Source organism: Pinus tabuliformis, chromosome 9 (genome assembly GCF_031772625.1).
Source record: "Pinus tabuliformis cultivar Carrire ecotype Pingquan chromosome 9, CPIR1, whole genome shotgun sequence".
NCBI lineage: Eukaryota > Viridiplantae > Streptophyta > Pinopsida > Pinales > Pinaceae > Pinus > Pinus tabuliformis.
This window is the reverse complement of record NC_142307.1, coordinates 647,727,215-647,789,927: the sequence shown is the minus strand read 5'-3', so window position 1 is coordinate 647,789,927 and position 62,713 is coordinate 647,727,215. Positions and strand designations below refer to the sequence as shown.

At 36.7% G+C, this 62,713-nt stretch overlaps 7 long non-coding RNA genes across 10 annotated transcripts; all 7 read right to left on the bottom strand.

Annotated features, from left to right (window-relative positions):
* Nucleotides 1-2,796: 2,796 nt before the first annotated feature.
* LOC149150310 (uncharacterized) lies at nucleotides 2,797-25,665 on the bottom strand. 2 transcript variants are annotated; one of them, XR_016263126.1, is made up of 22 exons: nucleotides 25,548-25,665; nucleotides 25,312-25,411; nucleotides 25,097-25,153; nucleotides 24,837-24,911; nucleotides 22,508-22,585; nucleotides 22,343-22,417; nucleotides 22,027-22,098; nucleotides 21,195-21,724; nucleotides 20,601-20,670; nucleotides 20,434-20,510; nucleotides 14,277-14,592; nucleotides 14,043-14,141; nucleotides 13,828-13,903; nucleotides 5,332-5,375; nucleotides 5,193-5,239; nucleotides 4,763-4,993; nucleotides 4,417-4,627; nucleotides 4,218-4,325; nucleotides 3,771-3,915; nucleotides 3,482-3,686; nucleotides 3,198-3,341; nucleotides 2,797-3,042 (listed from the first exon to the last, which is right to left on the bottom strand). It is a non-coding gene; the product is annotated as an uncharacterized LOC149150310 (long non-coding RNA). The 2 variants fall into 2 exon arrangements; XR_016263127.1 differs by lacking the exons at nucleotides 20,434-20,510; nucleotides 20,601-20,670; nucleotides 21,195-21,724; ... (5 more) ...; nucleotides 25,312-25,411; nucleotides 25,548-25,665 and adding an exon at nucleotides 14,693-14,773 and having other exon boundaries at nucleotides 2,803-3,042.
* On the bottom strand, nucleotides 15,032-20,316 carry LOC149150311 (uncharacterized). Its single transcript, XR_016263017.1, has 11 exons — nucleotides 20,017-20,316; nucleotides 19,781-19,880; nucleotides 19,566-19,627; nucleotides 19,308-19,382; nucleotides 16,784-16,857; nucleotides 16,619-16,693; nucleotides 16,336-16,517; nucleotides 16,107-16,188; nucleotides 15,863-15,912; nucleotides 15,652-15,749; nucleotides 15,032-15,108 (listed from the first exon to the last, which is right to left on the bottom strand). It is a non-coding gene; the product is annotated as an uncharacterized LOC149150311 (long non-coding RNA).
* Nucleotides 25,666-27,610: 1,945 nt separating the features above from the next.
* On the bottom strand, nucleotides 27,611-30,678 carry LOC149150309 (uncharacterized). The gene is made up of 4 exons (XR_016262370.1): nucleotides 30,368-30,678; nucleotides 30,110-30,184; nucleotides 27,778-27,855; nucleotides 27,611-27,687 (listed from the first exon to the last, which is right to left on the bottom strand). It is a non-coding gene; the product is annotated as an uncharacterized LOC149150309 (long non-coding RNA).
* A 4,671-nt stretch (nucleotides 30,679-35,349) lies between these two features.
* On the bottom strand, nucleotides 35,350-36,153 carry LOC149150308 (uncharacterized). The gene is made up of 4 exons (XR_016263792.1): nucleotides 36,060-36,153; nucleotides 35,827-35,926; nucleotides 35,612-35,668; nucleotides 35,350-35,427 (listed from the first exon to the last, which is right to left on the bottom strand). It is a non-coding gene; the product is annotated as an uncharacterized LOC149150308 (long non-coding RNA).
* A 12,783-nt stretch (nucleotides 36,154-48,936) lies between these two features.
* LOC149150307 (uncharacterized) lies at nucleotides 48,937-51,252 on the bottom strand. The gene is made up of 9 exons (XR_016263483.1): nucleotides 51,184-51,252; nucleotides 50,965-51,043; nucleotides 50,721-50,770; nucleotides 50,551-50,611; nucleotides 49,962-50,034; nucleotides 49,795-49,871; nucleotides 49,388-49,694; nucleotides 49,152-49,251; nucleotides 48,937-48,993 (listed from the first exon to the last, which is right to left on the bottom strand). It is a non-coding gene; the product is annotated as an uncharacterized LOC149150307 (long non-coding RNA).
* A 74-nt stretch (nucleotides 51,253-51,326) lies between these two features.
* On the bottom strand, nucleotides 51,327-54,669 carry LOC149150306 (uncharacterized). Its single transcript, XR_016262191.1, has 5 exons — nucleotides 54,365-54,669; nucleotides 54,107-54,181; nucleotides 51,770-51,847; nucleotides 51,605-51,679; nucleotides 51,327-51,399 (listed from the first exon to the last, which is right to left on the bottom strand). It is a non-coding gene; the product is annotated as an uncharacterized LOC149150306 (long non-coding RNA).
* A 161-nt stretch (nucleotides 54,670-54,830) lies between these two features.
* On the bottom strand, nucleotides 54,831-60,047 carry LOC149150305 (uncharacterized). Of its 3 annotated transcripts, none has more exons than XR_016263078.1 (10): nucleotides 59,948-60,047; nucleotides 59,733-59,789; nucleotides 59,473-59,547; nucleotides 57,124-57,200; nucleotides 56,959-57,033; nucleotides 56,643-56,856; nucleotides 56,003-56,502; nucleotides 55,405-55,468; nucleotides 55,238-55,314; nucleotides 54,831-55,137 (listed from the first exon to the last, which is right to left on the bottom strand). It is a non-coding gene; the product is annotated as an uncharacterized LOC149150305 (long non-coding RNA). The 3 variants fall into 3 exon arrangements; XR_016263079.1 differs by having other exon boundaries at nucleotides 56,003-56,063; nucleotides 56,177-56,502; nucleotides 59,733-60,039; XR_016263077.1 differs by having other exon boundaries at nucleotides 59,733-60,039.
* Between the last annotated feature and the right edge of the window lie 2,666 nt (nucleotides 60,048-62,713).

The following is a 62,713-nucleotide window of genomic DNA, read 5'->3' as shown; positions in this document are numbered from 1 at the left end:
ATTCTAAATCAAATTTTAAATAGAGTTTTGTGAATTTGGTTTGTACAAAAGGACAATGTAGCTTTGTGAGTTTTGTGAATTTGGTTTGTACAAAAGGACAATGTAGCTTTGTGAATTTGGTTCAAATAGAGTTTTGTGAATTTGGTTTGTACAAAAGGACAATGTAGCTTTGTGAGTTTTGTGAATTTGGTTTGTACAAAAGGACAATGTAGCTTTGTGAATTTGGTTTGTACAAAAGGACAATGTAGCTTTTTAGAGTTTTGTGAATTTGGTTGGTACAAAAGGACAATGTAGCTTTGTGAATTTGGTTTAAGTTTTCTAAATTCAATGGGTTTGAATCACAGAAAACTATTCTAAATCAAATTTTCTATTTTCTAACTATTTATAAAATAGAGTTTTGTGAATTTGGTTTGTACAATGTAGCTTTGTGAATTTGGTTTGTACATAAGGACAATGTAGCTTTTTAGAGTTTTGAGTTTTGTGAATTTGGTTTGTACATAAGGACAATGTAGCTTTTTAGAGTTTTGTGAATTTGGTTTGTACAAAAGGACAATGTAGCTTTGTGAATTTGGTTTGTACATAAGGACAATGTAGCTTTTTGGTTGTTTGACAATATAGCTTTGTGAATTTGGTTTGTACATAAGGACAATATAGCTTTGTGAACAAGGACAATATAGCTTTGTGAACAAGGACAATATAGCGACTATAGCTTTGTGAATAAAGACAATATAGTTTTGTGAATTATATATAACAATATAGCATATATATTATTCCACATTGTTTCCAAATTGAGATTATTTCTGCCTCTAGCTTTGTGAATAAAGCTTTGTGAATTTGGTTTGTACATGAGGACAATATAGCTTTGTGAACAAGGACAATATAGCGACTATAGCTTTGTGAATAAGGACAATATAGTTTTGTGAATTACTTATAACAATATAGTATGTATATTATTTCACATTATTTCCAAATTGAGATTATTTCTGCCTCATTCACAGTCCAAGAAATCCAAGAAACAAAGTTGTGTACTATAAAAATTCTCCAAGAAATTTCTCATTCACACTCCAAGAAACAAGGCTGTGTGCTAAGCATAACAAGTGGAATAAAGCACACTCCAAGAAACAAAGTTGTGTGCTAAGCATAACAAGTGGAGAAAAAACTTGCATGTATATTATTTCACATTATTTCCAAATTGAGATTATTTCACATTATTTCCAAATTGAGATTATTTCTGCCTCATTCACACTCCAAGAAATCGGAGAAACAAAGTTGTGTGCTATAAAATTTCTCATTCACACTCCAAGAAACAAAGTTGTGTGCTAATAAGCATGGAGAAAAAACTTGCATGTATATTATTTCACATTATTTCCAAATTGTATTTCACATTATTTCCAAACTGAGATTATTTGCATGTATATTATTTCACATTATTTCCAAATTGTATTTCACATTATTTCCAAATTGAGATTATTTCTGCCTCATTCACAGTCCAAGAAATCCAAGAAACAAAGTTGCGTGCTATAAAAATTTCTCATTCACACTCCAAGAAACAAGGCTGTGTGCTAAGCATAACAAGTGGAATAACTCCAAGAAACAAGGCTGTGTGCTAAGCATAACAAGTGGAATAAAGCACACTCCAAGAAACAAAGTTGTGTGCTAAGCATAACAAGCGGAGAAGATGAAACAAGCACACTCCAAGAAACAAAGTTGTGTGCTAAGCATAACAAGCGGAGAAGATGAAACAATGAAACAGTTGTGTGCTAAGCATAACAAGTGGAGAAGATGAAACAATGGGTAGTAAATCAGGCACATTCTAACAATCACCCACCGTTTGCCAATTTACAACAAGCTATATGCTCTCCATGTTATCAAAGCAACTAGAATTCATGCATTCAGAGATAGTTACAAATTCATGCATTCAGAGATCAAAGCAACTAGAATTCATACATTCAGAGATAGTTACAGATCCATGCTCTCCATGTTATCAAAGCAACTAGAATTCATGCATTCAGAGATAGTTACAAATTCATGCATTCAGAGATCAAAGCAACTAGAATTCATACATTCAGAGATAGTTACAGATCCATGTATTCAGAGATCAAAACAACTAGAATTCATGCATTCAGAGATAGTTACAGATTTCATGTATTCATACATTCAGATAGTTACAGATTTCATGCATTCAGAAATCAAAACAACTAAAACAACTAGAATTACAGATTTCATCTATTCATGCATTCAGAGATAGTGACAGATTTCTGAAATTACAGATTTCATCTATTCATGCATTCAGAGATAGTGACAGATTTCTGAAATTACAGATTTCATCTATTCATGCATTCAGAGATAGTGACAGATTTCTGAAATTACAGATTTCATCTATTCATGCATTCAGAGATAGTGACAGATTTCTTCAGACATAGTTGAAAGCGCATAAGCATGATAGTTGAAAGCGCATAAGCATGCAAGTCTTGTAAGGCAGAAATAAAAAATATGAGTAGTATTCCATCAATTGCTTTCGGTAAATAAATATCTGTATCAATAGTTTTTTATTGCTAAGTTTTTTTTATTAGAAGTCCATAAAAGCAAAACACACAAAGGCTGCGGCAATGGAAAAATATGAGCAATGAAAGCGCATAAGCATGCAAGTCTTGTAAGGCAGAAATAAAAAATATGAGTAGTATTCCATCAATTGCTTTCGGTAAATAAATATCTGTATCAATAGTTTTTTATTGCTAAGTTTTTTTTATTAGAAGTCCATAAAAGCAAAACACACAAAGGCTGCGGCAATGGAAAAATATGAGCAATAAATATCTGTATTGTTTTTATGTTTTAAAAGTCCATAAAAACAAAACACAAAGGCTGCGGCAATGGAAAAATATGAGCAGTAGATATATGTATCGATGTTGAAGTTGAGATTAGAGAATAAACTCTTAATTAGCTTGCCATGAAACCAGTGATTTGGATAAATTGGGAGCCTTTGAATTCTTAGCCTATAATGAGGAACATTAGGCAAGAACCTTCTACAGTGATGATCCTGAACTGAACACCATTACCCACAATTACCCACATAATTTTGAAGACCAGAATAAACCCCTAATCAGATCAATGTAACAATAAATTATATATATATATATATATATATATAATGGGAATCATTAAAATGAAACTAGTCTTTAGGTAAAAGGCTCTGTTACCTTAAATGCCATCATAAGGAGACCTTGCCACCAGTTCACCAGAAGCAGATATACAAGCAGCGGCTTCTTCTAAATTTGTGTCAACAATGTCATTATTCATAACAATCCCACTAGCTGGCTGCCACATCTGTGGTGGAATCATTACTACATAAAAAACAACTGCAAATTATATATCCAAAAGTATAACAAACAAATAAATAAAACAAGCTAAAATAAAAAGGAAGCAAATAACAACTACTAAAGAACCCCAAATAACAACTACTAAAGAACCCCAAGAACCCCACCTTTCCAGGATTCGGTCACTCTGCGAGAGCATTGGATGGTAGTACTAAAACAGAAACACCGGAATTGGTGTATATCACTCTTACTACCTGCAAAATAGCCGCACCCCAAGAACCCCACCTTTCCAGGATTCGGTCACTCTGCGAGAGCATTGGATGGTAGTACTAAAACAGAAACACCGGAATTGGTGTATATCACTCTTACTACCTGCAAAATAGCCGCATCACTTGTTTGGATCGATCAATATCGACAGAATTTAGTGTTTTCTGTAATAGAAGGATGATTGCATACCTCACTCGCATGCAACCTGAGAGTACTACACTGACCCGAATCATTGATTCAGTCAATTTCCAGTTCTTGCTCGTTTGTTTGCTCGTTTGTAACCTCATCTAGAAGCCTTGGTTTAACTTTTGGGGTCAGACTGCTATCTATACTACTGTGCACACATGTTTCGAGTGTCAGATATTGTTTAAAAGGGGAAAAGAACAAAATCCTATGCTATATGTAAACTTGAAAGCAACAATATCTGGACTCTCGAGTGAAAGTTTAGAAAATGATAAGACAAACTAAATTGAATATCGCTGGACAAATATGCTAGATTCTAAAGAATTATACTTGAAAGCAACAATATCTGGACTTTGGAGTGACAATTTAGAAAATGATAAGACAAACTAAATTGAATATGGTTGGACAAATATGCTAGATTCTAAAGAAATCATTCTAGGGGAAAGCACTTACAAAATTGGTCATTGACACTGCAGGTGGAAGTCTCCCTGAACGTTCTATACCGTTGGGAAGGGAACCAGGAGCATTGACGGCGGGAGGCATGACATTCACAATTGAAGTCTGAATAGTAAAATGATTAGTTAGAATTTAAACTTTACTATTAATTAGTAGTGCATGCACGCAGTAAATGTGCATGGAAGAAGCAATTTACCTTTGTTGGCATTGTCACTGGTGCCACCCTCGTTCCCTCCAAGGATCACTCTCCAACATGCAAATTAAGCGAAATCCCTCTGCATTGGCTAAGATCTTTGTGCCATTGTCGTTTGTTGTGACTTACTGAAACCTGAAACGAAGGTGATTGGCTAAGATCTTTGTGCCACTGTCATTTGTTGTGACTTACTGAAACGAAGGTGAGGACTAGCCTGCAGCTTTTTGGAAATAATACAAAGATTAGATCAAGACAACTTAAAATAATGCGTTGAAACTTTTTTGGTCAAAACCATTATCTTTCAAACTATAAAAATAAACCATCCTCATCTTAAAAAATAACTTCTTACCAAACTACCCTCAACATCAATTGTTGCCAGGATATTGGTGTTATCCATGTCCCAGAACTTTATTTGAAATTCGTCACCAGCTGCCAAGAACCTATTCCTAGTTGTATCAAATTGCACAACACTTGAGGAACGCTTCCTAAAACCACAATATGTCTGCTTGATTGTTCCCTCACTTTCATTCCACTCAACCAGGTATGAATCACCATCTTTACATGCTCCACAAGAGAAGAGCTTAATAAAACACAAATGATTATAAACTTCAGAAAAGGCATAGTCTTGAAAGAGCAAACATAGAAAATTGGAGAAAGTAACATTCATGTGGAAAGGGCATAGTCTTAACAGAGCAAATATAGAAAATCGGAGAAAGTAACACTCAAATCCACATGAAGACACTTTACAAACTAAGTGTCATTCCAAGTTGACATTTTACCTTGTTCCATCAGCAGCACTATAAGTCATTGTAGTGCACCAGAGGCCCTGCAAGAAATATAGAAAATTGGAGAAAGTAACACTCAAATCCACATGAAGACACTTTACAAACTAAACATCATTCCAAGCTGACATTTTACCTTGTTCCATCTGCGCTATAAGTCATTGTAGTGCACCAGAGGCCCTGCAAGATCATACAACCAGGGTTTGATCTTTCCATCAATAGATGTAGAAAAAATACACTGCATGCATACTAACAAAGAACCAAATTCCGTCTATCTTTAGGCAATAAAGTATTTTTCACATGGCCAAAAATTAGTAGGAAGCCAAACATCAAACAAAAATAGAATATGCAAACCTGAAAACAACTGGAATTTAATATTAAACTTAATTGCTTTCTTAGGGCATCCGAGCACTCATAACAAGACACAAGAAATAAATTGACCTTGTTAATTTTCTTCGATCATATATTTCTTAGGGCATTTGAGCAGGTCGATTTTCTTCGATCATATATTTCTTAGGGCATCTGAGCACTCATAACAAGACAAGAAATAAATTGACCAGATCATGGCCACCTTGAAGGACGATGGCCTTCATCCAAGATGGTCGATTTTCTTCGATCATATATTTCTTAGGGCATCTGAGCACTCATAACAAGACAAGAAATAAATTGACCAGAACATGGACACCTTGAAGGACGATGGCCTTCATCCCAGATGTTTTCCATGTATCGCACTCAACGAAATATCTTCAAGCATCTTTAACCTTGATAAGGGGATGACCCTATATCAACATGTATTTGCTAATCTTACCATACCTCTTTTCTCTTTCCTTTTTATCTTGCTAGTCTATATTAGAAAATTTCCTCCTTTTTATCTTGCTAGTCTATATTAGAGAAAATTTCTTTTGATTTTACATGAATAAAGGGCTGCATCCCACCAACAATCTATTAAAATTGACAACTAGGGCCAAATTCCACTTTGGAATTCCACTTTGGATAACTCATTTGGAGATAATGATTCCAAATCTCCTTTGATTTTACATGAATAAAGTGCTGCGTCCCAGCAACAATCTATTAAAATTGACAACTAGGGCCAAATTCCACTTAAAGTGCTGCGTCCCACCAACAATCTATTAAAATTGACAACTAGGGCCAAATTCCACAACTAGGGCCAAATTCCACTTAAAGTGCTGCGTCCCACCAACAATCTATTAAAATTGACAACTAGGGCCAAATTCCACTTTGGATAGCTCATTTGGAAATAATGATTGCATTGAATTCCTCTTTTCAAGAGGACCAAAATCGACCTACCTTCAATGCTACATGATCAAACTTAATTGCTTTCTGCTTTCTTAGGCATTTGAGCACTCATAACAAGACACAAGAAATAAATTGACCAGTTGGCCTTCACCCAAGATGTTTTCCATGTATCACACTAAACGAAAGATAGATGATGGCCTTCATCCAAGATGTTTTCCATGTATCACACTCAACGAAATATCTACAAGCATATTTAACTTTGATAAGGGATGACTCTATATCAACTTGTATTTGCTAATCTTACTTTTAGCTCTTTTCTCTCTCCTTTTTATCTTGCTAGTTTATATTACAAATTTTCTTTTGATTTTACATTAATAAAGGGCCGCGTTCCACCAACAATCTGTTACCAACAATGTTACCAACAATCTGTTAAAACTGGCAACTAGGGCCAAATTCTACTTTGGACAACTCATTTGGAGATAATGATTGTATTGAATTCCTCTTTTTGAGAGGACCAAAATTGACCTAAAGATCATCAAATTTGGACAAGGGAAAATGTATTTTCAAATTGTAAGCCCACATGTGCATATTTGATCAGGTCGGCTATAAATACAAGTGACCTCAACCTCATTTGAACATTATGATGAGATATTCTTCTATTCTCTTTTTTGTTTTTGGCTCGCAAAGGTTTGAGGCAGATCCACAGAGGAATGGGTTTGCACAAAGGTGAAATTACAAGGTCCAAAGCTCGCATCATTGTTTTAGGGTTTTGGGCCTCAGTCGCAGGCATTCATAGAGAGATATCGGTTGCAGTCAATCGCTGGCCGATTCATCCTTGCGACTGAAGCATTTTAGTTGCTTGCACAACATGTCCTCCATGCGACCGAAAGTTAGTGTTTGGTTTTTCAGTTATCTGAAGTTTTCGCTCGTCGATTGCAGTGTTCGACAATTGATCGCAGACAATGACAATTCATTATAGGCTTCTGAATTAGGGTTTTGAGTATGAGCATGGTTGGGTTCATCTCATGGATATTGTTTAGTTGGATTTTGTTGGATAAGCTGAGGGTTTTGCACCCAAAGTTGTGGGTGTGAATCCATGAAGAGATTTGATGACTTGGCACTTGGACATGATAGAGCACCCTTAAAGGGGCAAGGGGTTGCTTCAAGCACACAAAGAGTCTTTGTCACTATGGAAAAATGAATGTTTATATGTTTTGAGTCGCTGAATTGTTTTAAAGATCAAGTCGGCCTTAGTTAAAGAGTCCCGTCTTGAAGGGATAAATGTCACCCTAAGAGAAAGATATAAATATGTGAGAGGATAGACCTCATTCCACACATCCAAGGAGCAACACATCAAAGAATATACCTCCGAAATCGCTGCAGATTAGGAGTTCAAGTGAAGTGGAGAAGGAGCAATTTGTGTCTTCTTGAGACTGTTTTGACGACGATATTGATAGGCAACAGGCCGAGGACTAAGAGGGTAATTTTAGGCAAATTTTGTGCACGTTTGAGGAGGTTTTTCTCTGTGTTTCATGCTGCAGGTTCTTTGGATTGATTACAGGTGAACGACACATCTTTTGGGGAGGGCAAAGAGACCTAGTAGGATGCCTAACCTAGGCCACAATGACAATAGGGGACAACGTAGTTAGAAGAGGCCTGAAGTGAGGGAAAACGCAAGTTTTGTATTGGAATTTAGGGCTGATGTTTGCCCTCACTAGAGCTCAGAAATTGCACTGAAGCCGAAATCAAGTGGAGAAGGAGGAGGTTGCAGGAAAAGGTATGCTTGCCCTTATGTTTTGATGTTTTTTAGTGGATGGTCGTCCTAGTTTGGACAAAGTTTGAGGGGCATCTAAAGGACTGTGTGGAGGGTAAAAGAAGGCGTCCTTGCAGCGCTAGATCAATTTGACAAGGAATTTGGCTGCTATAAGAAGGAAAAACTTTGAGAAGCCTAAGGGTTTGGTTCTCAGAGAAATAAGGGTAGCCAATTAGGCTTATGAATCATCCCTAAGTTAATCATCGGAGAAGGACTATAGACAATCATAGTGGGCAACCCTCCATGCCCTAAGATTGTCTACATTGGAGCAGCACAAGAAGACAATAGTGGAAGAAGTCCCAATGAGCTGAGGAGCAACAATGGGTAATCTCGGAGTTATTCACAAACAAATTTGTGAACAACTCACAAGAAGACCCTATGTGTTGATTCATTGATGGACTAATGATCCGCTAAAGGGCAATTGGTGGACGTGTTTAGAGACCTAAACGAGCGAGATTCATTGATAGAGGCAGATTGGTGTTGTAGTTTGGGAGCCAAAGGATTGACATATGTGTTTAGGACACATGGACTGAAAGGGTTGTGGAGCGCTAGATCATGTTGGAATTTCTAAGTCTAACTATTAGAAATTTTTCCTGTACTTTCTGATTTATTTCTTCCTACTTGTTTCATTAATTAACAAGTTATTTACCATGTAAATACTGAAAATAAATACAAGTACAATGTCAACACATACAAATCAACTAAAGGAAAAACAAGCACACAAGTGACACTGTAATTTTTGGACTAATGTCCCCGGAAAAACCTAATGTGGGAAAACCAGTGCAGCGATCTGAGGGTTTTATTATTACGCAGTTTCAAAATACAATCTGGGTGCCAGTCATGGCTCACCCAACAGAGAATTCCCTCGACAGTAGTACCTCTTAGTAAGAGACAGATATCAACTCTAATCCACTCCACGAAATCTCCCAGCGTCAGCCTCTCTGGCCCAGCGTTAGCCTCTCGGGCCCAGCGTTAGCCTCTCGGGGCTCTGCATCAGCCTTTGCGTCTCCCATGCTGGCCTCCTCAGGCTCTACGTAGCGCCTGGCTGCCTCTGCGTGGCCTTTGGCTACTTCTGCGTGGCCTCTAGATGGCTCTGCATCAACCCTCTCCCGGCTTCTGTGTGGCCTCTAGCTGGCTCTGCATCAACCCTCTCCTGGCTTCTTCGCTGATGCTCCCAGTACTATCTCCGCCTCTCTGCTACTGCATTCACTGCCCCTCAACTACAACTTTTTCGATTTCCTCGGCAAACCCTGCCCCAAAAAATCAAATTCTTGATGAACTCGGTGTGTCCTCCAACTGACCCTCAAGTCTCTTCTTATACTTTTCTCGTTGACAATTCAACGACTGAGATTAAGTCCCTAATCAACAACTAAGATTAGATCTGGCTTGATCCATGACTTTTGGACCATTCTAACTCAGTTTTATATTAATTCACATTAATATTTTGTTTTCCCTAAGTCTAAACTTAGGGACTCCATTAAAAATATTAATTATTTTAATATCTCCCAAATTGGTTAGATTCTACCAAAACCATTTTTGGGTCTTGGACTTAGGGATTCCACTAAAAATATTAATTATTTTGATATCTTCCAAATTGGTTAGATTCTGCCAAAACCATTTCTGGGTCTTGGAGATCTCATGTGCTTTACCCTCACCACCAATTTTCAAGGCTAGAGCACATCCGATGCTACGCCGAATCAACACTCCTTAGCGAGGATTGTGCTCTAGTAATACTCCTCACTGAGCATCACCCTGATCATCTGGCATCGGTCCCTCTGTTGATGCTAGCCCTGCTACCCAACATTCTCTGCAATGTTGCATCATGTACTACTACCCATGGCCCTGCCACTACCACTGCTACATTTGTACAGTAGCTCCCTCTGCATTCGTGCTGCTGCCCATGGCCCTGCTACTTCCGCTGTTGCATCTGCCCTTCAACCCCTCTCATCATGCTGCATCGTGCTGCCCATAACATTGCCACTGCTAACTGCTGCAGTGCAACTTAGTTACTAAGAAGTAAGTAATTGATCTCCCAACTTTGACATCTCCGTCAGGCCAGAAATACTCTGATGCTGAAGCTCCCTCTGTCACTGACGAGTTCTCCCTCTCTGACCTCTGCGCTACTGCAACAACTCTGTGCATCTCGCACTACTACCTCATGTTGTCTTGAGACACCTACACTGTAGTTCCCTCTGTTGCTCCATTTGCATCCGTCTCTACCGACATCTACCAGTCCTGCTACTCTTCGGGGCTCCTGTAGCAAGGTATGATCCAAGAGGTTGGGTACCTCAAGGATCTTGCCCCTCATTGCTTGTAGTCCATCTGACTATAGCTCAATGTCTCCCCACTTCCTTTCAAGTGGCGCATGAACACTCATGGCACAGTCATCATCTGTCTCCACTTCTTTCTCTGCCCTTGTTGGTGCAGCCTTGGTCTCAAAAGCCTCTCCCTTGCTCTTCTTCCTCGGACACTAGCTCGCATAGTGACCTAGTTCCCAACATTTCTTCCTGCCTTGGTTAGCGTTTTCATCTCTTCTTGACGAAGAGCCACCCACAGTTCCACCCAATCTGGAAAGGTCGACCTGCCAATATGCTCTCGACAAATACCTCCCAATCCTCTAAGACTACGTTCAATGAGGTCCTCACCATCATCTCCTCATTCGGCATGGCCCCTATGGAAGTCAGCTGATCTCGGATCTCCTTCAATTGACCGAGGAAGGTGTCTATCTATTCTCCTTTCTGCATCTAGTATGACTGCAACTGATTTTCTAGTAGCATCTTCCTCTGCACGGAAGTATGCTGATACAATTTTGTCAGGGCCTCCCACATCGCATTTGTTGTGTCCTTTTCGGCAATATGTGGTACTACATGGTCCTTGACCCCGTCAAGGATGATGCTCTTGGCCCTCGCCATTGCCTCCTCGTACTTTTCGTTCTTATCCGGGTCAACTGGGATCGCTATCGTGTTCAAGGCGAAGTGCTTGAGACAATTCCTGTCTAGAACGGACAAGATCCTGGCCTTCTAGACTACGAAGTTTGAGGCTCTGTCTAGTCTGTCTTGATCTCTTACCCCATTCACTGCCATTTCGCTGCTCCTCTTTCGACTCTTCCGAGTCTCTCTACTTCCCTCCTGGAAGTTCTCGGTGTGACTCCCTCTGAGCCTCGATTTCCCTCTTGGAAACCCCTCTGTCAATGTCGAGATGCCCATACTTCGATCATTAGTGCAGCTGCACCACTGATCTGGATTTCTTGGCTAGAAATCCTCGACAGCAACTCCCTCCTCCTTGGTCTTGCCCTGTTGGGTACTGTTCTGACCACATTACCCCACCAGCTTCATTCTGCAACTTACCCACATCGTCCTATGCCCCAGCAAACTGAAGGTTATAGCCTCTAGGCTCTGCGCAATCCTGACACCAACAAAATCTGCACACTGAAGGTTATAGCCTCTAGGCTCTGCGCAATCCTGACACCAACAAAATCTGCACTTCCTGGCCACGGGTGTCAATCCTTCCTCACTGAGAAAGATGATCGGGCACTACATAGGTTAGGTCTACTCCTTTCTGCCATTGCATTGATCCTTTTCTCGGCTCAAGCTGATGACACATGCACTATGTCACCCCTACCTTGCTGCTTTTCCGCTAGGAACAACTTCTGTCATTCGGAACAACTGTTTTTGTTGTTGTTGCTCTGCTCGGCTGATGCCCTCAGTTATCCTGTGATCTACAACCATGCTCCGATACGATGTTGGAATTTCTAAGTCTAACTGTTAGAAATCCTTCCACAACTTTCTGATTTATTTTTTCCTACTTGTTCCATTAATTAACAAGTTATTTACCATGTAAATACTGAAAATAAATACAAGTACAATCTCAACACATACAGATCATCAACTGAAGGAAAAACAAGCACACAAGTGACGCTATTATTTTTGGACTAATGTCTCCGGAAAAACCCAATGCGGGAAAACTGGTGCAACAATCTGAGGGTTTTATTATTAAGCAGTTTTAGAATAAAATCTGGGTGCCAGAGATGGCTCACCCAATAGAGAATGCCCTCGATAGTAGCACTTCTCAGTCGGAGACAGATATTAGCGCCAATTTTCCCCACGAAATCTCCCAGCATCAGCCTCTAGGGTCTGCGTTAGCCTCTCTGGCCTAGCGTCGGCCCCTGGAACCTCTACATCTCCCACAATAACCTTCCTCAAGATCTGCGCACCTCCTGGCTGCGTCTGCGTGGCCTCTGGCTACTTTTGTGTGGCCTCTAGCTGGCTCTACGTCAACCCTCTCCTGGCTTTTGCGTTGATGCTCTCTCAGCTTTGCACTGATCCTGTCGGTACTATCTCTATCTCTCTGCTACTGCATTCACTGCCCCTCAGCTGCAACTCTGATCACTCCTTCGATTTCCTCAGCAAGCCATGCCCCAAAAAATCGAATTCTTGATCAACTCGGTGTGTCCTCCACCTAACCCTCAAGCCTCTTCTTATGCTTTTCTCGTTGACAATTCAACCGCTGAGATTAAATCCCTAATCAACGACTACGATTAGATCTGACTTGAGCCATGACTTTTGGACCATTCTAACTCGGTTTTATATTAATTCACATTAATATTTTATTTTCCATAAGTTTAGATTTAAGGCTCCATTAAAAATATTAATTATTTTAATATCTCCTAAACTCGTTAGATTCTACTCAAACCATTCTGGGTCTTGGAGATCTCATGTGCTTTAGCCTCTCCACCAATTTTCGAGGCTAGATCACATATGCTGCTACCCGAAATCAACACATCAACAAGTAGGTCAAGTGTTGTCATATTCAGGGTAGATTGGTTGAAGCACTGACACTGAACCCTAGTTTGTATTTCTTGTATTAGTGATTGTATGAGGGCCATGATCCCTGATACTAGAGCCCTAAACTATGTACTACAATTTGTTAATATAACGAAGTTGGGTTGTTGAAAAATGATAAGAAGTCTATTTATGTACATGTTGATTTTTTGTTTTATTTATTCCATTGTGCAAAGTAGTTTGTTGTGGCATTTGTGTCGGTTGTGTCATAGATTCTTAGACCCTAACCTACATTTTCTAGTGACGTGGGAAAACAACATCCTCGTCTCTAGTGAACATTGTGTAGGGGTGTGCGTGTGATGTGGAGCAAAAAAGCACATAAATTTAAACATTCCATTTGATATATATGTCAAACAACTAACTGAGTGTTACTACCTTACTACCTTATAACCATGTTAGAAGGAAAAAACTTCATGTAAACAAATAATAATAACACTATTTTGTTGGAAACCAACATGATTCACCCATCCTTTGCGTGGCATTTACATTGCCTATCTACTCAACTCGACCCTCGAGTGACTACAATTGTAGTCACTCAATTCACAAACTAATATTCTATATGAGATCATGAATAAAGCACGAGTTTAAATAACAAATATACAAAGCGATGTATTAAACATACACATACCTACCCTACTACCTAAGAACCATGCTAGAAGGGAAAAACTTAAAGTAAACAAATAATAATAGCACTATTTTGTTGGAAACCAACATGACTCACCCATCCTTTTGGGTGGCATCTACATTGCCTATCTTCTCAACTCGACCCTTCAAGACACTACAATTATAGTCACTCACTGCACAAAGTAATATTATATATGAGATCATGAATAATCACGAGTTTAAATAACAAATATACAAAGCGATGTATTAAACATACACATCCCTACCCTCCCTTGGCTAATATTTTAGCAAGGGATAGAATAAATCACTTACAATTTGTAGAATGTCTCACCCATCCTCTTTCGAAGTTGTAGAATGTCTAATGCATCTTTACCACTTCACCTTTGTAGATTGTACAATTGTAGCTCTTCACTATATAAAGAAGATCAGTGTAGTTGATTATGACAACATAGATAAAGCATATAATAAATTGAATAGCAAAAAAATGGAGCCACAAATTAGCAAAATATACTTTTAAGTGAAAAAGCATTAGGTGTGTTGACTCACCCTCATTTACGAACAATAACCTCAATAACCTCCATTTTTTGTCTGCTTGCTTTGTTTCCTTTTCCACACCAACAAATGAAACCGAGACCAAATTACAAAGAACGTGAACAAAAAAAGGAAAACGAGTACAACAAACCCAATAAATGAAACCAAGACAAAACTACAAAAATAGAGACAAACAAAAAGGTGAAACAAAGAAAAACGATTACAACACAAAGCATGGCCATGCTCAAACTCAACAAAAAAAACATGAACAAAGAAAAAAATGCAAACACCCGTTCTGCACATTATCTCTCTTGCAATGTACCGTCCTCTCCTGGAAGGAAAAGAAGTAAACTGAATAAGGTTAAAATACACATAGTTAGTAATGGTACACATATTTCAAAACCAATAATTATTCATAATAGGAAACATACTTTTCCTAGAGTTTGTTTTATAACAATGAATGATCTCTTTTGTATTCCACTTGCTTGTACTCATCAGAACAACAAGTCAACAAGTCATCTGGAAGGAAAAGAAGTAAATTGAATAAGGTTAAAATATACATAGTAATGGTACACATATTTCAAAACTAATAATTATTCATAATAGGAAACATAACTCCCCTAGAGTTTGTTTTATAACAATCAACAATCTCTTTTGTATTCCACTTGCTCGTTCTCATCGGAATGAGAAAGATACAAAATAAGCTATTAGAATTGTTATATAAATTAAACTAGAGATTACAATTAAATTATTAATCATAATAAGAAACACACCTTTTTTTGAGTTTGTTATATAAAAAGAGAGGTCATTTTGTATTTCACTTGTTCATGCTCACTGAACAAATATTCTGCAATAAATACATAAAAAAATTATTAAATTTCTAATAAAAGTTAAACTAGAAAGTTTGAGGCATGAACTTGTCGTGCAACTTAGTTTGAGTCCAATTGTATTCCATGCCATATCAAAAAAAATATAAATTTTCTAGACTACATGTACTTGTACTAGGAATAATACAAACAATGATTTCATAAGAGGTAATTTCTTTTTTGTTTGAAAATGAATCTAAACATATCTAAACAAATTGAACTCCAAAAACCATAGGGTCCAGAAGGCAATAGTGTTGTATGTTGGCACGATGGTTGATTGGTTGAAAGGTCAATATGTTTGCTTGCTCAACTTTACCCACCTCTTCTTGCTTGCTCAACTTTACCCATCTCTTCTATAGAGCATGTACTATGGAGAGCCAAAAAAAAATACAAATTTAAAAAAACCATCTGATGTATACGTGAAACCACTAACTAAATAAAACAACCCAAGAACCATGCTCAAAGGAGAAATAGTAGTGCTAACAAATAATAAAAATACTATTTTATTGGAAAACTAAACTCACCCATCCTCTATGTTCCATTTTCATTGTTTAAAGTATCTTCTCCACTCTACCATCCCAGCATTGTTTAAAGTATCTTCTCCACTCTACCATCCCAGACACTACAACAGTAGTCACTCACCGCACAAGGTAATCTTGTATGTGAAATCATGAAAAAACCACAATAGAAATTGAATAAAAAATATACATAACGATAAATTAATCATACACATACCTGCTAACTCTTCAATAATATCATAGCAGCAACAATTCTGAACAATAAGCCTGGAAATGTGAACCCCGTTATAACTTTTCTCTCTATTTCGTATCAAATTTTTCAGAAAATCTCAAACCTCACACCCATTAACAAGATCATACTACCTTGAAGCCATGACAAAAGGATGAATCATTGTGCAAGCAACATATATTACGGTGGATTAAAACACAATATTATTATGTAGGAAAAAAATATGGCTCACCAATCCTTTGCGATATGTTTGTAGAATCTCTATGGTATTTTCACCACTTCACATTCATAAACTATACAACTATAGTCGTTCACTACACAAAGAAAATAAATATAGTCGAGTATGAGACCACATATAAAAAACCATATAATAAATTGAAAAGCAAGCAAATAAAGTCACGAACGAGGAAAAGATAGATAATTGTGAGTGAAGTGCATTGTGTACAGTTAGGGTGATTCACCTTCATTTATCAATGATAACCTCCACCTCATTTCTTTCATTTTTTCTCCATGCAAACAAAACCAACACCAAACTACAAGAAATGAGAAAATGAGTACAACACAAAGCATGGTCACTCTCAAACTTGACTAAAACAAAACATGTAGACAACAAATTATATCTATTGCAGTGTCCTCTCCTCCGCTGAAAAGAAAAAAGTGGGGTGATTAAGGTTAAAATACCAACATAGATATTAATGATAGGCATATTTAAAAACTGATAATTATTTAGAATAACAAACATACCTCCTTTAGAATTTGTTGTTTAACGACAGACATTGCTTTGTATTCCATTTACTTGTGCTCACCAAAACAAGCCATCTACAACAGATACATAATAAAATATTAGAATCATTATACAAGTTAAATTAGAGAGTTGAATGTAATAATCAATCATAATATGAAACATACGTGTCCTTGAATTTTGTTATATAAAGGGGGATAATCCATTATGTATTTCACATATTCTCACTGGAATCGACCATCTGCAATAGATACAAAACAAACTATTAGGATTCTAATAAAACTTAAACTAGAGAGTTGAAGGCAGGAACTTGTCATCCAACCTAATTACAATCCATTTATATTCCATGCTATATCTCAAAATATATAAATTTTCTAAACTAGAAGTAATTCTACTAGGTATAATGCACTTAATGTTTTCATAAGAGAAATAATTCTTTTTGTAGACGGATCTAAGAATATTTAAACATATTGAACACCCAAAATCCTAGAGGCCACAAGGCAATAGTGTTGTCTATTAGCACAATGGTTGATTGGTTGAAGGGTCTATATGCTTGCTTGCTCAACCTTACCATCCTCTGTTGAGATTTGTAGCTTGGTAGGTACTCCAAACCCTAGGGTACAAGGTTGTGAAGGATTCGGAAACACATGGGATTTGTGGGCAAGTGTACCTAGAGGCCACAAGGCAATAGTGTTGTCTATTAGCACAATGGTTGATTGGTTGAAGGGTCTATATGCTTGCTTGCTCAACCTTACCATCCTCTGTTGAGATTTGTAGCTTGGTAGGTACTCCAAACCCCAGGGTACAAGGTTGTGAAGGATTCGGAAACACATGGGATTTGTGGGCAAGTGTACCCAAGCTGCGGGCTTTGCACCCAAAGTTGTGGGTGTGAATCCATGAAGAGAATCGATGACTTGGCACTTGGACATGATAGAGCACCCTTAAAGGAGCAAGAGGTTGCTTTAAGCACCAAGAGAGCCCTTGTCAATGTGGAAAAATTAACGTTTATATGTTTTGAGTGGGTGAATTATTTTAAAGATCAAGTTGGCCTTAGTTAAAGAGACCCTTCTTGAAGGGATAAATGTCACCCTAAGCGAAAGATATAAATATGTGAAAGGAGAGAGCTCATTTCACAAACCCAAGGAGCAACACATCAAAGAATATACCTCTGAAATAGATGAAGATCAAAAGGAGTTCAAGTGAAGTGGAGAAGGAGCATTTTTGTGTCTTCTTGAGACTGTTTTGAGCACAATATTGATAGGCTACAAGCTGAGGACTAAGAGGTGAATTTTGGGCAAATTTTGTGCATGTTTGAGGAGATTTTTCTCTGTGTTTCAGGCCGCAGGTTCTCTGGATTGATTGCAGGTGAACGACATATCTTTTGGGGAGGACGGAGAGGCCTAATAGGATGTCTAACCTAGGCCACAATCACAACAGGGGACAACGTAGTTAGAAGAGACCTGAAGTGAGGGAAAACACAAGTTTTGGATCAAAATTTAGGGTTGATGTGTGCCATCACTAGAGCTTAGAAATTGCATTGAAGCTGAGGTCAAGGGGAGGATGTTGCACAACGAGGTATGTTTGTCCTCTTGTTTTGATGTTGCTTTTTAGTGGATGGTTATCCTAGTTTGGACAAAGTTTGAGGGGCATCTAAAGGACTGTGTGGAGGGTAGAAGAAGGTGTCCTTGCAGCCCTAGATCAATTTGACAAGGAAATTGGCTGCTATAACAAGGCCAAACTTTGAGAAGCCTAAGGGTTTGGTTCTTGGAGAAATAAGCGTACCCAAGGAGGCTTACGAATCATCCCTAAGTTAACTGTTAGAGAAGGACTATAGACAATCATAATGGGCAACCCTTCATGCCCTAAGATAGTTTACATTGGAGCAGCACAAGAAGGCAATAGTGGGAAGAAGTCCCAAAGAACTGAGGAGCAACAATGGGTAATCTCAGAGTTATTCACAAACAAAGTTGTGAACAACTCACAAGAAGACCCTATGTGTTGATTCATTGAGGGACTAATGATCAGCTAGAGGGCAATGGGAGAGTCGTGTTCAGAGACCTAAAGGAGCAAGATTCATTGATAGAGGCAGATTGGTGTTGTTGTAGTTTGGGAGCCAAAGGAACGACATATGTATCCGAGACACATCGACTGAAAGTGTTGTGGAGCGCTACATCAACCAGTAGGTCAAGTGTTGTCTTGTTCAAGGTAGATTGGTTGAAGGGCTGACACCGAACCCTAGTTTGTATTTCTTGTATTAATGATTGTATGAGGGCCATAATCCCTAGTACTAGAGCCTTAAATAATGTACTACAATTTGTTCATATAACGAAGTTGGGTTGTTGAAAAGTGGTAAAAAGTTATCTATTTATGTACATGTTGATTTGTTGTTGTATTTATTCCATTGTGCAAAGTAGTTTGTTGTGGCATTTGAGTTGGTTGTGTCATAGATTCTTAGACCCTAACCTACATTCTATAGTGACGTGGAAAAACAACATCCTCGTCTCTAGTGCACATTGTCTAGGGGTGTGCGTGTGATGTGGAGCAAGAAAGCACATAAATTTAAACATTCCATTTGATGTATATGTCAAACCACTAACTAAGTGGTACTACCCGAGAACCATGCTAGAAGGAAAAAACTTCAAGTAAACAAACAATAATAACACTATTTTGTTGGAAACCAACACGACTCACCCATCCTTTGTGTGGCATCTACATTGCCAATCTTCTCAACTCGACCCTCCGAGACACTATAATTGTAGTGACTCACTGCACAAAGCAATATTATATATGAGATCATGAATAAAGCACGAGTTTAAATTACAAATATACAAAGCAATGTATTAAACATACACATACCTGCCCTACTATACGAGAACCATGCTAGAAGGAAAAAACTTCAAGTAAACAAATAATAATAACACTATTTTGTTGGAAACCAACACGACTCACCCATTCTTTGTGTGGCATCTACATTGTCTATCTTCTCAACTCGACCCTCCGAGACACTACAACTGTAGTCACTCAATGAATAAAGTAATATTATATATGAGATCATGAATAAAGCACAAGTTTAAATAACAAATATACAAAGCGATGTATTAAACATACACATACTTGCCCTTCCTTGGCTAATATTTTAGCAGCTAATAGAATAAATCACTTACAATTTGTAGAATGTCTCACCCATCCTCTGCCACAGTTGTAGAATGTCTAATGCATCTTCACTTCACCTTTGTAGATTGTACAATTGTAGCTCTTTGCTGCCTAAAGAAGATCAATGTAGTTGATTATAACAGCATAGATAAAGCATATAATAAATTGAATAGCACAAAAATGGAGCCACAAATTTGCAAAATATACTTTTCAGTTAAGCGCATTGCATATAGGTGTGTTGACTCACCCTCATTTACGAATAATAACCCCCATTTTTTTTGTCTGCTTCCTTTGTTTCCTTTTCCACACCAACAAATGAAACCGAGACCAAACTAAAAAGAACGTGAAAAAAAAGAAAGAAAAACAAGTACAACAAACCCAATAAATGAAACCAAGACAAAACTACAAAAAAAGAGAAAAAAAGGTGAAACAAAGAAAAACGATTACAACACAAAGCATGGCCATGCTCAAACTCAACAAACAAAAAAACAACAAAAAGGAAAAAAATGCAAACACCCGTTCTGCACATTATCTCTCCTGCAATGTACCGTCCACCATCCTCTCCTGGAAGGAAAAGAAGTAAATTGAACAAGGTTAAAATACACATAGTTAGTAATGGTACACATATTTAAAAACCAATAATTATTCATAATAAGAAACATACCTCCGCTAGAGTTTGTTTTATAACAATGAACGATCTCTTTTGTATTCCACCAGCTCGTGCTCATCAAAACAAGTTATCTACAAAAGATACAAAATAAGCTATTGGAATTGTTATATAAATTAAACTAGAGATTAGAATGAAATTATTAATCATAATAAGAAGCACACCTTTCTTTGAGTTTGTTATATAAAAATAGAGGCCATTTTGTATTTCACGTGTTCTCACTGGACAAATATTCTGCAATAAATACATGAAAAATATTAAATTTCTAATAAAATTTAAACTAGAGAGTTTGAAGGCATGAACTTGTCATGCAACTTAGTTCGAGTCCAATTGTATTCCATGCCATATCACAAAAAAAATATAAATTATTGCAAAAAATATAAAATTTTTAGACTAGATGTACTTTTACTATGAATAACACAAACAATGCTTTCATAACAAGTAATTTTTTTTTGTTTGAAAATGAATCTAAACAAATTGAACTCCCAAAATCATAGGGTCCACAAGGCAATAGTGTTGTATGTTAGCACAATGGTTGATTGGTTGAAGGGTCGGTATGCTTGCTCGCTCAACATTACCCACCTCTACTATAGGGCATGTACTATGCAGAGCCAAAAAAAATACAAATTTAAAAAAACCATGTGATGTATATGTGAAACCACTAATTGAGTAATACAACCCAAGAACCATGCTCGAAGGAGAAATAGTAGTGCAAACAAATAATAAAAATACTATTTTATTGGAAAACTACGACTCACCCATCCTCTATGCTCCATTTGCATTGCTTAAAGTATCTTCTCCACTCGACCATCCCAGACACTACAACAGTAGTCACTCACCGCACAAAGTAATCTTGTATGTGAAATCATGAATAAACCACGATAGAAATTGAATAAAAAATATACATAACAATAAATCAATCATACACATACTTGCTAGCACTTCAGTAATGTTATAGCAACAACAATTATGAACAATAAGCCTATAGAAACAACAATTATGAACAATAAGCCTGGAAATGTGAACCCCGTTATAGCTTTTCTCTCTATTTCGTATCAAAATTTTTGGAAAATCTCAAACCTCACACCCATTAACAAGATCATACTACCTTGAAGCCATGACAAAAAGATGAATCATGGTGCAAGCAACATATATTACAATGGATTAAGGCACAATATTATTATGTACGAAAAAAATATGGCTCACCAAACCTTTGCGATGTGTTTGTAGAATCTCTAAGGTATTTTCACCACTTCACCTTAATAGACTATACAACTGTAGTCGCTCACTACACAAAGAAAATAAATATAGTTGAGTATGAGCCACACATAAACCATATAATAAATTGAAAAGCAAGCAAATAGAGTCACAAATGAGGAAAAGATAATTGTGAGTGAAGTGCATTGTGTATAGTTAGGGTGATTCACCTTCATTTATCAATGATAACCTCCACCTCATTTCTTTCATTTTATAGTTGAGTATGAGCCACACATAAACCATATAATAAATTGAAAAGCAAGCAAATAGAGTCACAAATGAGGAAAAGATAATTGTGAGTGAAGTGCATTGTGTATAGTTAGGGTGATTCACCTTCATTTATCAATGATAACCTCCACCTCATTTCTTTCATTTTTTCTCCGTGCGAACAAAACCAAGACCAAACTACAAGAAATGAGAAAACAAGTACAACACAAAGCATGGTCTCTCTCAAACTCGACAAAAACAAAACATGTAGACAACAACAACAAAAAAATTGCAAACTTCCCCCTTGCACATTATATCTATTGCAGTGTCCTCTACTCTACTGTAAAGAAGAAAAGTGGGGTGATTAAGGTTAAAATACCATCATAGATAGTAATGATAAGCATATTTAAAAACAGATAATTATTTAGAATAAGAAACATACCTCCTTTAGAATTTGTTATTCAACGATAGACATTGCTTTGTATTCCATTTAGTTGTGTTCACCAGAACAAGCCATCTACAACAGATACATAATAAAATATTAGAATCATTATACAAGTTAAACTAGAGAGTTGAATGTAATAATCAATCATAATATGAAACATACATGTCTTTGGGTTTTGTTATATAAAGGTGGATAATCCATTATGTATTTCACGTATTCGTGCTCACTGGAATCAACCATCTGCAATAGATACACAATAAACTATTAGGATTCTAATAAAAGTTAAACTAGAGAGTTGAAGGCAAGAACTTGTCATCCAATTTAATTACAATCCATTTATATTTCATGCTATATCTCAAAATATATAAATCTTATAAATTACTAGGAATAATGCAATTAATGTTTTCATAAGAGAAATAATTCTTTTTGTAGAGAGATCTAAGCATATTTAAACATATTGAACACCCAAAATCCTAGATGCCACAAGGCAATAGTATTGTCTATTAGCACAATGGTTGATTGGTTGAAGGGTCTGTATGCTTGCTTGCTCAACCTAACCACTCTCTGCTGAGATTTATAGCTTGGTAGGTACTCCAAACCCTAGGGTACAAGGTTGTTTAGGATTTGGAACCACATGGGATTTGTGGGCAAGAGTACCCAAGCTGTGGGCTTTGCACCCAAAGTTGTGGGTGTGAATCCATGAAGAGATTTGATGACTTGGTACTTGGACATGATAGAGCACCCTTAAAGGAGCAAGGGGTTGCTTCAGCACCAAGAGAGCCCTTGTCACTGTGGAAAAATGAACATTTATATGTTTTGAGTGAGTGAATTGTTTTAAAGATCAAGTCGGCCTTAGTTAAAGAGACCCTTCTTGAAGGGATAAATGTCACCCTAAGCGAAAGATATAAATATGTGAGAGGACAGAGCTCATTCCACACATCCAAGGAGCAACACATCAAAGAATATAACTCTAAAATAGATGAAGATCAAAAGGAGTTCAAGTGAAGTGGAGAAGGAGCACTTTTGTGTCTTCTTGAGACTATTTTGAGGACAATATTGCCAAGGGCTAAGATGTGAATTCTGGGCAAATTTTGTGCACGTTTGAGGAGATTTTTCTCTATGATTCAGGCCACAGGTACTCTGGATTGATTGTAGGTGAACGACATATCTTTTGGGGAGGGCGGAGAGGCCTAGTAGGATACCTAACCTTGGCCACAATCACAACAGGGGACAACGTAGTTAGAAGAGGCTTGAAGTGAGGGAAAACACAAGTTTTGGAGCAGAATTTAGGGTTGACATGTACCCTCACTAGCGCTGAGAAATTGCATTGAAGTCGAGGTCAAGGGGAGCAACAAGAGGTTGCAGAACAAGGTATGTTTGTCCTCTTGCTTTGATGTTGTTTTTTAGTGGATGGTTATCCTAGTTTGGACAAAGTTTGAGGGGCATCTAAAGGACTGTGTGGAGGGTAGAAGAAGGTGTCCTTGCAGCCCTAGATCAATGTGACAAGGAATTTGGCTGCTATAAGAAGGACAAACTTTGAGAAGCCTAAGGGTTTGGGTTTGGTTCTTGGAGAAATAAGGGTAGCTAAGGAGGCTTATGAATCATCACTAAATACATTGTTGGAGAAGGACCATAGAAAATCATAGTGGGCAACCCTCCATGCCCTAAGATTGTTTACATTGGAGCAGCACAAGAAGGCAATAGTGGGAAGAAGTCCCAAAGAGCTGAGGAGCAACAGTGGGTAATCTCAGAGTTATTCACAAACAAAGTTGTAAACAACTCACAAGAAGACCATATGTGTTGATTCATTGATGGACTAATGATCAACTAGAGGGCAGTTGGAGAGCCGTGTTCAGACACCTAAAGGAGCAAGTTTGATTGATAGAGGCAGATTGGTGTTGTTGTAGTTTGGGAGCCAAATGAACGACATATGTGTTCGGGACACATGGACTGAAAGGGTTGTGGAGCACTACATCAACAAGTAGGTCAAGTGTTGTCTTGTTCAAGGTAGATTGGTTGAAGGATTGACATCGAAACCTAGTTTGTATTTCTTGTATTATTGATTGTATGAGGGCCATGATCCCCGGTACCACAGCCCTAAATAATGTACTACAATTTGCTAATATAACTAAGTTGGGTTGTTGAAAAGTGGTAAAAAGTTGTCTATTTATGCACATGTTGATTTTTTGTTATATTTATTCCATTGTCCAAAGTAGTTTGTTGTGGCATTTGAGTTGGTTGTGTCATAGATTCTTAGACCGTAATCTACATTCTCTAGTGACGTGGAAAAACAACATCCTCGTCTCTAGTGCACATTGTCTAGGGGGTGTGTGTGATGTGCAGCAAGAAAGCACATAATTTGAACATTCCATTTGATGCATATGTCAAACCACTAACTGAGTGGTAGTACTCGAGAACCATGCTAGAAGGAAAAAACTTCAAGTAAACAAACAATAATAACACTATTTTGTTGGAAACCAACACGACTCACCCATCCTTTGTGTGGCATCTACATTGCCTATCTTCTCAACTCGACCCTCCAAGACACTACAATTGTAGTCACTCACTGCACAAAGTAATATTATATATGAGATCATGAATAAAGCACGAGTTTAAATTACAAATATACAAAGCGATGTATTAAACATACACATACCTGTGCCCTACTACACGAGAACCATGCTAGAAGGAAAAAACTTCAAGTAAACAAATAATAATAACACTATTTTGTTGGAAGCCAACATGACTCACCCATCCCTTTGCGTGGCATCTACATTGTCTATCTTCTCAACTCGGCCCTCCGAGACACTACAATTGAGTCACTCAATGAATAAAGTAATATTATATATGAGATCATGAATAAAGCACGAGTTTAAATAACAAATATACAAAGTGGTGTATTAAACATACACATACCTGCCCTTCCTTGGCTAATATTTTAGCAGCTAATAGAATAAATCACTTACAATTTGTGGAATGTCTCACCCATCCTCTGCCACAGTTGTAGAATGTCTAATGCATCTTCACTTCACCTTTGTAGATTGTACAATTGTAGCTCTTTGTTGCCTAAAGAAGATCAATGTAGTTGATTATGACAACATAGATAAAGCATATAATAAATTGAATAGCACAAAAATGGAGCCACAAATTAGCAAAATAGACGTTTCAGTTAAGCGCATTGCACATAGCTGTGTTGACTCACCCTCATTTACGAATAATAACCCCATTTTTTTGTCTGCTTCCTTTGTTTCCTTTTCCACACCAACAAATGAAATCAAGACCAAATTATAAGAACGTGAAAAAAAAGGAAAACAAGTACAAAAACCAATAAATGAAACCAAGACAATACTACAAAAAAGAGAAAAAAAGGTGAAAAAAGGTGAAACAAAGAAAAACAATTACAACACAAAGCATGGCCATGCTCAAACTCAACAAACAAAAAAAATGAACAAAGAAAAAAATGCAAACACCAGTTCTGCACATTATCTCTCCTGCAATGTACCGTCCTCCCTGGAAAGAAAAGAAATAAACTAAACAAGGTTAAAATACACATAGTTAGTAATGGTACACATATTTCAAAACCAATAATTATTCATAATAGGAAACATACCTCCCCTAGAGTTTGTTTTATAACAATGAACGATCTCTTTTGTATTTCAATTGCTCGTGCTCATCAGAACAAGTCATCTACAAAAGATACAAAATAAGCTATTAGAATTGTTATATAAATTAAACTAGAGATTAGAATGAAATTATTAATCATAATAAGAAACACACCTTTCTTTGAGTTTGTTATATAAATAGAGAGGTCGTTTTGTATTTCACGTGTTCTGCACACTGGACAAATATTCTGCAATAAATACATAAAAAATATTAAATTTCTATTAAAAGTTAAACTAGAGAGTTTGAAGGCATGAACTTGTCATGCAACTTTGTTCGAGTCCAATTGTATTCCATGCCATATCACAAAAAATATAAATTTTCTAGACTAGATGTACTTGTACTAGGAATAATACAAACAATGCTTTCATAAGAGGTATATTTTCTTTTGTTTGAAAATGAATCTAAACATATCTAAACAAATTGAACTCCCAAAACCATAGGGTCCACAAAGCAATAGTGTTGTATGTTAGCACGATGGTTGCTTGGTTGAAGGGTCAATATGCTTGCTTTCTCAACTTTACCCACCTCTTCTATAGGGCATGTACTATGTAGAGCCAAAAAAAATACAAGTTTAAAAAAACCATGTGATGTATACGTGAAACCACTAATTGAGTAATACAACCCAAGAACCATTCTCGAAGGAGAAATAGTAGTGCAAACAAATAATAAAAATACTATTTTTTTTGGAAAACTACGACTCACCCATCCTCTATGCTCCATTTGCATTGCTTAGAGTATCTTCTCCACTCGACCATCCCAGACACTACAACGGTAGTCACCGCACAATGTAATCTTGTATGTGATAAACCACGAGAGAAATTGGATAAAAAAATATACAGAGAGATAAATTAATCATACACATACCTGCTAACTCTTTGGTAATGTTATAGCAGCAACAATTATGAACAATAAGCCTGGAAATGTGAACCCCGTTATAACTTTTCTCTCTATTTCGTATCAAATGTTTTGGAAAATCTAAAACCTCACACCCATTAACAAGATCATACTACCTTGAAGCCATGACAAAAGGATGAATCATTATGCAAGCAACATATATTACGGTGGATTAAAGCACAATATTATTATGTATGAAAAAAATATGGCTCACCAATCCTTTGCGCTGCGTTTGTAGAATCTCTAAGGTATTTTCACTTCACCTTCATAGACTATACAACTGTAGTCGCTCACTACACAAAGAAAATAAATATAGTTGAGTATGAGACCCCATATAAACCATATAATAAATTGAAAAGCAAGCAAATAGAGTCACGAATGATGAATAGATAACTGTGAGTAAAGTGCATTGTGTATAGTTAGGGTGATTCACCTTCATTTATCAATGATAACCTCCACCTCATTTCTTTCATTTTCTCTCCATGCAAACAAAACCAAGACTAAACTACAAGAAATGAGAAAAACGAGTACAACAAAAAGCATGGTCACTCTCAATCTCGACAAAAACAAAACATGTAGACAACAACAAATAAAAAATTGCAAACTTCTCCTTGCACATTATTTCTATTGCAGTATCCTCTCCTCCGCCGAAAAGAAAAAAAGTGGGGTGGTTAAGGTTTAATGATAATTATTTAGAATAAGAAACATAACTCCTTTAGAATTTGTTATATAAGGATAGACATTGCTTTTTATTTCATTTATTTGTGCTCACTAGAACAAGCCATCTACAAAATATACATAATAAAATATTAGAATCATTATACAAGTTAAACTAGAGAGTTGAATGTAATAATCAATCATAATATGAAACATACATGTCTTTGAGTTTTGTTATATAAAGGGGGATAATCCATTTTGTATTTCACGTATTTGTGCTCACTGGAATCAACCATCTGCAATAGATACACAATAAACTATTAGGATTCTAATAAAAGTTAAACTAGAGAGTTGAAGGCAAAAACTTGTCATCCAACTTAATTACAGTCCATTTATAATCCATGCTATATCTCAAAATATATAAATTTTCTAAACTAGAAGTACCTCTATGAGGAATAATGCAATTAATGTTTTCATAAGAGAAAATTATTTTTGTAGAGGGATCTAAGCATATTTAAAATATTGAACACCCAAAATCTAGAGGCCACAAGGCAACAGTGTTGTTTATTAGCACAATGGTTGACTGGTTGAAGGTTCTGTATGCTTGCTTGCTCAACCTTACCATCCTCTATTGACATTTGTAGTTTGGTAGGTACTCCAAACCCTAGGGTACAAAGTTGTGAAGGATTTGGAACCGCATGGGATTTGTGGGCAAGAGTACCCAAGCTGTGTGCTTTGCACCCAAAGTTGTTGGTGTGAATCCATGAAGATATTCGATGATTTGGCACTTGGACCTGAGAGAGCACCCTTAAAGGAGCAAGGCATTGCTTCAAGCACCAAGAGAGCCATTATCACTGTGGAAAAATGAACGTTTATATGTTTTGAGTGGGTGAATTGCTTTAAAGATCGAGTCGGCCTTAGTTAAAAGACCCTTCTTGAAAGGATAAATGTCACGCTAAGCGAAAGATATAAATATGTGAGAGGAGAGAGCTCATTCCACACATCCAAGGAGAAACACATCAAAGAATATACCTCTGAAATAGATGAAGATCAAAAGGAGTTCAAGCGAAGTGGAGAGGGAGCATTTTTGTGTCTTCTTGAGATTGTTTTGAGGGAAATATTGATAGGCAACAGGCGAGAGCTAAGAGGTGAATTTTGGGCAAATTTTCTGCATGTTTGGGGAGATTTTTCTATGTGTTTAAGGCCGCAGGTTCTCTAGATTGATTGCAAGTTTAACGACATATCTTTTGGGGAGGGCGAAGAGGCCTAGTAGGATTCCTAACCTAGGCCACAATCACAGTAGGGGACAACGTAGTTAGAAGAGGCCTGAAGTGAGGGAAAACACAAGTTTTGGATCAGAATTTAGGGTTGACGTTGGCCCTCACTAGAGCTCAGAAATTGCCCTGAAGCCGAGGTCAAGAGGAGCAACGAGAGGTTGTAGAACAAAGTATGTTTGTCCTCTTGTTTTGATCTTGTTTTTTAGTGGATGGTTATCCTAGTTTGGACAAAGTTTGAGGGGCATCTAAAGGACTGTGTGGAGGGTAGAAGAAGGTGTCCTTGCAGCGCTAGATCAGTTTGACAAGGAATTTGGCTGCTATAAGAAAGACAAACTTCGAGAAGCCTAAGGGTTTGGTTCTTGGAGAAATAAGGGTAGCCAAGGAGGCTTATGTTAATTGTTGGAGAAGGACTATAGACAATCATAGTGGGCAACGCACCATGCCCTAAGATTGTTTGCATTGGAGCAACACAAGAAGGCAATAGTGGGAAGAAGTCCCAAAGCGCTGAGGAGCAATAGTGGGTAATCTCAGCGTTATTCACAAACAAAGTTGTGAACAACTCACAAGAAGACCCTATGTGTTGATTCATTTATGGACTAATGATCAACTAGAGGGCAGTTGGAGAGCCGTGTTCAGAGACCTAAAGGAGCAAGATTCATTGATAGAGGCAGATTGGTGTTGTTGTAGTTTGGGAGCCAAAGGAACGACATATGTATCCGAGACACATCGACTGAAAGTGCTGTGGAGCGCTACATCAACAAGTAGGTCAAGTGTTGTCTTGTTCAACGTAGATTGGTTGAAGGACTGACACCAAACCCTAGTTTGTATTTCTTGTATTAGTGATTGTATGAGGGCCATGATCCCTAGTACCAGAGCCCTAAATAATGTACTACAGTTTGTTAATATAACGAAGTTGGGTTGTTGAAAAGTGGTAAAAAGTTGTCTATTTATGCACATGTTGAATTTTTGTTGTATTTATACCATTTTGCAAAGTAGTTTGTTGTGGCATTTGAGTTGGTCGTGTCATAGATTCTTAGACCCTAACCTACATTCTCTAGTGATGTGGAAAAACAACATCTTTGTCTCTAGTGCACATTGTCTAGGGGTGTGTGTGTGATGTGGAGCAAGAGAGCACATAAATGTAAACATTCCATTTGATGTATATGTCAAACCACTAACTGAGTGGTACTACCCGAGAACCATGCTAGAAGGAAAAAACTTCAAGTAAACAAACAATAATAACACTATTTTGTTGGAAACCAACACGACTCACCCATCCTTGGTGTGGCATCTACATTGTCTATCTTCTCAACTCGACCCTCCGAGACACTACAATTGTAGTCACTCACTGCACAAAGTAATATTATATATGAGATCATGAATAAAGCACGAGTTTAAATTACAAATATACACAGCAATGTATTAAACATACGCATACATGCCCTACTACACGAGAACCATGCTAGAAGGAAAAAAACTTCTAGTAAACAAATAAAATAACACTATTTTGTTGGAAACCGACACAACTAACCTATCCTTTGCATGCCATCTACATTGTCTATCTTCTCAACTCGACCCTTCCCTTCGAGACACTACAATTGTAGTCACTCAATGAACAAAGTAATATTATATATGAGATCATGAATAAAGCACAAGTTTAAATAACAAATATACAAAGCAATGTATTAAACATACACATACCTGCCCTCCCTTGGCTAATATTTTAGCAACAAATAGAATAAATCACTTACAATTTGTAGAATGTCTCACCCATCCTCTACCACATTTGTAGAATGTCTAATGCATCTTCACCACTTCACCTTTGTAGATTGTACAATTGTAGCTCTTCACTACATAAAGAAGATCAATGTAGTTGATTATGACAACATAGATAAAGCATATAATAAATTGAATAGCAAAAAAATGGAGCCACAAATTAGCAAAATATACTTTTAAGTGAAGCACATTGCATATAGGTGTGTTGACTCACCCTCATTTACGAACAATAACCTCCATTTTTTTTGTCTGCTTCCTTTGTTTCCTTTTCCACACCAACAAATGAAACCGAGACCAAATTACAAAGAACGTGAAAAAAAAAAAGAGTACAACAAACCCATTAAATGAAGCCAAGACAAAACTACAAAAAAAGAGAAAAAAAAAGGTGAAACAAAGAAAAACGATTAAAACAAAAAGCATGGCCATGCTCAAACTCAACAAAAAAAACATGAACAAAGAAAAAAATGCAAACACCCATTCTGCACATTATCTCTCGTGCAATGTACCGTATTGTCCTCTCCTGAAAGGAAAAGAAGTAAACTGAACAAGGTTAACATACACATGGTTATTAATGGTACACATATTTCAAAACCAATAATTATTCATAACAGGAAACATACCTCCCCTAGTGTTTGTTTTATAACAATGAACGATCTCTTTTGTATTCCACTTGCTCGTGCTCATCAGAACAAGTCATCTACAAAAGATACAAAAGAAGCTATTAGAATTGTTATATAAATTAAACTAGAGATTAGAATGAAATTATTAATCATAATAAGAAACACACCTTTCTTTAATTTTGTTATATAAAAGAGAGGCCATTTTGTATTTCACATACTGTACAAATATTCTGCAATAAATACATAAAAAAATATTAAATTTCTAATAAAAGTTAAACTAGAGAGTTTGAAGGCACGAACTTGTAATGTAACTTAGTTCAAGTCCAATTGTATTCCATGCCATATCACAAAAAAATATAAATTATCACAAAAAATATAAATTTTCTAGACTAGATGTACTTCTACTAGTGTTGTATGTTAGCATGACGGTTGATTGGTTGAAGGGTCAATATCCTTTCTTGCTCAACTTTACCCACCTCTTCTATAGGGCATGTACTATGGAGAGCCAAAAAAAATACAAATTTAAAAAAACCATGTGATGTATACGTGAAACCACTAATTGAGTAATACAACCCAAGAACCATGCTCGAAGGAGAAATAGTAGTGCAAACAAATAATAAAAATACTATTTTATTGCAAAACTATGACTCACCCATCTTCTATGCTCCATTTGCATTGCTTAGAGTATCTTCTCCACTCGACCATCCTAGACACTATAGTGATAGTAACTAGTTGCACAAAGTAATCTTGTATGTGAAATCATGAATAAACCATGAGAGAAATTGAATAAAAAATATACAGAGTGATAAATTAATCATACACATACCTGCTAACTCTTCAGTAATGTGATAACAGCAACAATTATGAACAATAAGCCTCAAAATGTGAACCCCGTTATAACTTTTCTCTCTATTTCGTATCAAAATTTTCAGAAAATCTAAAACCTCACACCCATTAACAAGATCATACTACCTTGAAGCAATGACAAAAGGATGAATCATTGTGCAAGCAACATATATTACGATGGACTAAAGCACAATATTATTATGTAGGAAAAAAATATGGCTCACCAATCCTTTGCGATGCGTTGTAGAATCTCTAAGGTATTTTCACCACTTCACCTTCATAGACTATACAACTGTAGTCGCTCACTACAAAAAGAAAATAAATATAGTTGAGTATGAGACCCCATATAAACCATATAATAAATTGAAAAGCAAGCAAATAGAGTCACGAATGAGGAAAAGATAATTGTGAGTGAAGTGCATTGTCTATAGTTAGGGTGATTCACCTTCATTTATCAATGATAACCTCCACCTCATTTCTTTCATTTTCTCTCCATGCAAACAAAACCAAGACCAAACTACAAGAAATGAGAAAATGAGTACAACACAAAGCATGGTCACTCTCAAACTCGACAAAAACAAAAGATGTAGACAACAACAAACAAAAAATTGCAAACTTCCCCCTTGCACATTATTTCTATTGCAGTGTCCTCTACTCCGCTGAAAAGAAAAAAAGTGGGGCAGTTAAGGTTAAAATACAAACATACATAGTAATGATAAGCATAGTTAAAAACTAATAATTATTTAGAATAAGAAACATACCTCCTTTAGAATTTGTTGTTTAACGATAAACAGTGCTTTGTATTCCATTTTCTTGTGCTCACCAGAACAAGCCATCTACAACAGATACATAATAAAATATTAGAATCATTATACAAGATAAACTAGAGAGTTGAATGTAATAATCAATCATAATATGAAACATACATGTCTTTGAGTTTTGTTATATAAAGGGGGATAATCCATTCTGTATTTCACGTATTCGTGCTCACTGGAATCAACCATCTGCAATAGATACACAATAAACTATTAGGATTCTAATAAAAGTTAAACTAGAGAGTTGAAGGCAAGAACTTGTCATCCAACTTAATTACAATCCATTTATATTCCATGCTATATCTCAAAATATATAAATTTTCTAAACTAGAAGTAATTCTACTAGGAATAATGCAATTAATGTTTTCATAAGAGAAATAATTCTTTTTGTAGAGAGATCTAAGCATATTTAAACATATTGAACACCCAAAATCCTAGAGGCCACAAGGCAATAGTGTTGTCTATTAGCACAATGGTTGATTGGTTGAAGGGTTTGTATGCTTGCTTGCTCAACCTTACCATCCTCTGTTGAGATTTGTAGCTTGGTAGGTACTCCAAACCCTAGGGTACAAGGTTGTGAAGGATTTGGAACCACATGGGATTTGCGGGCAAGAGTACCCAAGTTGTGAGCTTTGCACCCAAAGTTGTGGGTGTGAATCCATGAAGAGATTTGATGACTTGGCATTTGGACATGATAGAACACCCTTAAAGGAGCAAGGGGTTGCTTCAAGCACCAAGAGAGCCCTTGTCACTGTGGAAAAATGAACGTTTATATGTTTTGAGTGGGTGAATTATTTTAAAGATCAAGTCGGCCTTAGTTACACTGGCCCTTCTTGAAGGGATAAATGTCACCCTAAGTAAAAGATATAAATATGTGAGAGGAGAGAGATCATTCCAGACATCCAAGGAGCAACACATTAAAGAATATACGTCTGAAAAAAATGAAGATCAAAACGAGTTCAAGCGAAGTGGAGAAGGAGCATTTTTGTGTCTTCTTGAGACTGTTTTGAGGACAATATTGATAGGCAACAGGCCGAAGGCTAAGAGGTGAATTTTGGGCAAATTTTGTGCACGTTTGAGGAGATTTTTCATTGTGTTTCAGGCCGCAGGTTCTCTGGATTGATTGCAGGTGAACGACATATCTTTTGGGGAGGGTGGAGAGGCCTAGTAGGATGCCTAACCTAGGCCACAATCACAGCAGGGGACAACATAGTTAGAAGAGGCCTGAAGTGAGGGAAAACACAAGTTTTGGATCAGAATTTAGGGTTGACGTGTGCCCTCACTAGAGCTCAGAAATTGCACTGAAGCCGAGGTCAAGGGGAGCAGCAGGAGGTTGCAGAACAAGGTATGTTTGTCCTCTTGTTTTGATGTTTTTTTTAGTGGATGGTTATCCTAGTTTGGACAAAGTTTGAGGGCATCTAAAGGACTGTGTGGAGGGTAGAAGAAGGTGTCCTTGCAGCCCTAGATCAGTTTGACAAGGAATTTGGCTGCTATAAGAAGGACAAACTTTGAGAAGCCTAAGGGTTTGGTTCTTGGAGAAATAAGGGTAGCCAAGGAGGCTTATGAATCATCCCTAAGTTAATTGTTGGAGAAGGACTATAGACAATCATAGTGGGCAACCCTCCATGCCCTAAGATTGTTTACATTGGAGCAGCACAAGAAGGTAATAGTGGGAAGGAGTCCCAAAGAGATAAGGAGCAATAGTGGGTAATCTCAGAGTTATTCACGAATAAAGTTGTGAACAACTCAAAAGAAGACCCTATGTGTTGATTCATTGATGGACTAATTATCAACTAGAGGGCAGTTGGAGAGCCGTGTTCAGAGACCTAAAGGAGCAAGATTCATTGATAGAGGCAGATTGGTGTTGTTGTAGTTTGGGAGCCAAAGGAACGACATATGTGTTCGAGACACATGGACTGAAAGGGATGTGGAGCGCTACATCAACAAGTAGGTCAAATCTTGTCTTGTTCAAGGTAGATTGGTTGAAGGACTGACACCAAACCCTAGTTTGTATTTCTTGTATTAGTGATTGTATGAGGGCCATGATCCCTGGTACCAGAGCTCTAAATAATGTACTACAATTTGTTAATATAACGAAGTTGGGTTGTTGGAAAGTGGTAAAAAGTTGTCTATTTATGTACATGTTGATTTTTTGTTGTATTTATTCCATTGTGGGAAGTATTTAGTTGTGGCATTTGAGTTGGTTGTGTAACAAATTCTTAGACCCTAACCTACATTCTCTAGTGACGTGGAAAAACAACATCCCCGTCTCTAGTGCACATTGTCTAGGGGTGTGCGTGTGATGTGGAGCAAGAAAGCACATAAATTTAAACATTCCATTTGATGTACATGTCAAACCACTAACTGAGTGGTACTACCCGAGAACCATGCTAGAAGGAAAAAACTTCAAGTAAACAAATAATAATAACACTATTTTGTTGGAAACCAACACGACTCACCCATCCTTTGTGTGGCATCTACATTGTCTATCTTCTCAACCCGGCCCTCCGAGACACTACAATTGTAGTCACTCACTACACAAAGTAATATTATATATGAGATCATGAATAAGCACGAGTTTAAATTACAAATATACAAAGCGATGTATTAAACATACACATACCTGTGCCCTACTACACGAGAACCATGCTAGAAGGAAAAAACTTCAAGTAAACAAATAATAATAACACTATTTTGTTGGAAACCAACATGACTCACCCATCCCTTTGCGTGGCATCTACATTGTCTATCTTCTCAACTCGGCCCTCCGAGACACTACAATTGAGTCACTCAATGAATAAAGTAATATTATATATGAGATCATGAATAAAGCACGAGTTTAAATAACAAATATACAAAGCGGTGTATTAAACATACACATACCTGCCCTTCCTTGGCTAATATTTTAGCAGCTAATAGAATAAATCACTTACAATTTGTGGAATGTCTCACCCATCCTCTGCCACAGTTGTAGAATGTCTAATGCATCTTCACTTCACCTTTGTAGATTGTACAATTGTAGCTCTTTGCTGCCTAAAGAAGATCAATGTAGTTGATTATGACAACATAGAAAAGCATATAATAAATTGAATAGCACAAAAATGGAGCCACAAATTAGCAAAATAGACGTTTCAGTTAAGCGCATTGCACAGGTGTGTTGACTCACCCTCATTTACGAATAATAACCCCCATTTTTTTGTCTGCTTCCTTTGTTTCCTTTTCCACACCAACAAATGAAATCGAGACCAAGAGGAAAACAAGTACAACAAACCCAATAAATGAAACCAAGACAAAACTACAAAAAAAGAGAAAAAATAGGTGAAACAAAGGTGAAACAAAGAAAAACAATTACAACACAAAGCATGGCCATGCTCAAACTCAACAAACAAAAAAATGAACAAAGAAAAAAATGCAAACACCAGTTCTGCACATTATCTCTCCTGCAATGTACCGTCCTCCCCTGGAAAGAAAAGAAGTAAAGTAAACAAGGTTAAAATACACATAGTAATGGTACACATATTTCAAAACCAATAATTATTCATAATAGGAAACATACCTCCCCTAGAGTTTGTTTTATAACAATGAACGATCTCTTTTGTATTTCACTTGCTCGTGCTCATCAAAACAAGCCATCTACAAAAGATACAAAATAAGCTATTAGAATTGTTATATAAATTAAACTAGAGATTAGAATGAAATTATTAATCATAATAAGAAACACACATTTCTTTGAGTTTATTATATAAAAGAGAGGTCGTTTTGTATTTCACGTGTTCTCACTGGACAAATATTCTGCAATAAATACATAAAAAAAAATATTAAATTTCTATTAAAAGTTAAACTAGAGAGTTTGAAGGCATGAACTTGTCATGCAACTTTGTTCGAGTCCAATTGTATTCCATGCCATATCACAAAAGATATAATTTTTTAGACTAGATGTACTTGTACTAGGAATAATACAAACAATGTTTTCATAAGAGGTATATTTTCTTTTGTTTGAAAATGAATCTAAACATATCTAAACAAATTGAACTCCCAAAACCATAGGGTCCACAAAGCAATAGTGTTGTATGTTAGCACGATGGTTGCTTGGTTGAAGGGTCAATATGCTTGCTTTCTCAACTTTACCCACCTCTTCTATAGGGCATGTACTATGTAGAGCCAAAAAAAAATACAAATTTAAAAAAACCATGTGATGTATACGTGAAACCACTAATTGAGTAATACAACCCAAGAACCATTCTCGAAGGAGAAACAGTAGTGCAAACAAATAATAAAAATACTATTTTTTTGGAAAACTACGACTCACCCATCCTCTATGCTCCATTTGCATTGCTTAGAGTATCTTCTCCACTCGACCATCCCAGACACTACAGCGGTAGTCACCGCACAATGTAATCTTGTATGTGAAATCATGAATAAACCACGAGAGAAATTGGATAAAAAAATATACAGAGCGATAAATTAATCATATACATACCTGCTAACTCTTCGGTAATGTTATAGCAGCAACAATTATGAACAATAAGCCTGGAAATGTGAACCCCGTTATAACTTTTCTCTCTATTTCGTATCAAATGTTTTGGAAAATCTCAAACCTCACACCCATTAACAAGATCATACTACCTTGAAGCCATGACAAAAGGATGAATCATTATGCAAGCAACATATATTACGGTGGATTAAAGCACAATATTATTATGTATGAAAAAAATATGGCTCACCAATCCTTTACGCTGCGTTTGTAGAATCTCTAAGGTATTTTCACTTCACCTTCATAGACTATACAATTGTAGTCGCTCACTACACAAAGAAAATAAATATAGTTGAGTATGAGACCCCATATAAACCATATAATAAATTGAAAAGCAAACAAATAGAGTCACAAATGATGAATAGATAACTGTGACTAAAGTGCATTGTGTATAGTTAGGGTGATTCACCTTCATTTATCAATGATAACCTCCACCTCATTTCTTTCATTTTCTCTCCATGCAAACAAAACCAAGACTAAACTACAAGAAATGAGAAAACAAGTACAACAAAAAGCATGGTCACTCTCAATCTCAAAAAAAACGAAACATGTAGACAACAACAAATAAAAAATTGCAAACTTCTCCTTGCACATTATTTCTATTGCAGTATCCTCTCCTCCGCCGAAAAGAAAAAAAGTGGGGTGTTTAAGGTTAAACTGATAATTATTTAGAATAAGAAACATACCTCCTTTAGAATTTGTTATATAAGGATAGACATTGCTTTTTATTCCATTTATTTGTGCTCAATAGAACAAGCCATCTACAACATATACATAATAAAATATTAGAATCATTATACAAGTTAAACTAGAGAGTTGAATGTAATAATCAATCATAATATGAAACATACATGTCTTTGAGTTTTGTTATATAAAGGGGGATAATCCATTTTGTATTTCACGTATTTGTGCTCACTGGAATCAACCATCTGCAATAGATACACAATAAACTATTAGGATTCTAATAAAAGTTAAACTAGAGAGTTGAAGGCAAAAACTTGTCATCCAACTTAATTACAGTCCATTTATATTCCATGCTATATCTCAAAATATATAAATTTTCTAAACTAGAAGTACTTCTATGAGGAATAATGCAATTAATGTTTTCATAAGAGAAATAATTCTTTTTGTAGAGGGATCTAAGCATATTTAAACATATTGAACACCCAAAATCCTAGAGGCCACAAGGCAACAGTGTTGTCTATTAGCACAATGGTTGACTGGTTGAAGGGTCTATATGCTTGCTTGCTCAACCTTACCATCCTCTATTGACATTTGTAGTTTGGTAGGTACTCCAAACCCTAGGGTACAAGGTTGTGAAGGATTTGGAACCGCATGGGATTTGTGGGCAAGAGTACCCAAGCTGTGGGCTTTGCACCCAAAGTTGTTGGTGTGAATCCATGAAGATATTCGATGATTTGGCACTTGGACCTGAGAGAGCACCCTTAAAGGAGCAAGGCATTGCTTCAAGCACCAAGAGAGCCATTATCACTGTGGAAAAATGAACGTTTATATGTTTTGAGTGGGTGAATTGCTTTAAAGATCGAGTCGGCCTTAGTTAAAGAGACCCTTCTTGAAAGGATAAATGTCACGCTAAGCGAAAGATATAAATATGTGAGAGGAGAGAGCGCATTCCACACATCCAAGGAGAAACACATCAAAGAATATACCTCTGAAATAGATGAAGATCAAAAGGAGTTCAAGCGAAGTGGAGAAGGAGCATTTTTGTGTCTTCTTGAGATTGTTTTGAGGGAAATATTGATAGGCAACAGGCCGAGAGCTAAGAGGTGAATTTTGGGCAAATTTTTTGCATGTTTGGGGAGATTTTTCTATGTGTTTAAGGCCGCAGGTTCTCTAGATTGATTGCAAGTTTAACGACATATCTTTTGGGGAGGGCGAAGAGGCCTAGTAGGATTCCTAACCTAGGCCACAATCACAGTAGGGGCCAACGTAGTTAGAAGAGGCCTGAAGTGAGGGAAAACACAAGTTTTGGATCAGAATTTAGGGTTGACGTTGGCCCTCACTAGAGCTGAGAAATTGCCCTGAAGCCGAGGTCAAGAGGAGCAGCGAGAGGTTGTAGAACAAAGTATGTTTGTCCTCTTGTTTTGATCTTGTTTTTTAGTGGATGGTTATCCTAGTTTGGACAAAGTTTGAGGGGCATCTAAAGGACTGTGTGGAGGGTAGAAGAAGGTGTCCTTGCAGCCCTAGATCAGTTTGACAAGGAATTTGGCTGCTATAAGAAAGACAAACTTCGAGAAGCCTAAGGGTTTGGTTCTTGGAGAAATAAGGGTAGCCAAGGAGGCTTATGTTAATTGTTGGAGAAGGACTATAGACAATCATAGTGGGCAACGCACCATGCCCTAAGATTGTTTGCATTGGAGCAACACAAGAAGGCAATAGTGGGAAGAAGTCCCAAAGCGCTGAGGAGCAATAGTGGGTAATCTCAGAGTTATTCACAAACAAAGTTGTGAACAACTCACAAGAAGACCCTATGTGTCGATTCATTTATGGACTAATGATCAACTAGAGGGCAGTTGGAGAGCCGTGTTCAGAGACCTAAAGGAGCAAGATTCATTGCTAGAGGCAGATTGGTGTTGTTGTAGTTTGGGAGCCAAAGGAACGACATATGTATCCGAGACACATCGACTGAAAGTGTTGTGGAGCGCTACATCAACCAGTAGGTCAAGTGTTGTCTTGTTCAAGGTAGATTGGTTGAAGGACTGACACCAAACCCTAGTTTGTATTTCTTGTATTAGTGATTGTATGAGGGCCATGATCCCTAGTACCAGAGCCCTAAATAATGTACTACAGTTTGTTAATATAACGAAGTTGGGTTGTTGAAAAGTGGTAAAAAGTTGTCTATTTATGTACATGTTGATTTTTTGTTGTATTTATTCCATTGTGCAAAGTAGTTTGTTGTGGCATTTGAGTTGGTTGTGTCATAGATTCTTAGACCCTAACCTACATTCTCTAGTGACGTGGAAAAACAACATCTTTGTCTCTAGTGCACATTGTCTAGGGGTGTGTGTGTGATGTGGAGCAAGAGAGCACATAAATGTAAACATTCCATTTGATGTATATGTCAAACCACTAACTGAGTGGTACTACCCGAGAACCATGCTAGAAGGAAAAAACTTCAAGTAAACAAATAATAATAACACTATTTTGTTGGAAACCAACACGACTCACCCATCCTTTGTGTGGCATCTACATTGTCTATCTTCTCAACTCGACCCTCCGAGACACTACAATTGTAGTCACTCACTGCACAAAGTAATATTATATATGAGATCATGAATAAAGTGTTGGTGTACATGCACTAGCTGTAGACTTAGACTAGCTGTACATGCACCTAGATTAGCTCTAGTTAACTTATTGCTTGCATGCATGCGGCACAGCACACTTAGCTTTAGTTAGCTTTAGTTATTGCATGCACAACTAAGCTTAACTTAGGTGCTTTTGTGTATTTATTCTAAACCTCATAATGTAGAATTTACTTTTCATTCTTTCTCAATTCTTGCTTTCTTCTTTCTCTTGCAAGCTTGTTATTGTTTTGCAGATCTAGATCTATCTGTGTATCTCAAAATCTTACATGGTATCAGAGCACAGGGATTTGTAAATCAGTGCACAAGCAATTTATTTGCAGGTTCAGAAGATTGAAGCAACAACAAAGAATGGAGTCTATATTGGAGTTTCCACAATCGGCAACTCTCACTCCATATAATTATTTCGAATGGAAGCCAAAGATTCAACTTCATCTCAGAAGTAGAGGCTTATTTCGAATAACCATGGAAACGGAAGTTGAACCAACATCAGCAGTGGAGAAATCAAGATATTTCAATCGCATGGACGAGGCCTTCGGCATCCTATGTTTATCTATTTCTCCGGAACTACTATTTCATGTTGAATCATGTTCAACTCCAAATGAGGTATGGAAAATTTTGGAAGAATTGTTTGGAAAACAGGATGAAATGCTTAGAATAATAAACGATTCGATCGCAATCTATAGAAATAGTCGTGAAAGCTTTAGCTCAGAACCGGAGGACCCGCATGTCGCCAGCCTGTACGCCACCAACTATGTCCAAGGTCTCCAAGAAAACGACGGTGGTGAGCCTAACCCGTTGGAGGTGCTCGAAGATCGTTCGTCGGAGGGATTGAAGGTGGACGTAGCCGGCCCCGTGCAACGACAGTTTTGGGATCTTGTACCCATCTCGAGCCACGGGACCGATTCCCAACATTCTCTCTCCTCCCATACCCAGGATGCCGACGATGTTGAAGAGACCGCTAAGTCCATTAACAATGAAGTCCTCTCAAAGAAACGCGACGTGGCCACCGCTAATTCCATGGCATCAACCACGTCAGCAGCTGCCTGCATGCTTCTTTCAGGTTCTACAACAAGCAACGATGGAGGCTTCAATTCGAGTTTCATGCAGGCCACCGCGGAAAGCCTAATGTCGTGCTCACCAACTGAAGCAGGAGGAGTTCCTCTCAGATTCACCAACGATCTTGACATCGATGATTATGCGCTTAAACGGCCCCCAGATTGGGTGGTCCGAATTCGCCTACACGTCGCCCATGGAGGGCCAACCGGTCTCTGTCACGACCACAGGGATGTTTGTGAAGTTCAGCGAGGCCATGGCGTAGTAGGCCGCGTCGACCACGGCATCGAAGACGTTGGTATAGTGGAGCAATGTGTTGGGGTCAACGGCCTCCTTGTTGGGCGGGAGCAGTCGGAACAGAGCGTAGTCCAGCGACACCAGCGAAAAACCTCCCTCCTCGCCCGCTCGGCTCTGTCCACAGACTCTGTCGAAATCTTCTTCGACAGAGATCCGCATCTGTTCGCGATCCTCCTCGGCGTTCTCCGCACGAGAAAGCTTTCGGCGTCGACATGGGAGAAATTCGACAGCCAAGCCCTTATAGACGAAGCCTCCTATTACGGAATCCTGGAGCCCGTCAAGAAAGCCATGGCTCCCGCGGCCCTAGACGGAATCGATGTCGAAAGAGTCTCAATGGTTATTCCCAATGGCCGGGACTGCCCTCTGGCTATCTGCGCTTCGCACGACGGTTCCGTTTGGGTCGGCCACGGCAGCAAAATCACGGCAACGGATTTTCTCTCTGCAGCATTGGGACTGAAGGAGACATTGCCAGCATATTTAGACCCTGCGCTGACTTCCCAAGATCTAATCACGGGTGTATGCTTTGCTTCAGCGGGATCTGGATTTGATAATGCCACCGCTGAGGGATCTGCTGCGTTAACTTTATGGAAGCAGGTGCAGTACTTCAAGAGTTACAAAACGGCATTGGGAAAGGTCGTTGGAGATGAAAACGCGTCAGCCATCATAACCAACGCGTTGTTTGTGTGTGGTACAGGCGTTAACGACTTCATGCCAAATCGAAGGCCACTTATGAGGTTGGACAGATACCAGGATTTTCTGCTGCAAGTAGTCGACAATTTCATTCAGGAGCTATACAGCGAGGGTGACTTCTGCCGACCTGGAAAAGTTTACTCAGAAGGTAGACTCTGTCTATATGAAGAAGGATCGCTGGGGTGAAGGACACAACTGCCTAGCAGTTGTCTTTTTTTAATTTTTGCATTATATTTTGAGGGGGGTTTTATTCCCACTGGGTTTTCCCTCTTTCCTCATTTTTTATGCATTGTATATGGGTACCTAAAATCGCCGTGTTGCCGGGACCCATTCATTTTTGCATCACACTCACCTAAGTTATGCTTAAGAGGGGGTGTTGGTGTACATGCACCTAGATTAGCTCTAGTTAACTTATTGCTTGCATGCATGCGGCACAGCACACTTAGCTTTAGTTAGCTTTAGTTATTGCATGCACAACTAAGCTTAACTTAGGTGCTTTTGTGTATTTATTCTAAACCTCATAATGTAGAATTTACTTTTCATTCTTTCTCAATTCTTGCTTTCTTCTTTCTCTTGCAAGCTTGTTATTGTTTTGCAGATCTAGATCTATCTGTGTATCTCAAAATCTTACATAAAGCACGAGTTTAAATTACAAATATACACAGCAATGTATTAAACATATGCATACATGCCCTACTACACGAGAACCATGCTAGAAGGAAAAAACTTCTAGTAAACAAATAATAATAACACTATTTTGTTGGAAATCGACACAACTAACCTATCCTTTGCATGCCATCTACATTGTCTATCTTCTCAACTCGACCCTTCCCTTCGAGACACTACAATTGTAGTCACTCAATGAACAAAGTAATATTATATATGAGATCATGAATAAAGCACAAGTTTAAATAACAAATATACAAAGCAATGTATTAAACATACACATACCTGCCCTCCCTCGGCTAATATTTTAGCAACAAATAGAATAAATCACTTACAATTTGTAGAATGTCTCACCCATCCTCTACCACAATTGTAGAATGTCTAATGCATCTTCACCACTTCACCTTTGTAGATTGTACAATTCTAGCTCTTCACTACATAAAGAAGATCAATGTAGTTGATTATGACAACATAGATAAAGCATATAATAAATTGAATAGCAAAAAAAATGGAGCCACAAATGAGCAAAATATACTTTTAAGTGAAGCACATTGCATATAGGTGTGTTGACTCACCCTCATTTACGAACAATAACCTCCATTTCTTTTGTCTACTTCCTTTGTTTCCTTTTCCACACCAACAAATGAAACCGAGTCCAAATTACAAAGAACGTGAAAAAAAAAAAACGAGTACAACAAACCCATTAAATGAAGCCAAGACAAAACTACAAAAAAAGAGAAAAAAAAAGGTGAAACAAAGAAAAACGATTAAAACAAAAAGCATGGCCATGCTCAAACTCAACAAAAAAAACATGAACAAAGAAAAAAATGCAAACACCCATTCTGCACATTATCTATCGTGCAATGTACCGTACCGTCCTCTCCTGAAAGGAAAAGAAGTAAATTGAACAAGGTTAACATACACATGGTTATTAATGGTACACATATTTCAAAACCAATAATTATTCATAACAGGAAACATACCTCCCCTAGTGTTTGTTTTATAACAATGAACGATCTCTTTTGTATTCCACTTGCTCGTGCTCATCAGAACAAGTCATCTACAAAAGATACAAAAGAAGCTATTAGAATTGTTATATAAATTAAACTAGAGATTAGAATGAAATTATTAATCATAATAAGAAACACACCTTTCTTTAATTTTGTTATATAAAAAGAGAGGCCATTTTGTATTTCACATACTGTACAAATATTCTGCAATAAATACATAAAAAATATTAAATTTCTAATAAAAGTTAAACTAGAGAGTTTGAAGGCATGAACTTGTAATGTAACTTAGTTCAAGTCCAATCGTATTCCATGCCATATCACAAAAAAATATAAATTATCACAAAAAATATAAATTTTCTAGACTAGATGTACTTCTACTAGGAATAATACAAACAATGCTTTCATAAGAGGTAATTTTTTTTTTGTTTGAAAATGAATCTAAACATATCTAAACAAATTGAACTCCCAAAACCATAGGGTCCACAAGGCAATAGTGTTGTATGTTAGCATGACGGTTGATTGGTTGAAGGGTCAATATCCTTTCTTGCTCAACTTTACCCACCTCTTCTATAGGGCATGTACTATGGAGAGCCAAAAAAAATACAAATTTAAAAAAACCATGTGATGTATACGTGAAACCACTAATTGAGTAATACAACCCAAGAACCATGCTCGAAGGAGAAATAGTAGTGCAAACAAATAATAAAAATACTATTTTATTGCAAAACTATGACTCACCCATCCTCTATGCTCCATTTGCATTGCTTAGAGTATCTTCTCCACTCGACCATCCTAGACACTATAGTGATAGTCACTAGTTGCACAAAGTAATCTTGTATGTGAAATCATGAATAAACCATGAGAGAAATTGAATAAAAAATATACAGAGTGATAAATTAATCATACACATACCTGCTAACTCTTCAGTAATGTGATAAAAGCAACAATTATGAACAATAACCCTCGAAATGTGAACCCCGTTATAACTTTTCTCTCTATTTCGTATCAAAATTTTCAGAAAATCTAAAACCTCACACCCATTAACAAGATCATACTACCTTGAAGCCATGACAAAAGGATGAATCATTGTGCAAGCAACATATATTACGGTGGATTAAAGCACAATATTATTATGTAGGAAAAAAATATGGCTCACCAATCCTTTGCGATGCGTTTGTAGAATCTCTAAGGTATTTTCACCACTTCACCTTCATAGACTATACAACTGTAGTCGCTCACTACACAAAGAAAATAAATATAGTTGAGTATGAGACCCCATATAAACCATATAATAAATTGAAAAGCAAGCAAATAGAGTCACGAATGAGGAAAAGATAATTGTGAGTGAAGTGCATTGTGTATAGTTAGGGTGATTCACCTTCATTTATCAATGATAACCTCCACCTCATTTCTTTCATTTTCTCTCCATGCAAACAAAACCAAGACCAAACTACAAGAAATGAGAAAATGAGTACAACACAAAGCATGGTCACTCTCAAACTCGACAAAAACAAAACATGTAGACAACAACAAACAAAAAATTGCAAACTTCCCCCTTGCACATTATTTCTATTGCAGTGTCCTCTCCTCCGCTGAAAAGAAAAAAAGTGGGGTGGTTAAGGTTAAAATACAAACATAGATAGTAATGATAAGCATATTTAAAAACTGATAATTATTTAGAATAAGAAACATACCTCCTTTAGAATTTGTTATATAACGATAGACATTGCTTTGTATTCCATTTACTTGTGCTCACCAGAACAAGCCATCTACAACAGATACATAATAAAATATTAGAATCATTATACAAGTTAAACTAGAGAGTTGAATGTAATAATCAATCATAATATGAAACATACATGTCTTTGAGTTTCGTTATGTAAAGGGGGATAATCCATTATGTATTTCACTATTCGTGCTCACTGAAATCAACCATCTGCAATAGATACACAATAAACTATTAGGATTCTAATAAAAGTTAAACTAGAGAGTTGAAGGCACGAACTTGTCATCCAACTTAATTACAATCCATTTATATTTCATGCTATATCTCAAAATATATAAATTTTCTAAACTAGAACTAATTCTACTAGGAATAATGCAATTAATGTTTTCATAAGAGAAATAATTCTTTTTGTAGAGAGATCTAAGCATATTTAAACATATTGAACATCCAAAATCCTAGAGGCCACAAGGCAATAGTGTTGTCTATTAGCACAATGGATGATTGGTTGAAGGGTTTGTATGCTTGGTTGCTCAACCTTACCATCCTCTGTTAAAATTTGTAGCTTGGTAGGTACTCCAAACCCTAGGGTACAAGGTTGTGAAGGATTTGGAACCACATGGGATTTGCGGGCAAGAGTACCCAAGTTGTGAGCTTTGCACCCAAAGTTGTGGGTGTGAATCCATGAAGAGATTTGATGACTTGGCACTTGGACATGATAGAACACCCTTAAAGGAGCAAGTGGTTGCTTCAAGCACCAAGAGAGCCCTTGTCACTGTGGAAAAATGAACGTTTATATGTTTTGAGTGGGTGAATTATTTTAAAGATCAAGTCGGCCTTAGTTACACTGGCCCTTCTTGAAGGGATAAATGTCACCCTAAGTAAAAGATATAAATATGTGAGAGGAGAGAGATCATTCCAGACATCCAAGGAGCAACACATTAAAGAATATACGTCTGAAATAGATGAAGATCAAAACGAGTTCAAGCGAAGTGGAGAAGGAGCATTTTTGTGTCTTCTTGAGACTGTTTTGAGGACAATATTGATAGGCAACAGGCCGAGGGCTAAGAGGTGAATTTTGGGCAAATTTTGTGCACGTTTGAGGAGATTTTTCATTGTGTTTCAGGTCGCAGGTTCTCTGGATTGATTGCAGGTGAACGACATATCTTTTGGGGAGGGTGGAGAGGCCTAGTAGGATGCCTAACCTATGCCACAATCACAGCAGGGGACAACATAGTTAGAAGAGGCCTGAAGTGAGGGAAAACAAAAGTTTTGGATCAGAATTTAGGGTTGACATGTGCCCTCACTAGAGCTCAGAAATTGCACTGAAGCCGAGGTCAAGGGGAGCAGGAGGAGGTTGCAGAACAAGGTATGTTTGTCCTCTTGTTTTGATGTTTATTTTTAGTTGATGGTTATCCTAGTTTGGACAAAGTTTGAGGGGCATCTAAAGGACTGTGTGGAGGATAAAAGAAGGTGTCCTTGCAGCCCTGGATCAGTTTGACAAGGAATTTGGCTGCTATAACAAGGACAAACTTTGAGAAGCCTAAGGGTTTGGTTCTTGGAGAAATAAGGGTAGACAAGGAGACTTATGAATCATCCCTAAGTTAATTGTTGGATAAGGACTATAGACAATCATAGTGGGCAACCCTCCATGCCCTAAGATTGTTTACATTGGAGCAGCACAAGAAGGTAATAGTGGGAAGGAGTCCCAAAGAGATAAGGAGCAACAGTGGGTAATCTCAGAGTTATTCACGAATAAAGTTGTGAACAACTCAAAAGAAGACCCTATGTGTTGATTCATTGATGGACTAATTATCAACTAGAGGGCAGTTGGAGAGCCGTGTTCAGAGACCTAAAGGAGCAAGATTCATTGATAGAGGCAGATTGGTGTTGTTGTAGTTTGGGAGCCAAAGGAACGACATATGTGTTCGAGACACATGGACTGAAAGGCCTGTGGGGCGCTACATCAACAAGTAGGTCAAGTCTTGTCTTGTTCAAGGTAGATAGGTTGAAGGACTGACACTGAACCCTTGTTTGTATTTCTTGTATTAGTGATTGTATGAGGGCCATGATCCTTGGTACCAGAGCTCTAAATAATGTACTACAATTTGTTAATATAACGAAGTTGGGTTGTTGGAAAGTGGTAAAAAGTTGTCTATTTATGTACATGTTGATTTTTTGTTGTATTTATTCCATTGTGGGAAGTATTTAGTTGTGGCATTTGAGTTGGTTGTGTAATAAATTCTTAGACCCTAACCTACATTCTCTAGTGACGTGGAAAAACAACATCCTCGTCTCTAGTGCACATTGTCTAGGGGTGTGCGTGTGATGTGGAGCAAGAAAGCACATAAATTTAAACATTCCATTTGATGTATATGTCAAACCACTAACTGAGTGGTACTACCCGAGAACCATGCTAGAAGGAAAAAACTTCAAGTAAACAAATAATAATAACACTATTTTGTTGGAAACCAACACGACTCACCCATCCTTTGTATGGCATCTACATTGTCTATCTTCTCAACCCGACCCTCCGAGACACTACAATTGTAGTCACTCACTACACAAAGTAATATTATATATGAGATCATGAATAAGCACGAGTTTAAATTACAAATATACAAAGCGATGTATTAAACATACACATACCTATGCCCTACTACACCAGAACCATGCTAGAAGGAAAAAACTTCAAGTAAACAAATAATAATAACACTATTTTGTTGGAAACCAACATGACTCACCCATCCCTTTGCGTGGCATCTACATTGTCTATCTTCTCAACTCGGCCCTCCGAGACACTACAATTGAGTCACTCAATGAATAAAGTAATATTATATATGAGATCATGATTAAAGCACGAGTTTAAATAACAAATATACAAACCGGTGTATTAAACATACACATACCTGCCCTTCCTTGGCTAATATTTTAGCAGCTAATAGAATAAATCACTTACAATTTGTGGAATGTCTCACCCATCCTCTGCCACAGTTGTAGAATGTCTAATGCATCTTCACTTCACCTTTGTAGATTGTACAATTGTAGCTCTTTGTTGCCTAAAGAAGATTAATGTAGTTGATTATGACAACATAGATAAAGCATATAATAAATTGAATAGCACAAAAATGGAGCCACAAATTAGCAAAATAGACGTTTCAGTTAAGCGCATTGCACATAGCTGTGTTGACTCACCCTCATTTACGAATAATAACCCCCATTTTTTTATCTGCTTCCTTTGTTTCCTTTTCCACACCAACAAATGAAATTGAGACCACATTGTAAAGAACGTGAAAAAAAAGGAAAACAAGTACAACAAACCCAATAAATGAAACCAAGACAAAACTACAAAAAAAAAGAGAAAAAAAGGTGAAACAAAGAAAAACAATTACAACACAAAGCATGGCCATGCTCAAACTCAACAAACAAAAAAAATGAACAAAGAAAAAAAATGCAAACACCAGTTCTGCACATTATCTCTCCTGCAATGTACCGTCCTCCCCTGGAAAGAAAAGAAGTAAACTAAACAAGGTTAAAATACACATAGTTAGTAATGGTACACATATTTCAAAACCAATAATTATTCATAATAGGAAACATACCTCCCCTAGAGTTTGTTTTATAACAATGAACGATCTCTTTTGTATTCCACTTGCTCGTGCTCATCAGAACAAGTCATCTACAAAAGATACAAAATAAGCTATTAGAATTGTTATATAAATTAAACTAGAGATTAGAATGAAATTATTAATCATAATAAGAAACAAACCTTTCTTTGAGTTTGTTATATAAAAAGAGAGGTCGTTTTATATTATTTCACGTGTTCTCACTGGACAAATATTCTGCAATAAATACATAAAAAAAATATTAAATTTCTATTAAAAGTTAAACTAGAGAGTTTGAAGGCATGAACTTGTCATGCAACTTTGTTCGAGTCCAATTGTATTCCATGCCATATCACAAAAAATATAAATTTTCTAGACTAGATGTACTTGTACTAGGAATAATACAAACAATGCTTTCATAAGAGGTATATTTTCTTTTGTTTGAAAATGAATCTAAACATATTTAAACAAATTGAACTCCCAAAACCATAGGGTCCACAAAGCAATAGTGTTGTATGTTAGCACGATGGTTGCTTGGTTGAAGGGTCAATATGCTTGCTTTCTCAACTTTACCCACCTCTTCTATAGGGCATGTACTATGTAGAGCCAAAAAAAAAACAAATTTAAAAAAACCATGTGATGTATACGTGAAACCACTAATTGAGTAATACAACCCAAGAACCATTCTCGAAGGAGAAATAGTAGTGCAAACAAATAATAAAAATACTATTTTTTTGGAAAACTACGACTCACCCATCCTCTATGCTCCATTTGCATTGCTTAGTGTATCTTCTCCACTCGACCATCCCAGACACTACAGCGGTAGTCACCGCACAATGTAATCTTGTATGTGAAATCATGAATAAACCACGAGAGAATTGGATAAAAAAATTTACAGAGCGATAAATTAATCATACACATACCTGCTAACTCTTCGGTAATGTTATAGCAGCAACAATTATGAACAATAAGCCTGGAAATGTGAACCCCGTTATAACTTTTCTCTCTATTTCGTATCAAATGTTTTGGAAAATCTCAAACCTCACACCCATTAACAAGATCATACTACCTTGAAGCCATGACAAAAGGATGAATCATTATGCAACCAACATATATTACGGTGGATTAAAGCACAATATTATTATGTATGAAAAAAATATGGCTCACCAATCCTTTGCGCTGCGTTTGTAGAATCTCTAAGGTATTTTCACTTCTCCTTCATAGACTATACAACTGTAGTCGCTCACTACACAAAGAAAATAAATATAGTTGAGTATGAGACCCCATATAAACCATATAATAAATTGAAAAGCAAGCAAATAGAGTCACGAATGATGAATAGATAACTGTGAGTAAAGTGCATTGTGTATAGTTAGGGTGATTCACCTTCATTTATCAATGATAACCTCCACCTCATTTCTTTCATTTTCTCTCCATGCAAACAAAACCAAGACTAAACTACAAGAAATGAGAGAATGATGAATAGATAACTGTGAGTAAAGTGCATTGTGTATAGTTAGGGTGATTCACCTTCATTTATCAATGATAACCTCCACCTCATTTCTTTCATTTTCTCTCCATGCAAACAAAACCAAGACTAAACTACAAGAAATGAGAAAACGAGTACAACAAAAAGCATGGTCACTCTCAATCTCGACAAAAACAAAACATGTAGACAACAACAAATAAAAAATTGCAAACTTCTCCTTGCACATTATTTCTATTGCAGTATCCTCTCCTCCGCCGAAAAGAAAAAAAGTGGGGTGGTTAAGGTTAAACTGATAATTATTTAGAATAAGAAACATACCTCCTTTAGAATTTGTTATATAAGGATAGACATTGCTTTTTATTCCATTTATTTGTGCTCACTAGAACAAGCCATCTACAACATATACATAATAAAATATTAGAATCATTATACAAGTTAAACTAGAGAGTTGAATGTAATAATCAATCATAATATGAAACATACATGTCTTTGAGTTTTGTTATATAAAGGGGGATAATCCATTTTGTATTTCACGTATTTGTGCTCACTGGAATCAACCATCTGCAATAGATACACAATAAACTATTAGGATTCTAATAAAAGTTAAACTAGACAGTTAAAGGCAAAAACTTGTCATCCAACTTAATTACAGTCCATTTATATTCCATGCTATATCTCAAAATATATAAATTTTCTAAACTAGAAGTACTTCTATGAGGAATAATGCAATTAATGTTTTCATAAGAGAAATAATTCTTTTTGTAGAGGGATCTAAGCATATTTAAACATATTGAACACCCAAAATCCTAGAGGCCACAAGGCAACAGTGTTGTCTATTAACACAATGGTTGACTGGTTGAAGGGTCTGTATGCTTGCTTGCTCAACCTTACCATCCTCTATTGACATTTGTAGTTTGGTAGGTACTCCAAACCCTAGGGTACAAGGTTGTGAAGGATTTGGAACCGCATGGGATTTGTGGGCAAGAGTACCCAAGCTGTGGGCTTTGCACCCAAAGTTGTTGGTGTGAATCCATGAAGATATTCGATGATTTGGCACTTGGACCTGAGAGAGCACCCTTAAAGGAGCAAGGCATTGCTTCAAGCACCAAGAGAGCCATTATCATTGTGGAAAAATGAACGTTTATATGTTTTGAGTGGGTGAATTGCTTTAAAGATCGAGTCGGCCTTAGTTAAAGAGACCCTTCTTGAAAGGATAAATGTCACGCTAAGCGAAAGATATAAATACGTGAGAGGAGAGAGCTCATTCCACACATCCAAGGAGAAACACATCAAAGAATATACCTCTGAAATAGATGAAGATCAAAAGGAGTTCAAGCGAAGTGGAGGAGGAGCATTTTTGTGTCTTCTTGAGATTGTTTTGAGGGAAATATTGATAGGCAACAGGCCGAGAGCTAAGAGGTGAATTTTGGGCAAATTTTTTGCATGTTTGGGGAGATTTTTCTATGTGTTTAAGGCCGCAGGTTCTCAAGATTGATTGCAAGTTTAACGACATATCTTTTGGGGAGGGCGAAGAGGCCTAGTAGGATTCCTAACCTAGGCCACAATCACAGTAGGGGACAACGTAGTTAGAAGATGCCTGAAGTGAGGGAAAAAACAAGTTTTGGATCAGAATTTAGGGTTGACGTTGGCCCTCACTAGAGCTCAAAAATTGCCTTGAAGCCGAGGTCAAGAGGAGCGACGAGAGGTTGTAGAACAAAGTATGTTTGTCCTCTTGTTTTGATCTTGGTTTTTAGTGGATGGTTATCCTAGTTTGGACAAAGTTTGAGGGGCATCTAAAGGACTGTGTGGAGGGTAGAAGGAGGTGTCCTTGCAGCCCTAGATCAGTTTGACAAGGAATTTGGCTGCTATAAGAAAGACAAACTTCGAGAAGCCTAAGGGTTTGGTTCTTGGAGAAATAAGGGTAGCCAAGGAGGCTTATGTTAATTGTTGGAGAAGGACTATAGACAATCATAGTGGGCAACGCACCATGCCCTAAGATTGTTTGCATTGGAGCAACACAAGAAGGCAATAGTGGGAAGAAGTCCCAAAGCGCTGAGGAGCAATAGTGGGTAATCTCAGAGTTATTCACAAACAAAGTTGTGAACAACTCACAAGAAGACCCTATGTGTTGATTCATTTATGGACTAATGATCAACTAGAGGGCAGTTGGAGAGCCGTGTTCAGAGACCTAAAGGAGCAAGATTCATTGATAGAGGCAGATTGGTGTTGTTGTAGTTTGGGAGCCAAAGGAACGACATATGTATCCGAGACACATCGACTCAAAGTGCTGTAGAGCGCTACATCAACAAGTAGGTCAAGTGTTGTCTTGTTCAAGGTAGATTGGTTGAAGGACTGACACCAAACCCTAGTTTGTATTTCTTGTATTAGTGATTGTATGAGGGCCATGATCCCTAGTACCAGAGCCCTAAATAATGTACTACAGTTTGTTAATATAACGAAGTTGGGTTGTTGAAAAGTGGTAAAAAGTTGTTATTTATGCACATGTTGAATTTTTGTTGTATTTATTCCATTGTGCAAAGTAGTTTGTTGTGGCATTTGAGTTGGTTGTGTCATAGATTCTTAGACCCTAACCTACATTCTCAACTGACGTGGAAAAACAACATCTTTGTCTCTAGTGCACATTGTCTAGGGGTGTGTGTGTGATGTGGAGCAAGAGAGCACATAAATGTAAACATTCCATTTGATGTATATGTCAAACCACTAACTGAGTGGTACTACCCGAGAACCATGCTAGAAGGAAAAAACTTCAAGTAAACAAACAATAATAACACTATTTTGTTGGAAACCAACACGACTCACCCATCCTTTGTGTGGCATCTACATTGTCTATCTTCTCAACTCGACCCTCCGAGACACTACAATTGTAGTCACTCACTGCACAAAGTAATATTATATATGAGATCATGAATAAAGCACGAGTTTAAATTACAGATATACACAGCAATGTATTAAACATACGCATACATGCCCTACTACACGAGAACCATGCTAGAAGGAAAAAACTTCTAGTAAACAAATAATAATAACACTATTTTGTTGGAAACCGACACAACTAACCTATCCTTTGCATGCCATCTACATTGTCTATCTTCTCAACTCGACCCTTCCCTTCGAGACACTACAATTGTAGTCACTCAATGAACAAAGTAATATTATATATGAGATCATGAATAAAGCACAAGTTTAAATAACAAATATACAAAGCAATGTATTAAACATACACATACCTGCCCTCCCTTGGCTAATATTTTAGCAACAAATAGAATAAATCACTTACAATTTGTAGAATGTCTCACCCATTCTCTACCACAATTGTAGAATGTCTAATGCATCTTCACCACTTCACCTTTGTAGATTGTACAATTCTAGCCCTTCACTACATAAAGAAGATCAATGTAGTTGATTATGACAACATAGATAAAGCATATAATAAATTGAATAGCAAAAAAAATGGAGCCACAAATGAGCAAAATATACTTTTAAGTGAAGCACATTGCATATAGGTGTGTTGACTCACCCTCATTTACGAACAATAACCTCCATTTCTTTTGTCTACTTCCTTTGTTTCCTTTTCCACACCAACAAATGAAACTGAGTCCAAATTACAAAGAACGTGAAAAAAAAAAAAAAACGAGTACAACAAACCCATTAAATGAAGCCAAGACAAAACTACAAAAAAAGAGAAAAAAAAAAAGGTGAAACAAAGAAAAACGATTAAAACAAAAAGCATGGCCATGCTCAAACTCAACAAAAAAAACATGAACAAAGAAAAAAATGCAAACACCCATTCTGCACATTATCTCTCCTGCAATGTACCGTACCGTCCTCTCCTGAAAGGAAAAGAAGTAAACTGAACAAGGTTAACATACACATGGTTATTAATGGTACACATATTTCAAAACCAATAATTATTCATAACAGGAAACATACCTCCCCTAGTGTTTGTTTTATAACAATGAACGATCTCTTTTGTATTCCACTTGCTCGTGCTCATCAGAACAAGTCATCTACAAAAGATACAAAAGAAGCTATTAGAATTGTTATATAAATTAAACTAGAGATTAGAATGAAATTATTAATCATAATAAGAAACACACCTTTCTTTAATTTTGTTATATAAAAAGAGAGGCCATTTTGTATTTCACATACTGTACAAATATTCTGCAATAAATACATAAAAAAATATTAAATTTCTAATAAAAGTTAAACTAGAGAGTTTGAAGGCATGAACTTGTAATGTAACTTAGTTCAAGTCCAATTGTATTCCATGCCATATCACAAAAAAATATAAATTATCACAAAAAATATAAATATTCTAGACTAGATGTACTTCTACTAGGAATAATACAAACAATGCTTTCATAAGAGGTAATTTTTTTTGTTTGAAAATGAATCTAAACATATCTAAACAAATTGAACTCCCAAAACCATAGGGTCCACAAGGCAATAGTGTTGTATGTTAGCATGACGGTTGATTGGTTGAAGGGTCAATATCCTTTCTTGCTCAACTTTACCCACCTCTTCTATAGGGCATGTACTATGGAGAGCCAAAAAAAAATACAAATTTAAAAAAACCATGTGATGTATACGTGAAACCACTAATTGAGTAATACAACCCAAGAACCATGCTCGAAGGAGAAATAGTAGTGCAAACAAATAATAAAAATACTATTTTATTGCAAAACTATGACTCACCCATCCTCTATGCTCCATTTGCATTGCTTAGAGTATCTTCTCCACTCGACCATCCTAGACACTATAGTGATAGTCACTAGTTGCACAAAGTAATCTTGTATGTGAAATCATGAATAAACCATGAGAGAAATTGAATAAAAAATATACAGAGTGATAAATTAATCATACACATACCTGCTAACTCTTCAGTAATGTGATAACAGCAACAATTATGAACAATAAGCCTCGAAATGTGAACCCTGTTATAACTTTTCTCTCTATTTCGTATCAAAATTTTCAGAAAATCTAAAACCTCACACCCATTAACAAGATCATACTACCTTGAAGCAATGACAAAAGGATGAATCATTGTGCAAGCAACATATATTACGATAGACTAAAGCACAATATTATTATGTAGGAAAAAAATATGGCTCACCAATCCTTTGCGATGCGTTTGTAGAATCTCTAAGGTATTTTCACCACTTCACCTTCACAGACTATACAACTGTAGTCGCTCACTACAAAAAGAAAATAAATATAGTTGAGTATGAGACCCCATATAAACCATATAATAAATTGAAAAGCAAGCAAATAGAGTCACGAATGAGGAAAAGATAATTGTGAGTGAAGTGCATTGTCTATAGTTAGGGTGATTCACCTTCATTTATCAATGATAACCTCCACCTCATTTCTTTCATTTTCTCTCCATGCAAACAAAACCAAGACCAAACTAAAAGAAATGAGAAAATGAGTACGACACAAAGCATGGTCACTCTCAAACTCGACAAAAACAAAAGATGTAGACAACAACAAACAAAAAATTGCAAACTTTCCCCTTGCACATTATTTCTATTGCAGTGTCCTCTACTCCGCTGAAAAGAAAAAAAGTGGGGTAGTTAAGGTTAAAATACAAACATACATAGTAATGATAAGCATAGTTAAAAACTGATAATTATTTAGAATAAGAAACATACCTCCTTTAGAATTTGTTGTTTAACGATAGACAGTGCTTTGTATTCCATTTACTTGTGCTCACCAGAACAAGCCATCTACAACAGATACATAATACAATATTAGAATCATTATACAAGTTAAACTAGAGAGTTGAATGTAATAATCAATCATAATATGAAACATACATGTCTTTGAGTTTCGTTATGTAAAGGGGGATAATCCATTCTGTATTTCACTATTCGTGCTCACTGAAATCAACCATCTGCAATAGATACACAATAAACTATTAGGATTCTAATAAAAGTTAAACTAGAGAGTTGAAGGCACGAACTTGTCATCCAACTTAATTACAATCCATTTATATTTCATGCTATATCTCAAAATATATAAATTTTCTAAACTAGAACGAATTCTACTAGGAATAATGCAATTAATGTTTTCATAAGAGAAATAATTCTTTTTGTAGAGAGATCTAAGCATATTTAAACATATTGAACATCCAAAATCCTAGAGGCCACAAGGCAATAGTGTTGTCTATTAGCACAATGGATGATTGGTTGAAGGGTTTGTATGCTTGGTTGCTCAACCTTACCATCCTCTGTTGAAATTTGTAGCTTGGTAGGTACTCCAAACCCTAGGGTACAAGGTTGTGAAGGATTTGGAACCACATGGGATTTGCGGGCAAGAGTACCCAAGTTGTGAGCTTTGCACCCAAAGTTGTGGGTGTGAATCCATGAAGAGATTTGATGACTTGGCACTTGGACATGATAGAACACCCTTAAAGGAGCAAGGGGTTGCTTCAAGCACCAAGAGAGCCTTTGTCACTGTGGAAAAATGAACGTTTATATGTTTTGAGTGGGTGAATTATTTTAAAGATCAAGTCGGCCTTAGTTACATTGGCCCTTCTTGAAGGGATAAATGTCACCGTAAGTAAAAGATATAAATATGTGAGAGGAGAGAGATCATTCCAGACATCCAAGGAGCAACACATTAAAGAATATACCTCTGAAATAGATGAAGATCAAAAGGAGTTCAAGCGAAGTGGAGAAGGAGCATTTTTGTGTCTTCTTGAGACTGTTTTGAGGACAATATTGATAGGCAACAGGCCGAGGGCTAAGAGGTGAATTTTGGGCAAATTTTGTGCACGTTTGAGGAGATTTTTCTTTGTGTTTCAGGCCGCAGGTTCTCTGGATTGATTGCAGGTGAACGACATATCTTTTGGGGAGGGTGGAGAGGCCTAGTAGGATGCCTAACCTAGGCCACAATCACAGCAGGGGACAACATAGTTAGAAGAGGCCTGAAGTGAGGGAAAACACAAGTTTTGGATCAGAATTTAGGGTTGACATGTGCCCTCACTAGAGCTCAGAAATTGCACTGAAGCCGAGGTCAAGGGGAGCAGGAAGAGGTTGCAGAACAAGGTATGTTTGTCCTCTTGTTTTGATGTTTATTTTTAGTGGATGGTTATCCTAGTTTGGACAAAGTTTGAGGGGCATCTAAAGGACTGTGTGGAGGATAAAAGAAGGTGTCCTTGCAGCCCTAGATCAGTTTGACAAGGAATTTGGCTGCTATAACAAGGACAAACTTTGAGAAGCCTAAGGGTTTGGTTCTTGGAGAAATAAGGGTAGACAAGGATACTTATGAATCATCCCTAAGTTAATTGTTGGATAAGGACTATAGACAATCATAGTGGGCAACCCTCCATGCCCTAAGATTGTTTACATTGGAGCAGCACAAGAAGGTAATAGTGGGAAGGAGTCCCAAAGAGATAAGGAGCAACAGTGGGTAATCTCAGAGTTATTCACGAATAAAGTTGTGAACAACTCACAAGAAGACCCTATGTGTTGATTCATTGATGGACTAATGATCAACTAGAGGGCAGTTGGAGAGCCGTGTTCAGAGACCTAAAGGAGCAGGATTCATTGATAGAGGCAGATTGGTGTTGTTGTAGTTTGGGAGCCAAAGGAACGACATATGTGTTCGGGACACATGGACTGAAAGGGCTGTGGAGCGCTACATCAACAAGTAGGTCAAGTGTTGTCTTGTTCAAGGTAGATTGGTTGAAGGACTGACACCGAACCCTAGTTTGTATTTCTTGTATTAGTGATTGTATGAGGGCCATGATCCCTGGTACCAGAGCCCTAAATAATGTACTACAGTTTGTTAATATAACGAAGTTGGGTTGTTGAAAAGTGGTAAAAAGTTGTCTATTTATGTACATGTTGATTTTTTGTTGTATTTATTCCATTGTGCAAAGTAGTTTGTTGTGGCATTTGAGTTGGTTGTGTAATAGATTCTTAGACCCTAACCTACATTCTCTAGTGACGTGGAAAAACAACATCCTCGTCTCTAGTGCACATTGTCTAGGGGTGTGCGTGTGATGTGGAGCAAGAAAGCACATAAATTTAAACATTCCATTTGATGTATATGTCAAACCACTAACTGAGTGGTACTACCCGAGAACCATGCTAGAAGGAAAAAACTTCAAGTAAACAAATAATAATAACACTATTTTGTTGGAAACCAACACGACTCACCCATCCTTTGTGTGGCATCTACATTGCCTATCTTCTCAACCCGACCCTCCGAGACACTACAATTGTAGTCACTCACTGCACAAAGTAATATTATATATGAGATCATGAATAAAGCACGAGTTTAAATTACAAATATACAAAGCGATGTATTAAACATACACATACCTGTGCCCTACTACACCAGAACCATGCTAGAAGGAAAAAATTTCAAGTAAACAAATAATAATAACACTATTTTGTTGGAAACCAACATGACTCACCCATCCCTTTGCGTGGCATCTACATTGTCTATCTTCTCAACTCGGCCCTCCGAGACACTACAATTGAGTCACTCAATGAATAAAGTAATATTATATATGAGATCATGAATAAAGCACGAGTTTAAATAACAAATATACAAAGCGGTGTATTAAACATACACATACCTGCCCTTCCTTGGCTAATATTTTAGCAGCTAATAGAATAAATCACTTACAATTTGTGGAATGTCTCACCCATCCTCTGCCACAGTTGTAGAATGTCTAATGCATCTTCACTTCACCTTTGTAGATTGTACAATTGTAGCTCTTTGCTGCCTAAAGAAGATTAATGTAGTTGATTATGACAACATAGATAAAGCATATAATAAATTGAATAGCACAAAAATGGAGCCACAAATTGGCTAAATATACTTTTAAGCGTAGCGCATTGCATATAGGTGTATTGACTCACCGTCATTTACGAACAACAACCTCCATTTTTTTTGTCTGCTTCCTTTGTTTCCTTTTCCACACCAACAAATGAAACTGAAACCAAGTTACAAAGAACGTGAAGAAAAAGGAAAACGAGTACAACAAACCCAATAAATGAAACCAAAACAAAACTAGAAAAAAAGAGAAAAAAGGTGAAACAAAGAAAAACAATTACAACACAAAGCATGGCCATGCTCAAACTCAACAAAAAAACATGAACAAAGAAAAAATTGTAAACACCCGTTCTGCATATTATCTCTCCTACAATGTATCGTCCTCTCCTGAAAGGAAAAGAAGTAAACTGAACAAGGTTAAAAAACACAAAGTTAGTAATGGTACACATATTTCAAAACCAATAATTATTCATAATAGGAAACACCTCCCCTAGAGTTTGTTTTATAACAATGAACGATCTCTTTTGTATTCCACTTGCTCGTGCTCATCAGAACAAGTCATCTACAAAAGATACAAAATAAGCTATTAGAATTGTTATATAAATTAAACTAGAGATTAGAATGAAATTATTAATCATAATAAGAAACACACCTTTTTTTTAGTTTGTTATATAAAAAGAGAGGCCATTTTGTATTTCACGTGTTCTCACTCGACAAATATTCTACAATAAATACAAAAAAATATTAAATTTCTAATAAAAATTAAACTAGAGAGTTTGAAGGCATGAACTTGTCATGCAACTTGGTTCGAGTCCAATTGTATTCCATGCCATATCAAAAAAGAGTATAAATTATCACAAAAAATATAAATTTTCTAGACTAGATGTACTTCTACTAGGAATAATACAAACAAAGCTTTCATAAGAGGTAATTTTTTTTTGTTTGAAAATGAATCTAAACATATCTAAACAAATTGAACTCCCAAAACCATAGGGTCCACAAGGCAATAGTGTTGTATGTTAGCACGATGGTTGATTGGTTGAAGGGTCAATATGCTTGCTTGCTCAACTTTACCCACCTCTTCTATAGGGCATGTACTATGGAGAGACAAAAAAAATACAAATTTAAAAAAACCATGTGATGTATACGTGAAACCACTAATTGAGTAATACTACCCAAGAACCATGCTCGAAGGACAAATAGTAGTGCAAACAAATAATAAAAATACTATGTGATCGGAAAACTACGACTCACCCATCCTCTATGCTCCATTTGCATTGCTTAAGGTATCTTCTCCACTCGACCATCCTAGACACTACAACGGTAGTCACTCATCACACAAAGTAATCTTGTATGTGAAATCATGAATAAACCACGATAGAAATTGAATAAAAAATATACAGAGCGATAAATTAATCATACACATACCTGCTAACTCTTCAGTAATGTTATAGCAGCAGCAATTATGAACAATAAGCTTGGAAATGTGAACCCCGTTATAACTTTTCTCTCTATTTCGTATCAATTTTTTCGGAAAATCTCAAACCTCACACCCATTAACAAGATCACACTACCTTGAAGCCATGACAAAAGGATGAATCATTGTGCAAGCAACATATATTACAGTGGATTAAAGCACAATATTATTATGTACGAAAAACAATATGGCTCACCAATCCTTTGCGGTGCGTTTGTAGAATATCTAAGGCATTTTCACGAATTCACCTTCATAGACTATACAATTGTAGTCGCTCACTACACAAAGAAAATAAATATAGTTGAGTATGAGACCCCATATAAACCATATAAGAAATTGAAAAGCAAGCAAATAGAGTCACGAATGACGAAAAGATAATTGTGAGTGAAGTGCATTGTGTACAGTTAGGGTGATTCACCTTCATTTAGCAATGATAACCTCCACCTCAGTTCTTTCGTTTTCTCTCCATGCAAACAAAACCAAGACCAAACTACAAGAAATGAGAAAACGAGTACAACAAGAAGCATGGTCACTCTCAAACTCGACAAAAAAAAAACATGTAGACAACAGAAATAAAGAAAAAAAAAAATACAAACTTCCCCCTTGCACATTATTTCTATTGCAGTGTCCTCTCCTGCGCTGAAAAGAAAAAAAGTGTGGTGGTTAAGGTTAAAATACAGACATAGATAGTAATGATAAGCATATTTAAAAACTAATAATTATTTAGAATAAGAAACATACCTCCTTTAGAATTTGTTATATAACGATAGACATTACTTTGTATTCCATTTACTTGTGCTCACCAAAACAAGCCATCTACAACAAATACATAATAAAATATTAGAATCATTATAAAAGTTAAATTAGGGAGTTGAATGTAATAATCAATCATAATATGAAACATACATGTCTTTGAGTTTTGTTATATAAAGGGGGATAATCCATTATGTATTTCACATATTCGTGCTCACTGGAATCAACCATCTGCAATAGATACACAATAAACTATTAGGATTCTAATAAAAGTTAAACTAGAGATACATAATAAAATATTAGAATCATTATAAAAATTATATTAGAGAGTTGAATGTAATAATCAATCATAATATGAAACATACATGTCTTTGAGTTTTGTTATA